Below are 72089 nucleotides of genomic sequence, written 5' to 3'. Positions count from 1 at the left end.
GTCCTATTTGTCATAAAGAAATATGGTTCATTGAGGATGTGTATAGATTATCATCAACTCAATAGTGTCACAATCAAGAACAAGTACCCGTTGTTATGGATCAATGACTTTCTTGACCATTGTGCCAAATACTTCTTCAAGATTGATTTGAGATCATGATATCATCAATTGAAGATAAGAGAAAACGATATTTCTAAGATGACTTTTTGGACTTGATATAGACAATTCAAGTTCATAGTAATGTCTTTCGAGTTAATTAATAGATGCCCCAGCAGCATTCATAGATCTGATGAACTAGATTTTCAAGACTTTCTTGGACATGTTCATAATAGTGTTCATTGACGACATCCTCGTGTATTCTCAAAGTTAGGAAGATCCTGCCAATCATCTCTAAGAGGTCTTCCATACGCTCTGAGGAAATGAGTTATAAGCAAATTTTTCAAAGTGTGAATTTTTGCCCAAATATATAGCTTTCTTGGGTCCGGTCTCAAGCGAAGGAATCAAGATTGACCTCACAAGATAGAAACAGTAAAGAACTGGCCATGTCCCATGATGCCAACAGAGATTCTGAGTTTCTTGGGTTTGACTGGTTACTACCGAAGGTTTGTGGATGTGTTTTAAGGATGCTAAATTTTAATGGTCGAGTGCTTGTGAGAAAGGTTTTCAAGAATTAAAGTCAAGGTTGACCCCGACACCAGTGTTGACCATACCAGTCAATTTGACAAGACATGGAATAAGTTTATTTTGTCATTTGAAACTTGTCCGCAAAGTTTGGCATCATTCTGAGTTGATTTGATAAAAATCGGACGCGCGGTTGTGTTTTTAGAAGTTCTTGAGTTTCATGTTGAATACATGTGTTTTGAGGTCCGATTCATGATTTCGGATGTTATTTTGATGATTTGATCATGCGAGCTAGTTCGTGCTATGTTTTTAGACTTGTATTGATGTTTGGTTTGGAGCCCCGAGGGCTCGGGTGAGTTTCGGATGCATTTTGGAATGTTCAGGAGAGTTTGGAAATTGTTGGTGTGATCAGAAGCCTCAGGTCTTGCTTTTACGAGTTTTAGATTGCACTTACGATGTTAGCAGTAGTCTGCTAGGTTCACATTTACGAACTCAGTGTTCGCATTTATGATGGGGCGCCTGGGGGAGCTGGTTCGCATATACAATCTTCTTAGTCGCATTTGCACTGTGTCCATGTTCGCATTTGCGAACAAATTATCGCATTTGAGATGACAGCATGGATGTGAGTTTCTTCGCATTTGCGATGGATTTCTCGCATTTTCGGGGATCTCAATTGCGAACCCCAGGTTGCATTTGCGATGGATTTCTCGCATTTTCGGGGATCTCAATTGCCAACCCTAGGTTGGATTTGCGATACCTACGACTGGACAAAAAGCTGAGGGTCGGGATGTTTAGTCTCATTTTCATATTTTGGAACCCTAGATTCGATAGGAGACAATTTTGAAGAGTGATTTTCATCTACAAACTTTGGGTAAGTGATTATAATCTATTTATAATCATATTCCATCAATATATCTTAGAGTTTAACATCAAAATCACGTGAATCAAAGTGAACATTTAGGAAACTTTGTCTAGTTTTTGAAAAATAAGAATTTGAGTTTTGAGAGTCGATTTGGACTCGGATTTTTGAAACTAATCACATATATGAACCTGTGGGGTCATGGTTAGTCGGAATCTACCATGGACCCGGGTTTTGACCGGGCGAGCCTAGGGTTGACTTTTGTTGACTTTTGAGCAATTGTATAAAGATCATAGCTTTAATTATTAGAATTGATTTCTCTTGCATTATTTGATGTTATTGTGTCGATTTTGGTTAGATTTGAGCCGGGCGGAGGTGAATTGTAAAGGAAAAGCTATTTTAGAGTATTGATTGAGGGCTTTTGAGGTAAGTATCTTGCCTAACGTTGTGGGGAGGAATTACCCTATAGGGATTGGTTGTTGTACTATTTAAACTACCTGAAAGATGTGTACACGAGGAGACGAGTATGTGCACGGCTTATATGGGGAAATTTGACCGGTTTAGACTCTTAGGTTCTTACGTACATTAAAATGAAGCTCTCTTATTATGTTAAAACCTCCATTATCAAATTTGCCCTTACGTGTCTTATTTGAAGTTGATCGATTCACGTTCTACCCTTGTTGCCAAATATACTCTTATATGCCTAAAATGAAGTTGTGGCCTCTTTTATTGCCATGTTATCTCTTCCGTAATTGATTATCCTTAATTGAAGTTATTGTTATCTCTTCCATTGTTGACTTATCCTCATTTTGAAGTCATTGCTACATGTTATCTCTCTTATTGTTGAGTTGTTCTTAATTGGAATCATTGTTACATGTTATCTCTCTTATCGTGGAGTTGTACTTATTTGGAATCATCGTTACATGTTATTTATCTTATCTTTGAGTCATTCTTATTGAGAATCATTGTTACATGTTATCTCTCCTATTGTTGAGTTACTCTTATTTGATATCGTTGTTACACACTATCTCTCTCATTGTTGAGTTAGTCTTGTTGAAACCATTATCACTTGTCACGTCTTTCATTGCGAGCTCGTTCTTCCATTTCCTTATGTTTTGTAATTCTTGTGTTGATTTACTTGTCGTACTCATGTTAATATTGTTGTTGCACTCAGTGTTGCTAAGACGATGGCTATGTGTGGTTGTGTTATTGAAATTATTTTAAGGAAATGTTGTGGCATATGGGCACATATGGTGCGAGTTGTTATATTGTGTTGTTATGTCTTTGGCACACGTGATATTGTTTAAGAGGAATGTCGTGGTGTAAGCATGTGAGTTGTCCATGCTAATGTTATTGATAATTGCACATACGGCGTGACAAGGCGGGTTGTATATATATGTGGGTTTGCGTATGTGGCGAGACAAGGCGGAAATATTATTATGCGCATGGGGCGAGACAAGATGGGCATTTATTTTATTATTGTGCACGTGGCGAGACAAGGGGGATATGTCGGGGATGATTTGTGATGACTTGTGATGGCCTGGGGGCATTGTTATTGATGATATTTGTGTAGGGGTGTGCCTACTTTATGTGAGTTATGCATTTTATGTTTTGTTGTGTTGTTTCCTGTGCCATTCATTTTCTATGCTCTTACTTGTTGACTCGAGGTGATAGAACACTTGCACAAACATACACGTAATTAATCACTTATATCGGTTTAAGAAGATGAATCCTGATGTTTATTGATCATTTACATGCATTCTCGTTTACTTTCCTTTTGTGTGAGAATTGTACTATTGGCACGTGAGTTGTCCTTGCGGTTATAAGTTATTGTTATAGTTGGCACATGAGTTGTCCGTGCGGTTATGAGTTATTGTTATTGCTGGCACATGAGTTGTCTGTGCAAATATGAGGTATTAATGGTATTGGCACGTTGCATCACGTGAGTTGTCCGCGCGGTTGTGATTTGTAATATGGGCACAAGATGCCAAGTGAATAGGGTTCGTAAATTGGGACCCGTGATTTGTGATTATGAGGTATGGTACCTCGGGAAAATTCTTGAACAAATCTTGGGTGAAAGCAGTTGTTCTTATTGAGTTGTTACTCGTTTTCCTTACTTGGTTTCACTGGCTTTAACTGTATTCAGCTTACTCTACGACGTTATAACCTGTTGTGCCTTGTTGCTAATTGTTGCCTCTAGTTTTCTATTGCAAGTATTGTTTTGTTATTTATTTTTACAATGCTTAGCTTTTCCCTGTTAGTTTCACATTCATACTTGTACAGGTTATTATGTCTAGTAGGTTTCTTGATTGTTCCTCATCAATTCTCTATCGAGGTTAGTCTTGATACTTATTGGGTACCGCTGTGGTGTACTTGTGCTACGCTTCTACAAATTTTTGTGTTGATCCAGGTACTTCCAAATTTGTCGATCATTATCTAGATGATCGGGCATTATGGTGGAGACTTCAAGGTATACGCATTCGCAGGCCTCGGATTCACCTTCTAAAGTTGATTTTGTATAGTCTATTTCTATTCTGGAACAATTATACTTAGAAACTTCCTAGTGAACTCAGTAGAGATTATGACTTGTACTACTAATTTTTGGATATTGTATCATGTTGGTATTGTTGGCTTTACATAGAAATATATGGTTTATGTTTAATAATTGTTTGGGTTAAATTCGTTCATTTAATTCAGTAAGTGTTAGGCTTACCCAGTCTTAGAGACTAGGTTCCATCACGACATCCTACGGCGGGAAATTGGGGTTATGACAAGTTGGTATCAAAGCTCTAGGTTCATAGGTGTTGCGAATCATAAGCAGGTTTAGTAGAGTCTTGTGGATCGGTATAGAGATGTTTGTAATTATCTTCGAGAGGCTACGGAACTGTTAGGAAAACTTCACTTCTTTTATTCCTTATCGTGTGAATTGGTTGGCTTCAAAAATTGAATCTTTGACTTTCTATTCTCTCATAGATGGTGAAGACATGCACTGCTGGATCCGACGATCAGACACGTGCGCCCCCTGCTAGAGCTATGAGAGGCCGGGGCAGAGGCCGATGAGGGGCACGTGGTGTAGCCAGAGCACCTTCCCGAGCTGAGACAGAGGAGCCACCAGTAATTCCAGTTGGGGAACAGGCACCCGAGGTGCTTGTTTCCACCCCAGCACTTCAGGAGACCCTCGCACAATTTTTGAGCATGTTCCGTACCTTAGCTTAGGCGGAGTTGATCTCGCAGCCCGTACCCCAGAGAAGCGGGTCTAGATTGATCAGGTCCTAGAGGTTATACCAGTATAGCATGTTGTTCTAGTTTAGCTTGCGGTTAGGCAGCAGCATCTGAGGAGGAGCATCTTAGACTCGAGAGGTTCAAGAAGTATCACTCTCCTACTTTCATTGGTTTAGCTTCAAAGGATGCACATTGTTTTCTTGAGGAGTGCCACTGTGTTCTCTGCACTATGGGTATTGTGGAGACAAGTGGGGTTTCGTTTACTACATTTCAACTGTCAGGAGCAGCCTATCAGTGGTGGCGGGCTTATGAGAAGAGTAGCCCGGCCGATGTAGCTTCACTTTCATGGACTCAGTTTTCAGAGATATTTCTGAGAGAGTTTGTTACCCAGACCTTTCGGGATGCATGGTGCGCGGAGTTGAGCAACTGCATTAGGGTACTATGATAATGTCAAAGTATGCTGTTAGATTCAGTGATTTGCCCAGTCATGCACCTGCGTTGGTTTCTACAGCTAGAGAGTGAGTCTACAAGTTCATTGAAGGGCTCAATTATAGTATCCGATTCAGCATGGCTCAAAAGTTGGAGATGGATGTTCCGTTTTAGCAGGTAGTAGAGATCGCTTGCCGATTAGAGGGCATGTGGGGCTAGTAAAGAGAGGGCAAGGAGGCTAAGAGGCCTCATGGATCGGGAGGATCTACTGATCCCTTTTTTGGAGGTAGGGTATATCATGGTAGAGGTTTTGTGGGTCGGCCAGCTCAGTTTGCACTTCAGTCTTCACACGGTGTTTCAGATATCCATGGGTCTCAGAGTACCCGTACCAGACACCTTCCACAGCTACGACAGCAAAGAGGTTATTTTAAGCGTGGAGATACCAACCACATGGTGAGAGATTGTCCCCAACTCCGGATAGATGTGTCACAGTGGGGTATTCAGGCTATGAGTTCTAATCCAACTGCTGATATACATGCACCGCCAGCTAGGGGTGGAGGTCAGGCGGGTAGAGGTCGCCCTAAAGGGGGAGGTCATACCCATTGTTACATTTTTCTGGTCGTATAGAGGACGGTGCACCAGATGATGTCCTTACAGGTATGGTTTCAGTTAAGTATAGAGATGCATTTGTGTTACTTCGATCTGGTCCCATTTATTGGTAATATTCATCCTACCTTGCTTCGGATATGGTTGTGTTTTGTGATTCTTATACTATGTTCATGTGTTCATGCCAGTTGAGAATTTTATGGTGATAGATCATGTCTATCGTTCTGGTTTGGTTGCTATTGTAGGTCATGAGATTTGGGTGGACTTTCTGTTAGTTAAATACAATAGGTTTTGACGTGATTTCTGAGTGGTTTGGCCACGATTTATGATCTGGGTGTTCTACAGGTATAAGAAGTTTGTTTCGTGTTATGGTTTTGTTCTATGGAGTTAGTTGGTAGAGTACCTTAGTTGATGAGATGTATATTTTACTTGTGATTTCGAGTTAAGGATGGGGACCTGGTGTTCCTGGTGGATAGGTATGTCTATGCTGGGCTATGTGCCACGGAGAGTCATATTAAGGTAAGATTTGTTGTGGTTATTGCGTGTATCTTGCTTTTTCCTTGAGGATTGGATCCGTAGTACGGTATCGGTGGGGAGTTGTGCCTGTTTGGATTGTTTGACAGTCTCTCATGTGTTCCTCTTTTCATATCCAGTCATATTCGAGATGTGCTTGTTGGGTTTGGATTGCGATGTATGTGCCTAGGTGACGTTTGAGGTGGCTTGTTGATCGGATGAGTAGTTATGACTTTCGCGTGTTTCTTGCATTATTTCCAACGTTGTGAAGGTTTGGAACAAGTTTCCAACTGATATGAGTTTGTTTCCCAGTATCAGGCCTGGTGATGGGCAGCTATTGTAGTCAGAGTTGTTGCTATGGGCATATGGATGATATGTTATGTCGTGTGGATATACCTTGCGGGTGTATGCATGAGTTGTTGTAGCTAGTTATGGAATTTACGGTGTGTTGGGTGATTATAGGGCCCTTGGTAGATATGGAAATTTGATTCTAAAGCTTAACGGCATAAGTGGAAGGAATAATATGCAGTTGAGAAAGTGTTGTCGGGCTGGTGTGGATTGGGGTGAAGTAGTATCACCCATGTGTATATGCATGGTGAGTTTATATAGTGATTTGATGACTTGGGAAAGACTATTGGAACGTTCAAGGACGAACGTCTATTTAAGAGGGGGAGAATGTAATGACCCGACTGGTCATTTTGAGCTTTAAAGATATGTTCAGTGGTTTGAGGTCTTTAGTGTCTTCCTATTGTGTATTATGACTTGTGTGCATGCTCGGATTTGATTTTTGGATGATTCGGAATGAATTCGGATGAGTGATTCTCACTTTAGAAGCATAAGTTGAAAATATTGACCGAGGTTTGAATTTTGTGGAAACGACCTGAGAACGACGTTTTGATGGCTCTGATAGGTTCGTATCGTGATTTTAGACTTAAGCATATGCCCGAAATCGAATTCGGAGCTCCGTAGGTTAATTTGTGTTGTTTGCCAAAAGTTGGCAATTTAAAGGCTTAGAATTTTGATAAGTTTGACAGTAGGTTGACTTCATAGCTATCGTGCTTGGATTTCTGTTTCGAGACTTGAAATAAATCTGTTCAGTCATTTGAAACTTGTCCGCAAAGTTTGGCATCATTCCGAGTTGATTTGATAGGAATCGGACATGCGGTTGTGTTTTTAGAAGTTTTTGAGTTTCATGCTGAATTCATGTGTTTTAGGGTCTGATTCATGATTTCGGATATTATTTTGATGATTTGATCGTGCGAGCGAGTTTGTGTTATGTTTTTAGACTTGTATTGGTGTTTGTTTTGGAGAACCGAGGGCTCGGGTGAGTTTCGGACGCGTTTTGGAATATTTGGAAGAGTTTGGAAATTGTTGGTGTGATCAGAGGCCTCAGGTCTCGCAATTGCGATGTTAGCAGTAGTCTGCTAGGTTCGCATTTGCGAACCCAGTGTTCGCATTTGTGATGGGGCACCTGGGAAAGATGGTTCGCATTTGCGATCTTCTTGGTCGCATCTGCGATGTGTCCATGTTTGCATTTGTGAACAAATCATCGCATTTGCGATAACAGCAGGGATGTGAGTTTCTTCACATTTGCAATGTATTTCTCACATTTGCGGGGTTCGCAATAGGTCGCATTTGCGATACCTGCGATTGGACGAAAAGCTGAGGGACGAGATTTTGAGTCTCATTTTCATATTTTAGAACCCTAGACTCGATAGGAGGCGATTTTGAAGAGGGATTTTCATCTACCAACTTTGGGTAAGTGATTCTAATTTATTTCTAATCATATTCCATCGATATATCTAAGATTTTACCATCAAAATCATGTGAATCAAAGTGAAAATTTGGGAAACTTTGTCAAGTTTTTGAAAAATAAGAATTTGAGTTTTGAGATTCGGTTTGGACTCAAATTTTGAAACTAATCACATATATGAACTTGTGGGGTCATGGATAGTTAGAATCTATCATTAGACCCGAGTTTTGACCGAGCGGGGCCGGGGTTGACTTTTGTTGAATTTTAAGCAATTGTGTAAAGATCATAGCTTTAATTATTGGAATTGATTCCTCTTGCGTTATTTGATGTTATTGAGTCGATTTTGGTTAGATTTGTGCCGAGCATAGGTGAGTTGTAAAGGAAAAGCTATTTTAGAGTGTTGATTGAGGGCTTTTGAGATATCTTGCCTTACGTTGTGTGGGAGAATTACCCCGTAGGGATTGGTTGTTGTACTATTTGAACTACGTGAAAGACGTGTACATGAAGTGACAAGTGTGTGCACGGCTTATATGTGGAAATTTGACCAGTTTAGACTCTTAGGTTCTTATGTACATTAAAATGAAGTCGTCTTATCATGTTAAATCTTCCATTGCTAAATTTACCCTTACGTGTCTTATTTGAAGTTGATCGATTCACGTTCTACCCTTATTGCCAAATATGCTCTTATATGCCTAAAATAAAGTTGTTGCCTCTTTTATTGCCATGTTATCTCTTCCTTAATTGATTATCCTTAATTAAAGTTATTGTTATCTCTTCCATTGTTGACTTATCTTTATTTTGAAGTCATTGTTACATGTTATCTCTCTTAATGTTGAGTTGTTCTTAATTGGAATAATTGTTACATGTTATCTCTCTTATCGTTCAGTTGTACTTATTTGGAATCATCGTTACATGTTATCTCTTTTATCATTGGGGTCACTCTTATTTGGAATTACTATTACATGTTATCTCTCTTATTGTTGAGTTACTCTTATTTGATGGCGTTGTTACACATTGTTTCTCTCATTGTTGAGTTATTCTTGTTGACACTATTATTACTTGTCATGTCTTTCATTGCGAGCTCGTTCTTCTATTTCCTTGTATTTTTTAATTCTTGTGTTGATTTACTTGTCGTACTCTCGTGTTATTTTTGTTATAGTTGCACTCAGTGTTGTTGAGTTGAAGGCTATGTGTGGTTGTATTATTGAAATTGTTTTAAGGAAATGTTGTGGCATATGGGCATATGTGGTGCGAGTTGTTATATTGTGTTGTATATCTTTGGCACAAGTGATATTATTGAGAGAATTGTCGGGGTGTTCGCACATGAGTTGTCCGTGCTAATGTTATTGATAATTGCACATGGGGCATCACAAGGCGGGTTGTGTGTATATATATATATATGGGTTTGTGCATGTGGCGAGACAAGGCAGGAATATTATTATGCGCGTGTGTTGAGACAAGGTGGGCATTTACTTTATTATTGCACACGCAGCAAGACAATGGGGGCTATGTGGGGGATGATTTGTGATGACTTGTGATGGCCTGGGGGCATTGTTATTGATGATATTTGTGTAGTGGTGTGCCTATCTTGTGTGAGTTATGCATTTTACATTTCATTGTGTTGTTCCCTATGTGTCATTCGTTGTCTCTGCTCTTACTTGTTGACTCGAGTTGTGATAGAACACGTGCACAAGCATACACGTAATTAATCACTCATATCGGTTTAAGAAGATGAATCCCAGCGTTTATTGATCATTTACATGTATTCTCGATTACTTTGCTTCTGTGTGAGAGTTGTACTATTGGCATGTGAGTTGTTCGTACGGTTATGAGTTATTGTTATTGTTGTCACGTGAGTTGTCCCTGCGGTTATGAGTTATTGTTATTGCTAGCCCGTGAGTTGTCCGTGTGGATATGAGATATTGTCACTCCCTTAGCACGTGAGTTGTTCGTGAAGATATGAGGTATTAATGGTGTTGGCATGCGAGTTATCCGTACAACGCGTGAGTTGTTTGTATGGTTGTGATTTGTAATGTGGGCCAAGATGCCAAGTGAATAGGGTTCATGAATTGGGACCTGTGATTTGTGATTAAGAGGTATGGTACCTCGGGGAAATTCTTGAATAAATCTTGGGTGAAAGCGGTTGTTCTTATTGAGTTGTTACTCATTTTTCTTACTTGGTTTCAGCGGACTTAAACTGTATTCAACTTACTCTACGGCATTATTACCTTTTGTGCCTTGTTGCTAATTATTGCCTCTAGTTTTCTATTGCAAGTATTGTTTTGTTATTTTTTTACCATGCTTAGCTTTATACTGATATTGTTCCATTTCAGTTTTACATTCATACTTGTACAGGTTATTATGTCTAATAGGTGTCTTGACTGTTCCTCATCACTACTCCACCGAGGTTAGTCTTGATACTTACTGGGTACCGCTGTGGTATACTCGTGCTATGCTTCTGCACATATTTGTGCAAATTCAGGTACTTCGGAGTTTGTTGATCGTTAGCTAGTTGATCGGGCATTATGGTGGATACTTCAAGGTATACCTGCCGTCGCGTTCGCATGCCTCGGAGTCACCTTCGAAGTTTATTTTGTACAGTTTATTTCTATTCCAGAACAGTTGTACTTAGAAACTTCCTAGTGAACACAGTAGAACTTATGACTTGTACTACCAATTTTGAGATATTGTATCATGTTGGAATTGTTGGCTTTACATAGAAATATATGGTTTATGTTTAATAGTTGTTTTGGGTTGATTTCTGTCATTTAATTCAGTAAGTGTTAGGCTTACCTAGTCTTAGAGATTAGTTGTCATCACGACATCCTACAGAGAAAAATTGGGGTCGTGACAGGACATGTATCATGATCTCAAAGGAATCTACTAGTGTAATGACGTGAAGAGAAATGTAACTGATTTTGTGGCTAAGTGCACGAATTATAGAAAAGCTGAACATCAAAAATCTGTGAGTTGACACAGAATATAAAGATTCCGATATGAAATTAGGAGATAATTAATATTGAATTTGTGGTATGTTTACCTCGTACAATCCATAAATTCGACTCGATATGGGTGATGGTGATCGACTTACAAAGTCGTCATATTTTCTGCCAGTAAAGACTACAAACACTACAAAATAGCATGCACAATTATATATATATTAATGAGATAGTACAATTTCATGGTACTTCAGTTTCTATTATCTCGGATAGAGGTGCACAGTTCACAACCAACTTTTGGAAGAAGTTTTAAAAAGGCTTGGATACTCAAGTTAAGCTCAGTACGACTTTCCATCCCTAAACTAAGGGATGATTTGAATAGATTATTTAAATACTCAAGTACATACTGAGGGCATTGGTTCTTGACTTTAAAGGAAGTTGCAGTGATCATTTACCACTTATTGAATTTGCATAATATAACAATTATTATGCAAGAATCCAAATGGCTCTGTTTGAAGCGTCGTGTGGGATGATATGTAAGTACCCTGGATGGTTTGAGGTCGGTGAAGCGGGATTGATAGGTCTTGATCTCGTGCATCAAGCTATGAAAAAGGTTAAGTAATTAAAGAGTTGTTAAAGACTGCACAAAGTTGCTAAAAGTCCTATCCGGATGTTCGAGACATATTTGGAGTTCAAAGAAGATGATAAGGTACTCTTGAAAATAATTCCTCTGAGGGATGTAACATGATACGGGAAGAAAGGAAATTGAGTCCGACATCCAACGAACCTACATCATTGTAAAGAGTCATCTCATGAGTTATCTTTTGTACATCTCGTGTTCCACGTGTCCATGTTGTCACACTTACTTTTTTCGGTAGGAGAGGGGAGGAATTTTTCCAATTAAAGATTTAAATATGAATTTAGGTTTTATTTAGTTTTTAGAGGTCACCACTTGGAATAGAGTTCCTTTGGTGTTCCAAGTCATCATTTGTTAAATCTCAAATCAAGAAGAGTTTTGACTCCAATTATAGTCCGTGAATATAGAAGATCAGGTAAAAAGTTTTGTTGACTGGAGAGAAAGTGTAAGGCATTCCCGAGTCCCCTGGTTCTACCATAGTCGCTTAATTAACTTATCTTGGCTTAGATTAATTCTAGAAATATTGTATTTTAAGGATTTTATGCATCTTTACCTTTATTCACTTTTAAATGATTGATTATAGAATTATGGAAATCATCGTGAAACAAGTCACGCATACGTACACTTGTCTTGTTTGCATGACAAAAATCATGTCATGTGTACATGCACACATATTTAAGAACATAATTATTATTTTAAGAATTAATTTTTCAAGTCGCGCGAACGCACATTTTGATCTTTAATTATGGATCATAACAATGTCACGCAAACATGCATAAAGCCATGGTAATTGATTTGTTGAAACACACCTAAAAGCATACTATCATTCTCTTGATTTGAGATTATTTGAAGGCATGAGCGCTATGGAAATTTTTATGGATGAAGTGTAGGATTTATCGCTAGAAACTATTAACAAGATCAATTATAAGGTTATTAGAAGAGCTCACAACTTAAGCATTATTAATATTCTACTTCACAACTATAAAAAAAAAAAAATTAAGCTAAAGAGTAACTAAATCGTTGATCAAATTATTTAAGACTTGACAAAATTGTCAAAGCTATCAAGTGTTTCGAATTGATTCGGCCTATAGTAATTCTAATGCTTCGAGTTTGAAATAACGAATTGAGTAGTGAGAGCGCAGGAGTTAACCATCAACTAGTATTATGAGCAAGGCCCTTCAAACAAGTAGCACCGAATAAATGTTTGGGCCATAGGTGAAAGGCCTGCAGGACTGAGGCGCGTAATAAATTGAGCCAAAAGAATTCGAGCCCAGTATTTTAGATTCAAGCTAATCTCCAGTCTAAATTCCAAACCTTAACCTCTGTTCAATTTGCAAGCCATAACCATTCCTAACTAAAGCATGTCATTTGCAGAAAAGTCACTAAATCAAATTATTACATGTGCAACACATAAACTGCAATACATTAACAATTACATATTTGACACTCTACAAACCAACTATACACACTATGCTAAATAATCATGAATAACTCATAACTTCAAATACTTCACGAGAGCAACTTCCACTTCCAACCAAGAGGTTGTGAGTCCGAGTCACCCCAAGAGCAAGGTGGGAGTTCTTGGAGGGAAGGATGCTGAGGGTCTATTGGAAACAGCCTCTCTACCTCATGGTAGGGGTAAGGTCTGTGTACACACTACCCTCCTCATACCCCATTAGTGAGATTATATTGGGTTGTTGTTGTTCAAATACTTCACAAATCAACTAGCACATGAAGAAAACAACAGGTAGCACTTAGGAAGACAATTTTAAAACCTAAACATATTGTTTCATTCATGGAATTTGCATTACAAAGCTTCGATGATTTACCTAATAGCAGCAAAAGAGGAAAGCAAATGAAATGAGAGTGGTTAGAACTCCGCAACAAATCTTAAACAGTAAAAAATAGCAATGTAAATAAGCCTTAGCTCTTGAATCTTAGCAGAAAAATACAAGAATTTTGAACTCCAAAATACAGAAGAATCAATAGCTCAAATCAATATCATCCTTTTGCTTTCTTTTCAAACTTCTTAAGCTCTAACCGAATTTTCCTTCACTCGGGATTTTAACTCTGCTTTTTACCTGGACAGGCCCAATGATCAATCAAAAACTTGCATTAAACCCCTACCAATCCCCAATTCAAAATATAAAAACTAAGGTTCAATTCATGCAGCCAATTAAACGAATAACAATAAACATGCAACTAGTTAATAATTGAACAGAATTCTTTCATCCTAACATGCAATTGACCTTTAGACTAAAGGAAATTAAACTGTCACGACCTAAAATTCCATCAATAATCGTGATGGCACCTAATCTTTAAGAATAGGTAAGTCAATCTCACAATGATATAAAAACATCAATATAGGATATAATAAGTCTGAATTAACATAAATAGTTGAAGCCTCAACAAAGCCAAAACATAGCTACATAAGTCAAACTTTCCAAAACCAAGTAATGCAGAATCATGAGCTCTGACTGGGTACACATGAGTATCAATAAGTACAATATTATTTGAAAGTAAATACAATAATATGAAAATAAGAGAAGGGGACTCCAAGGGTTTGCGGCATCCATGCAGTACTACCTTGAATCCTCTCGAACAAACACAATCTCACTTACGAGGTCCACTACCTCCAACACAGGACCGGTACAAAAAATATTGTGCAGAATATAGTATGAGTACGGGATAACATGTACTCAGTAAGTATCAAGACTAACCTCGGTGAAGTAGTGACAAGGTTTAAGTCATGTTTATACTCACTAATCAGAGAACATGTGCGATAACTCAAATAACTAGCAACAAAAATATAATGAGATGTAGTACCATCAACATGACAAAACAAGAGGTATCAACTCATCATAGGTAAATCAAGTTTGAAAAACAATTATCAGTCAGTGACAGAAAAATAGAGTAGCATGTTAAAAACACCACGAAATCATGCAAAGGTTATTCCCGGGTTCTAATATATGTAATGAGATATACACCTGTATATACATTACAATTAGACAAATAAGCTCCAAGCCTAAAGGTTATTCCCTCACACAAGATTAGACAAGATACAAACCTCAATAAGCCCAAACAATCCCTTAAAATAACCTTTCCTCTAAAGATATCACCTCCTTCCTGCTCAAATCTAGCAAAATTTAACTCAATAACATCAAATAATGCTATAGGAATCAATTCCAAACAATAAAGTCTCAATCTTTACCCAATTTCCAAAAGTCAACAAAAATTAACCCCGGACCTGCACAGTCAAAACCCGAGTCAAGGGTAGATCCCGACTACCTATAATCTCATAAGTCCAAATATATGACTAGATTCCAAAACCGAGTACAAATCGAGTCTAAAATCCTCAAAAAAAAATCAAAATATAGTTTTAAAAAAAAATTCTCTTCCAAATTTCATAATTGTCACGACCCCAATTTCTCTCTGTAGGATGTCGTGAAGGCACCTAGTCTCTAAGACTAGGTAAGCCTAATAACATACGGAATAATTGAAATAATAATAAATATAAGTCCCAACTCAACAGTTATATATAAAGCAACGCTTCAACTTAGCATATACAAATCCCGAGACCCGGCGAAATACAAGTCACAAGCTCTAAGTATGAATACTGGATAATCCTATACATCATGTCTATATGTAAGGATAATGAAATAAGAGATCTAGAGAAAGGGGGACTCTGAGGCCTGCGGACGCGGTAGGTATACCTTGAAGTCTCCGCAGTAGAATCCCAACTAATGCTTGGGCTAGTAAGAAGTACCTGAATCTGCACAAAAAGATGTGCAAAAGAGTAGCATGAGTACACCACAACGGTACCCAGTAAGTGTCAAGCCTAACCTCGATAGAGTACTGACGAGGTCAGGTTAGGTCTCTACTGGAAATAAATAAAAGACTGAACAAATATAGGCAGTGTAGACAGTAATGAAATTTAAACAACGAATAGTATAACAAGATTAGTTACACAGAACTAAGCAAATAGTGCAACACGGAGAAAAGATAATTAATAGTATGCTAAGGAAATAACGATCAGAGACAAGTACAAAAGAATGGGGAAGTGCCAACAATAGTCACTACTAAGATACCACCTCGCAGTCTCAAATCACAAAAATAAATCACAATCTTTCCTTATATCACCGCGGGAGCCTTTACATTGAGTTTTAAAAATCATTTTTTCCGAAATAGCATCCCGCATTTTAGCCCACTTTATCACACCGCATGGCTTCTAGTAGTTCCCCTACTAGCCATGCGTATCAAACCCACCTTTAATGAAAGGAATTTACATAGCTAAAAACCGGTAATTTCCACATTTATCCCGTGTGCACGCTCGTCAACTTGAGTACATGGCTATTACATATCACAACTATCACAAGCAATATCAATCCTAAGGGAAATTTTCCCCACTCGAAGTTAGGAAAGCCACTTACCTCAAATAGGCGAATTCACAACTCGAAAATAGCTTTTCCCTTAAAGTATGCCTCCACACGGCTCAAATCTAACCAAAATCACTCAATAACATCAAACAATGCTAGGGAATTAGTTAAGTCTTTTACACGTTTCCCAAAAGGTCAACAACATTCAATCCGGGGCCCGTCCGGTTAAAACCCGGGTCCAATGGTAGATTCCATCTACCTATGACCCCACGCGTTCATATATGTGATTAGTTGCAAAATCCGAGTCCAAATCGACTCTCAAAACTCAATTTCTCATTTTTTAAAAGCTTGACAAAGTTTCAAAAATTTCTACCTTGATTCACATGATTTTGATGTTAAAAGCTAACATAAGTTAAAGGAATATGATTAGAAATAGATTATGATCACTTACCCAAGGTTTTGTAGGTGAAAATCCCCTCTCCAAGTCATCTTCTACCGAGTCTAGGGTGCAAAAATATGAGAATGAACTCAAAAATACCGTCCCTCAGCTATTTGTCTAGTCACAGATGTCGCATTTGCGACCTTGGGTTCGAAATTGCGAACTCCACAAATACGAAGAATCACTCACAAATACGAAGTCCTTCCATCTCTGCTGTCATCGCAATTGCGATGAATAGTTCGCAATTGCGAACAATGGACCCTCCGCAAATGCGACCATGATGATCGCAAATGCGAAAAAGCTCTCCCCAAGTGCACTTCGCAAATGCGAACCCAGCAGACTTGGCAACCTTCGCAAATGCAAACTCAGACCTCGCAATTGCGAGATTTGAAGCCTGCACCAAAAACAGATGCACCAACTATTTTTCCTAAGTCCAAAACCATTCTAAAGCCTATCCGAAACTCACCTGAGCCCTCGGGGCTCCAAATCAAACATGCACACGAATCGAAGAACAACATACGAACTCGCTCGCACGATCAAAATACCAAAATAAAACCTAGAACTATGAATCAGACACCAAAACGAATGAGATTTTCAAAGAAACTTAAGAACTTTCAATTTAACAACTGGGCGTCCGAATCACGTTAAATCGACTCCGTTTCGCACAAAATTTTGCAGAAATATCATAAAAAAATTGTAATGAACTTATACCAATTTTCGGAACCAAGATACGAATCCGGTAGCAACAAAATCAAACTTGGGATTTCTTTAAGTCTTTAAACTTCTAGTTTTTAACAAATTGCGATAATTCAAGCTAGGGACTTCTGAATTTAATTCCGGGGATACGTCCAAGTCCCAAATCATGATACGGACCTACAAGACCGTCAAAATATTGATTTGGGTCCGTTTGCTCAAAATATTGACTGAAGTCAACTCAAATGAGTTTTAACACATGATTTCGCATTTTCGTCAATTTTTCACATAAAATCTTCCGGGAAAAAATATGGACTATGCACGTAAATCGAGGAAGGCAAAACGGAGCTAGTCGAGATTTCAAAATACTGAATTGAGGGTTAAAACTAAATATGACCTATCGAGTTATCACATTCTCCACCTCTAAAACAAACATTCGTCCTCGAACGGACATAGAAAAGTACCTGGACTGGTGAAAAGGTGTGGATATCTAATCTGCATGTCTGAATCGGACTCCCACGTGGAGGCCTCGATCAACTGACCTCTCCACTACACTCGAGTTGAAGGATAACTCTTAGACCCCAACTGCCGAACCTGCCAAGCTAGAATAGCTACCGGCTCCTCCTTATAAGTCAAATCCTTGTCCAAATGGACTAAGCTGAAATCTAACACATGGGACGGATCACCGTGATACTTCCGGAGTATGTACCCACGGAACACTGGATGGACTGTTGATAAACTAGGTGGCAATGCAAGCTTGTAGGCCACCTCTACAATCCTCTCAAGAATCTCAAAAGGTTCGATATACCTAGGGCTCAACTTGCCCTTCTTTCCGAACCTAATAACACCCTTCATGGACGAAACCCGAAGCAAGACCCGCTCTCCAACCATGAATGCAACGTCACAAACTCTACGGTCGGCATAACTCCTCTTCCTAGACTGAGCGGTGCAAAGTCGATCTTGAATAATCTTGACCTTATCCAAGGCATCATGTACTAAATCTGTACCCAACAATCGAGCATCCCCCGGCTCGAACCATCCAACTGGCGAACGAAATCGCCTCCCGTATAATGCCTCATTGGGAGTCATCTAAATGCTAGACTAGTATCTGTTGTTGTAGGCAAACTCCGCAAGCGACAAGAATTGATCCCAAGAACCCCCAAACTTTATCACACATGCACAGAGCATATCCTCCAATATATTAATGGTGCGCTTAGACTGTCCGTCCGTCTGAGGGTGAAATATTGTGATCAACTCAACCTGCATGCCTAACTCATGTTGTACGGCCCTCCAGAATCGCGATGTAAACTGTGTACCCCGATCAGAGATGATGGATACCGGCACGCCATGAAGCCTGATAATCTCGCGAATATAAACCTTAGCCAGCTGCTCTGAGGAATAGGTAGTCACCACTAGAATGAAACGAGTCGACTTGGTCAACCTATTCACAATCACCCATACTGCATCGAACTTACTCTGAGTCTATGGGAGCCCAACAACAAAATTCATAGTAATCCGCTCCCATTTCCACTCTGGAATCTCTAGCTTCTGAAGCAATCCACCTGGTCGTTGATGCTCATACTTCGCTTGCTGACAGTTTAGGAACCGAGCTACATACTCCACTATATCCTTCTTCATTCTCTTCCACCAATAATGTTGCCTTAAGTCCTGATATATCCTTGCGGTACACGGATGAATGGAGTACCGCGAACTGTGAGCCTCCTAGAGAATCAACTAACGCAAACCATCTACATTGGGCACACATAGCCTGCCCTTCATTCGTAATACACCGTCCACTCCAATAGTGATCTCCTTGGCATCGCCGTGCTGAACCGTTTTCTTAAGGACAAACATATGGGGATCGTCATACTGACGCTCTCTAATATGATCATATAGAGAAAATTGAGAAACCACACAAGCCAAAACTCAACTCGGCTCTGAAATATCCAATCTAACAAATTGGTTGGCCAAGGCCTGAACATCCAATGCTAATGGCCTCTCCGCTACCGGTAGATATGCTAAACTGCCCAAGCTCTCTGCCTTACGACTCAAGGCATCGTCCACCACATTGGCCTTCCTAGGATGATACAAAATGGTGATATCATAGTCCTTAAGCAACTCTGGCCACCTCCGTTGATGCAAGTTAAGATCCTTCTGTTTGAATAGATGTTGTAGACTTTGGTGGTCGGTATAGACCTCACAAGGGACACCGTACAAAATAGTGCCGCCAAATCATCAAGGCATGAACAGTAGCTGCTAACTCAAGGTCATGGACATGATAGTTCTTCTCATGCACCTTCAACTGCCTAGACGCATAGGCAATCACCCTACCGTCCTGCATCAACACTGCGCTGAGACCAATACGCAACACATCACAATACACAGTATAGGACTCTGAACCCGTAGGCAACACCAACACTGGGGCTCTAATCAAAGCAGTATTGAGCTTTTGAAAGCTCTCCTCATACTCCTCAGTCCACCTAAACGGAGCACCCTTCTAGGTCAATCTAGTCATAGGTGCAACAATAGATGAAAAACCCTCTATGAATTGACGGTAATACCCCGCCAAACCAAGAAAACTCTGAATCTCTGTAGCTGAAGACGGTCTGGGACAACTCTACACTACTTCAATCTTCTTCGGATCTACCTTGATCCCCTTACTCGACATTACATGGCCTAAAAATGCTACCGAATCAAGCTAGAATTCACACTTTGAAAATTTTGCATATAACTTCTTTTCTCTCAAGGTATGGAGCATGGTCCTCAAGTGCTGCTCATGATCCTCCCGGCTTCAGGAGTATACCAGAATGTCATCAATAAATACAATGATGAATGAGTCAGGATAGGGCTGGAATACACTGTTCATCAAGTGCATGAATGTTGCTGGGGCATTGGTCAGCCCAAATGACATCACAAGGAACTCGTAATGACCATACCGAGTCCTGAAGGCAATCTTCGGGATATCTGGCTTCCGAATCTTCAACTGATGATAGACTGAACTCAAGTCAATCTTTAAGAATACTCTGGCACCCTGTAGCTTATCAAATAGGTCATCAATGTGTGACAATGGATAATTGTTCTTCACTGTAACCTTGTTCAACTGGCGATAATCAATACACGTGCGCATAGGACCATCCTTCTTCTTTACAAACAAGACTGGAGCACCCCAAGGCGATACACTGGGCCGAATGAAAACCTTATCAAGCAATTTTTGCAACTGCTCCTTTAATTCTTTCAGCTCTGCTGGGGCCATATTATAGGGTGGAATAGAAATGGGTTGAGTGCCCGATAACAAATCAATCCCAAAATCAACATCCCTGTCGGACGGCATGCCAGGAAGATCCGCCAAAAATATATCTGGATAATCCCTCACTACCGAAACTGACTCCACGATAGGAGTATCAACATTGACATCCCTAATGAAGGCTAGATAAGCATTACAACCCTTCTCAACTATATGCTGAGCCTTTAGAAATGAGATATCCCTTCTAAGAACATAATCTAAAGCACCTCTCCACTCTAACTGTGGTAACCCTGGCATAGCTAGCGTCATGGCCTTAGCGTGATAATCAAGAATAGTATGATAGGATAACAACCAGTCCATACCCAAAATAATATCAAAATCTATCATACTGAGCAACAATAGACCGGCTTTGGTCTCAAACCCACCAAGAACAACTAAACATGACCGATACACACGGTCAACAATAATAGAATCTCCCACAGGTGTGGACACATAGACAGGAGAACTCAAAGAATCACGCGATATACCCAAATATGGAGCAAAGTAAGATAACACATAGTAATAAGTGGAGTCTGGATCAAATAAGACTAATGCATCTCTATGATAGACCGGAACAATACCTATGATGATTGATTCAGATGTAACTGCCTTCATCCTAGCAGGAAGAGCATAATATCTGGCCTGGCCTCCCCCTATAGGGCGACCTCTACCTGCCCGACCTCCACCACTAGCTGGTTGTGCAGGTGGAGTGGAAACTGGTGCGGTAATCATGGCCGGAGGACCTAGTGGAATACGCGGAGCCTGAGTAGTCTGTGGAGGTTCACCCCTCCTAAGTCTGGGGTAATCCCTCACCATATGACGAGTGTTATCACACTCAAAACAAGCTCTCGGAGGACGTGGTTGTTGTGGCTGGCTCGGGCCTAATCGGCTGGACTGGCCACTGAAAGCACCCCCATGCAAGAGATGCACTAGACAATGGAGGTACATAATAGGGAACCCGAGGCCTAGGAGTGGTCGGAATATCGCTGGAAGCTAGAAGTGATGAATGAACAGGGCGACTCACATAGCTCTACCATGACGAGCTGCAACTGGGGCACGGGCACCACTATATATGCTAGAATCTCGAGGCCTCTTGGCCTCCTTATCCTCTCTCTCCCTGGCCCATATACCCTCCAATCTCCTAGCAATATCCACTACCTGATGGTATGCGATGTCCATCTCTAACTCTCGGTCTATGCTAAATCTAATAGCAGGGTTGAGCCCCTCGATAAATCGACGATATGGCAGGAGCTAGTGGAATCAACCCTGCATGAGCTAAAGTGCCAAACATGCTCAGGAACTGGGCGAGAGTCTCCTGGGGTGCTGGGGCAGTAACGGGCGTCTCATGTGCCTGCTCTCCAATTAGAGCTACTGGTGGCTCCTCTGTAGCAGCTCGTGCAGGTACTCTGGCTACACCATGTGGATGTCCTAAGCCTCTACCCTGACCCCAGACTCTTACGGCTCTAGTAGGGGGCACGGGTGTCTGGTCATTCGATCTGGCTGTGTGTGTCCCCACCATCTGTGAGAGAATAGAAAGACATAAGTTTAGAATCCCGAAGTCAACAATTTCACACGATAAGGAATCAAAGAAGTGAAGCTTTTCCTAACAGTTGCATAACCTCTCGAAGATAGGTACAGACGTCTCTGTATCGATCCGCGAGACTCTACTAAACCTGATTGTGATTCATAACACCTATGAATCTAGAGCTCTGATACCAACTTGTCACGACCCCAATTTCCCTCTGTAGGATGCTTTGATGGCACCTAGTCTCTAAGACTAGGTAAGCCTAACAACATGCAGAATAATTGAAATAATAATAAATATAAGTCCCAACTCAACAGCTATATATAAAATAATGCTCCAACTCAGCATATACAAATCCCGAGACCCGGCAAAATACAAGTCACAAGCTCTAAGTATAAATACTGGATAATCCTATACATCATGTCTATATGTAAGGATAATGAAATAAGAGATCTAGAGAAAGGGGGACTCCGAGGCCTGCGGACGCAGTAGGTATACCTTGAAGTCTCTGCAGTAGAATCCCAACTAATGCCTGGGCTAGTAAGAAGTACCTGGATCTGCACAAAAAAATGTGCAGAAGAGTAGCATGAGTACACCACAACGGTACCCAGTAAGTGCCAAGTCTAACCTCGATAGAGTACTGACGAGGTCAGGTCAGGTCTCTACTAGAAATAAATAAAAGATTGAACAAATATAGGCAGTGTAATAAAGACAGTATTGAAATTTAAACAAGGAATAGTATAACAAGATTAGCTATACAGAACTAAGCAAATAGTGCAACACGGAGAAAAGATAATTAATAGTATGCCAAGAAAACAACGATCAGAGACAAGTACATAGAATAAGGAAGTGTCAATAAGAGTCACTACCGAGGTACCGCCTCGTAGTCTCAAATCACAAAAATAAATCACAATCTTTCCTTATATCATCGCGGGAGCCTTTACATTGAGTTTTAAAATTTATTTTTTCCGAAATAGCATCCCACGTTTTAGCCCACCTTATCACACCGCATGGATTCTAATAGTTTCCCTACTAGCCACGTGTATCAAATCCACCATATCTCACCGCATGCATTTCAACACCCAGACCTTATACCACCTCATGTGTATCAATTCACAACATATCACATATAGCACCTCAAGTGCCCAATATCACAATTTGCCAGAGAAACCAAACAATAACAGAATTTCACTATAAGGAGCCCACGGCTCAACCACAATGTACATAAAGTCTCAACAAATAACAACTGGAAGAATAACTCAATAGAATGATATTTAACAACTTAACACTTTGCCTCAATAGGAATCACTGCCTTTGCAACTCGATACTAATTTCCACAACAAGATATTCCAAGAAATAACAATTTCAAGTAAATAATTCAATAGTTAAATAATGAATATGGAATAAGAGAAACAAGAATTTCAACTAAATATGTAGAGCAACTAGCAAGTAAGAGATAAGACAAGTAGACACGTGAAATTAGACTAAAAATGATGACTATAACATGTTAAGTAACTCAATTGAGACATGAAAGGAATTTACATAGCTAAAAATTGGTAATTTCCACTTTTACACACTCGTCACCTTGCGTACACAGCTCTTACACATCACAATTACTACAAGCAACACCAATTCCTTATATCACCGCGTGAGCCTTGCATTTATTTTAAAAAATTATTTTCCTGAAATAGCTACACGTGTTTTAGGCCCCTTATCTCACCACGTGGCTTCAAGTAATTCCCTTACTAGAAACACGCGTATCAATTCCACCTTATCTTATTGCATGTGATCAACCCATATCCTTATACCACTGCATGTGTATCAATATCACAACACAATAATCAATTCACACCATATGTGCCCATATGCCACAATACTTGCCAAAATCAACAATACCGATATTATCACAACATATACCTCTTGGCTCAATCACAATGTGTATAAGAATCTCAACAACAATAAAATGAATGAGGAATACTCAACAATGAAAGATATCTCAACAATTTCCAACTTCAACCTCAATGTGATAATAATCATACAAAATTAGGCAAACCACTTACCTCAAATAGGCCAATTCACAACTCGAAAATAGCTTTTCCCTTAAAGTCTGCCTCCACACAGCTCAAATCTGACCAAAATCGACTCAATAACATCAAACAATGCTAGAGAATTCAATTGCAATAGATAAAGTTAAGATTTTTACACTTTTCCCAAAACGTCAACAAAAGTCAACCCGGGGCTTGCCCGATCAAAACCTGGGTCCAATGGTAGATTTTGTCTACCCAAGATTCCACGAGTTCATATATGTGATTAGTTTCAAAATCTGAGTCCAAATCGACTCTCAAAATCCAATTTCTCATTTTTCAAAAGCTTGACAAAGTTTCATAAATTTCTACCTTGATTCACATGATTTTGATGTTAAAATATAAGATAAGTTGATGGAATATGATTAGAAATAGATTAGGATCACTTAACCAAGGTTTGTAGGTAAAAATCCCCGCTCCAAGTTGTCTCCTACCGAGTCTAGGGTTCAAAAATATAAGAATGAACTCAAAAATCCCGTCCCTTAGCTATTTGTCTAGTCGCAGATGTTGCATTTCCGACCTGCGGTTTGCAATTGTGAACTCCACAAATGCGAAGAACCACTCACAAATGTGAAGTCCTTCTATCTCTGTTGTTGCAATTGCGATGAATAGTTCGCAATTGCGAACAATGGACCCTTCGCAAATGCGACCATGATGATCGCAAATGCGAAGAAGCTCTCCCCATGTATACTTCGCAAATGTGAACACTGGGTTCACCAATGCGAACCCATCAGACTTGGAAACCTTCGCAAATGCGAACTCAGACCTCGCAATTGCGAGATGTGAGGCCTTCACCAGAAACAGATACACCAGCTATTTTTCCTAAGTCCAAAACCACTCCAAAGCCTATCTGAAACTCACCCGAGCCCTCGGGGCTCCAAACGAAACATGAAAACAAGTCCAAGAACATCATACGAACTCGCTTGAGCGATCAAAATACCAAAATAACACCGAGAACTATGAATCAGATACCAAAACGAATGAGATTTTCAATGAAACTTAAGAAGTTTCAATTTAACAACCGGACGTCCGAATCATGTCAAATCAACTCTGTTTCACACCAAAATTTGCAAACAAGTCATAAATACTATAATAAACTTATACCAAGTTCCAGAACCAAGATCCGAACCCGGTAGCAACAAAGTCAAATTTGGGATTTCTTTAAATCTTTAAACTTCTAGTTTTCAACAAATGACGATAATTCAAGCTAGGGACTTTCAAATTTCATTACGGACATACGTCCAAGTCCCAAATCACGATACGGACCCACCGGGACCATCAAAATACAGACCCAGGTCTGTTTGCTCAAAACGTTGACCGAAGTCAACTCAAATGAGTTTTAAAGCACGATTTTGCATTTTCGTTAATTTTCCACATAAAAACTTTCGGAAAAGACATAGATTATGCACGCAAATCGAGAAAGGCTAAATGGAGCTAATCAATGTTTCGAAACATAGAATTGAGGGGTTAAACTATAAATGACCTATCAGGTTATTACCATAATTTAGGTATAGTAATTTATAGGAAAACAAGATATGATATCAAAATCAATTAGAAATCATTCACCATCTTGCTTTGTGTGAAAATCCCCTCCAACAATCTCCCCTCTCCAAGTTTAGAGTTCAAAATATGAGATAATAAGTCAATCCCGAAATTCCCTCAATATAGTCATCTGCAGTAGTCGCAATTACGACCAGAAGTTCGCAATTGGGAACCTCGCAAATGCGAGAAGTGGCTTGCAAAAGCGAACATGCTCCCTCACCTTCAAACATCACAATTGCAACCAGGAAGCTAGCAAATGCATCTGTATTGCAAATGCAGACTTCCGTCCGTAATTGCGACACCAACTTTGCAAATACGAAGCTGGCCTTCTCAGTTACCCATTGCAAATGTGATCAAGGCACCGCAAGGTAGACCTTTGCAATTACGAGGTCTGCAGCACCAGCAAAATCTGAACCTTCCCAAAAACCAATGTGAAACCAATCCGAGCACCAACAAAATTTGATCAAGGTTTTGACTTTTGTGTAAACTACCTCGAAATGGTGATTCAATGGTTCCAATAGGCTTGTATGGTAATTTTTGACTTAGGAATATGTTCGGATTTAGATTGGAGGTTCCTAGAGGATTTGAGCTTATTTGTCGAAAGTTGGCAAATTAAAGTACTGGAGAGTTCTTAAATTTAACGAATAGTTGACTTTCATGATACCAGCTATGAATGTTGTTGTGAAACTTGGGAATAGGTTCCTTTTGTTGTATGGAACTTGTGTGCAAAGTTTGATTGTGATCTGGAATATTTAGGCTTGAATCAGATGCTTGGTTAGAAGCTTGGAAGTTCTTGAACTTAAGAGAAGTGCAACTTGTGATTTGATTCTTGATTCATAGATGTCATGATCTCGTATGTGTTTGAGAGCTTTGGATATGTCTGGCTAGTGTTTATGGACTTCTTGGTATGATTGGACGGGGGTCTTGAAGGGCTCGGGTGAGTTTCAAATCACGCGGAGCATGTTTGTAGAAGTGCTGAGTTGTTACTGGTTCCAGAGTGTCGCAATTGCGATAGAAGGGTTGCAATTGCAACCATCTCATTTGCAAAGTGGTCATCGCTTTTGCAACCTGGTAATGCTGGGAGGACCTTGCATTTGCGAGGTATTGTATCGGATTTTGCGGTTAGGTGCTTCTGAGGGGACCTTTGCAAGTTGCGACATGGCAAGGTCAGGTGAATTTTTTGCATTTGCGATGCAAGTCCCGGGTCACAAATACAACATCTACAGCTGAGTTAGAAGTTGAAATTTTGGGATTTAAGCTCATTCTCGTATTTTAAACCCTAGACTTGGAGAGGGGGCGATTTTGCTAATGGATTTTAATACAAGACTTTAGGGTAAGTAATTTTACTCATTTATAGTTAATTTCAAATATCTACATAGATTATTAACACCTAAAACATGGGAATTTTGAGATGAAATTTGGGGGTTTTACCTACATTTTAAGAGAATGAAATTTGAGGTTTTGAGCCATGATTTGGACTTGGATTTGAAAATCAAACATATATTTGGACTCATATGGTTATGGGTAGTCGGTATCTACCCCTTGACTCAGATTTTGACCATGTAGGCCCGGGGTTAACTTTTGTTGATTTTTTGAGAATTGATTAAAAATTAAAACTTTATTGTTTGGAATTGATTCCTATGATATTGTTTAACATTATTAAGTGATATCTAGCTAGATTTGATTCGGTCAAAAGTGATTTCTAAAGGGAAGGCGATTTTGGAAGGTTCATTTGCGCATGTTAAGGAAAGTATCTTGCTTAATCTTGTTATGAGGGAATAACCCTTAGGATTTGACCTTACTTGTCTATTTGGAATGTGTGAGAAGCAACGTATAGGATTATTATCTCTTAGCATGAAAATATAAGCTCATGTAGTCATACAAATGATTAAACTTGAATCATAAAATCTAAATAAGGCATAATATAAGGCTAAAGTCTAAGCGACGTATATGCTTGTAACGACCCGATCGGTCGTTTCGAGAGTTGCAGCCCTATTTTTTCCATTTATACTTTTTTGTGTTATTCAGCTATATTATGTTATATTGGGTTAGTTGGTTCGAGACCGGAGTGGTTTCAGAGTGAATTGAGACACTTAGTCTCTTAAGTAGAAACTTAAGTTGGAAAAGTCAACCGGATATTGACCTATGTGTAAACGATCTCGGATTCAAATTCTGATAATTCAAATTGCTCTGTATGATGATTTTGAGCTTAGGAGCATGTACGGAATATTATTTGAAGGTCCGTAGAGGAATTAGGCTTGAAATGCGATAGGTTCCGGAGTCATTTGTAGAAATTAGAAATTTCAAAGTTCATTAGGCTTGAATTGTGGTGTAATTCATGGTTTTAGCGTTGTTTGAGGTGATTTGAGGGTTTGGCTAAATCCGTATGATGTTTTAGGACTTGGTAGTATATTTGGTTGAGGTCCCGAGGGGCTCGGGTGAGTTTCAGATGGTTAACGGGTTGGATTATGGACTTGGAACTCTGCTGGAATTTTTCTGATGCACCATCTGGTTTCCTTCGACGCGTTCGCGAGTGGAGTCTCGCGTTCGCGAAGAGGAACTGAGAGGCTGGCAATATTTTCTCTTCGCGTTCGCGAAGGGTGGACTGGGTGTGTATTGCGAACGCGAGAAGTGTTACGCGTTCGCGAAGAAGAGAGGAAGCAACCGAGGACCCCAGGCAATTGGTCTACGCATTCACGTAGGGGGTGTCGCGTTCGCGTAGTGAGGGGGAACGAAGCATCGCGTTCGCGATGGGTTGAATGTGTTCGCGTAGAAGGCATTGAGACAGAGGCATATTGTGCTTCGCGAACGCGAGGGTGATGTCGCGTTCGCGAAGGAGGAAATTTGGACGGGAGCTATTTTGCGCTTCGCGAACGCCAGGCACTGACCGCGTTCGCGAAGAAGAAAAGCCTAGGCAGTGAGTTTAAGTTCTGAAAATGGGACTTTGTCCCATTTTCAGTTTTTGACGATTTGGAGCTCGGATTGAGGCGATTTTTGAGTGATTTTCAGAGAAAATAACGGGGTAAGTGTTCTTAACTCAATATTGGTTAAATTACCCGAATCCATGATTGTTTTTATCATTTAATTGGTAAATTGAGTTGGAAAAATTTGAAAACCCACTTGTTTAAATTGAAGATTTGAGGGTCGAGTTGGGATTGAATTTTGGTAAAATTAGTATGGTTAGACTCGTGGTTGAATGTGCTTCTGGATTTTGTAACTTTTGTCGAGTTCCGAGATGTGGGCCCCACGGGCAATTTTCGAGCTAATTTTTGGATTTTTATGGAAAATTATTATTTTCTTATGGAATTAATTCCAATGAATTTTATTGACTAAAATGAATTATTTATGACCAGATTCGAGGCATTTGGAGACCAATTCACGAGGAAAGGACATTGCATAATAAGAATTTCATAGCTTGAAGTAAGTAACGATTGTAAATCTAGTCCTGAGGGTATGAAACCCCGGATATCGTATCATTTTATTACTTTGAGGTGACTCACATGCTAGGTGACGGGCGTGTGGCCGTGCACCATTGGGGATTTTGACTTGGTCAGTCCCGTAGCAACTGTAAAGTTGCATATTTTGTTGAAACTATGTGATACTTATATGTTTTAGAAAGAGTTTCTGTAAATTGGGCTGAATGCCATGTGTTGGGCCTTGTGCCAGTGCTATTTGGACATTTAGAGGGCCTTTTCTCACTATCCTCTCATTGTTTTTGATTGAAAATCTATACTCAGTCATGATTATACTTGTTTACTGCATAACTTAGTTTTATGACTCTATTTTGATGCATATAAATGTTGTTTTGGGCCGAACGCCCTGTTTTTACTGAAATGCCCGAATGGCTTGAGAGGTTTATGACTGAGTGAGGCTGAGGGCCTGATTGTGAGAATGAGTGTGGATTGGGGATGCCCACCTGCAACATACTTTATTATTATAGCACGTGAGTTGTCCGTGCAGATTATAGCTCTTGGGCCAAAGGAGCCCCTCCAGAGTCTGTACACACCCCCAGTGAGCACAGGTACCTACTGAGTGCGAGTGTCGAGTGCTGAGTGACTGGGAGGCATGAGTGATTGTGAGGTATGCCCGAGTGGCAAGAGTGATTGTGAGGTATGCCCGAGTAGCACGAGTGACTGTGAGGTTTGCTCGAGGGGCTGTATATGAGTGATGTTTTGTCCGGGGGCTGTTTTTTATTTCATTATTTTGCTCACCTTTGCATTTTTTCTCTGTCTGAAAACTGTTGAAAAATATCTTTAAATGATTTTTTTTCTGGAACTGGGTTAAACGAGATGTTTTGATTCAAATCCTGATTTTAAAAGCATGTGGTGTTTTACTGAGATTTTCCGATATGAATGTTATATGCTTTATTACTCGTCACTACTACTTAGTATTTATTTATTATTGTTACTTACTGAGTTGGCGTACTCACGTTACTCCCCGCACCTTGTGTGCAGATTTAGGTGCAGTTGGACACAGTAGCGGTTATTGAGTGTTCTGGTTGCAGATTTTCTTGGAGATAACAAGGTAGCTTTTGGCGATCACAGTCCATGTTCTTCTCCCTCTTATCTTCCTCTAGTTGTATTAAGCTATTTTTCAGACTGAGTTAGCCTTGGTATTGTTAGACAGATTATAGTAGATGCTCATGACTAGTGACACCCCAATGCCGGGCTTTTTCTTCCGCACTTTTATTTTGATTTGAACTCTTTTACGAAGGTTTTTATGTTAAATAACATTGAACTTATCTTTAAAATGAAACTATCGGTTTGTTTTGGAAATGAGTCGGCTTGCCTAGTTCCACGATAGGCGCCATCACGACAGAGATTAGTTTGGGTCATGACAATGCGGGTGCTATGTATGATTCATGACCGGATTAGACTTTAGCCTTCTATTACGCCTTATTTAGATTTTGTGCTTTTTATGATTCAAGTTTAATCATTTGTATGACTACATGGGCTTATCTTTTCATGCTAGTGACCATGTTTAGGATTATTATCTCTTAATTGGCCAAGACGGGCTATTTGTGAAATTATTGCTATAATTGATTTATCCATAGTTATGCTTTACATATTGAGCACACATCTGAACTATATTATTATTATGTCCTTGTGCACCTTTTTTGATTAATGTGAGCATGTGTCTCTTGAGATGAAATATTATTTCGAATTGTTATGATTATGGCACAATTGGACATATTAAGCGGATATGATTTGAAAATGGAATGAGGTCTCTTCCATGCGGATATTGTATATGGTATTGGATGTTGTAGCACAAGGTCTTTACCGTGCAGATAAGATGATATTGCTATTGTTTTGCATGAGTACTATATTGTGCAGTGTGTAGATTTGGATCCATCCCCCGAGGGTCGCCCTCTCATATTTCTCTCTTGATGTCATACACGCGGATTATGATAAATTGACAGATATTGGTTGATTCTGATATAAAATCCGATGATAATGATTTTTGAGCATGAAGGTAGAAGTTTGACCATACGAGTGAATCCTTTATGCCTTGTTATGCATTCTATATACTTTCTATGTTGAATTCTAACATGCTATTCGATTCCTTTGTTATGTGATGATGACTAGCTAGTCAAGGTTGAATTTTTCATGTTAAGCTGATATCTCCTGATTTGATATTTGATAATCTAATCCAGTCATGAATCATACATAGCACCCGCATATACGTCGCTTAGACTTTAGCCTTCTATTATGTCTTACTTAGGTTTTTTGCTTTTTATGATTCAAGTTTAATTATTTGTATGACTACATGAGCTTATCGTTTCATGCTAGTGACCATGTTTAGGATTATTATCTCTTAATTGGCCAAGACGGGCTATTTGTGAAATTATTGCTATAATTGATTTATCTATAGTCATGCTTCACATATTGAGCACACATCCGAACTATATTGTTATGTCCTTGTGCACCTTTTTTTGATTAATGCGAACATGTGTCTGTTGAGATGAAATGTTATTTCGAATTGTTATGATTATGGCACAATTGGACATATTAAGCGGAAATGATTTGAAAATGGAATGAGGTCTCTTCCGTGCGGATATTATATACGGTATTGGATGTTGTAGCACAAGGTCTTTACCGTGCAGATAATATGATATTGCTATTGTTTTGCACGAGTACTATATTGTGCATTGTGTAGATTTGGATCCATCCACCGAGGGTCGACCTCTCATGTTTCTCTCTTGATGTCATACACGCTGATTGTGATAAATTGACAGATATTGGTTGATTCCGATATATAATCCGATGATAATGATTTTTGAGCATGAGGGTAGAAGTTTAACCATACGAGTGAATCTTTTATGCCTTGTTATGCATTCTATATACTTTCTATGTTGAATTCTAATATGCTATTCGATTCCTTTGTTATATGATGATGACTAGTTAGTCAAGGTTGAATGTTTCATCTTAAGTTGATATCTCCTGATTTGATATTTGATGATATTGCACCTGTTATATTCTTGTTGCGAATTGTTATGACTGTATAAGTTTATTTGGTTAGTGAGTATCACATGATTTGAACCTCGTCACTACTTCACCGATGTTCGTTTGTTCGTGGTTTGTAGTTATAATGGTAAAAATATGTCCAATGAAATGATACGATAAATTTTAAATTTAAAACTAAGGTGGAATTTTTCCTTAATTTCGTATTCCTTTTTGAATTCAAATCTCTATTTCTATACTTATCCTCCAAAACCTCAAATTTTATTCATTATTGGGTCAATTGACCCGGTCAATGGAACGTCCATAGTAAGCACAAAAGTCATAGCAGTCAAAGATGATGTTATTTCTACGGACACATTATTTCCAACCCCACCCAACATATTGGTTGAGAATACGAGCGACTATACAATAGGTCTTCCCCCTCTCCGTCCGAGTAAAGAGAAAAAAGAGAGACGAAGACCCCTATAGCTAAGACAAAGACAATATTCATTCATTCATCATTTTGTGTGTGTGTGTGTGTGTGTGTGTGTGTGTTTCCTCTGCGTTCTTTTTCTTCTTCTTTATTCTACTACTACTACTACTACTACTACTACTACTACTTGTCTATACGTTGTTGTTTGTCTGCCGGTGGAGGTGAGTGGGTTCAACTCGGTGGAGCTGCGCGTGGTGGAGTTTGTGTACAGCTTCAGAATCGATCGGGTGTTAGGAGTTGGAACAGTAAGTTTTGCAAAGTCAAGCTCCCTCTTTGATCAAAGTAAATTTATCATTTTCTCCTCGATTTTACTCTCAGATCACCAAAATTAATTGATTTTTTTTAAATTTTATTTATTTATTAATAATGGGGATTTTATGCTTGTTTTTAATTTGTTTATTTTTTGTTAATTTTGAGCTGGAGTAGAGCTATTCTTTTGATGCTTATAGTTAAAAATTCCAAACACCTGTATATGAGAGTTTGAGCTGGAAACAGAAATGGACGCGTTTTTGGGAAATTACAATTTAACCCCTAGCTCTGGAAGAAAATTGCAGAGGGGAAAATGTGTGGTTTTAATTATTTTTAGTTTTTCAAATAGATTTTTATGTACTTGATGATTTATCTTTTGTGTTTGTATGTTTTAAGAAAGTTTTATGTCTGTGTAAGGATAAGTGAAATATTTGGAGGTTTAGTTGTTTGTTTTACACTTATATTTTGTGTGGTGTTTGCGTAATTGTGTTGGAGACTTGCATGTCTGTGTAAGGATAAGTGAAATATTTGGAGGATCCTGGTTTTAAAGAAGCTCTAATTTGCGTTAAAAGACGACTCGTTTAGTATTTGTGTAAAATGGAGGTGAGTAGAGCTTAATGGGTAAAGAAGATTCATGTATTCGTCCCCCAGTAATTTGGAATGATCGATTGACTCTTTAATTTCATTAAGTTTGAAAAATTAATCTTTGTGTATTTTTTTTTTTTTGATAACCGTGGTGTCCGGGCCAGCTTGCGCGCACCTCGACTAATTCCCCGGGATACCTGCCACTTCCCACCAGCAACAGGTACCAGGTAACTCTATCTACCAAGGCTTGGATAGATGGGAAGAAATTACCTAGTATTTGCCTCCGCTGGGATTTGAACCTGAGACCTCATGGTTCTCACCCACTTCATTGACCACTAGGCCACACCCTTGGGCGCTAATCTTTGTGTAGTTATTGTCCCTTAATCTACTGGTAATAGCATTCTGGGTTAAGAAGTGGGAAAGGAGGGTTTTCTGAATTGGGTTTTCAAAAAAAATGACCTTCTGTCTTTTTCATATTGTTTTCACAGGATTATGGAGAGTGAAGTTTGACTGTGCCAATCTTCATGCAGTATAAATAAGCTAGACTTGAAGCTTTTGTGCTGCAGCAGATTTATCAGAGAAAATGTTGGAGGCTCCAAAGTTCGCAGGACTTATCGACTTAAATGAGAACCATGATAATTATGGCATCACTCAAAATTTTTACCATAAGCTTGGCGAGGGTTCAAACATGTCAATCGACAGTTATGGGAGCTTGCAAATGAGCATTGGTGGAGGTTCGGTTGCGATGTCAACGGATAACAGCAGTGTTGGATCAAATGGTTCCCACACACGTATTTTAAACCACCCGGGCCTCAAGCGCGTCCGCAATAACTATACCACAGCAGCTAGTGTAAATAGGGGGAGAGTTTCTCAAGGGTTGAGTGATGATGCCCTAGCTCAAGCTTTGATGGATCCTCGATTTCCTACCGACGGGCTTGAGAATTATGATGAGTGGACAATTGATTTGAGGAAGCTAAACATGGGTCCAGCTTTTGCTCAGGGGGCTTTTGGGAAACTCTACAAGGGAACATACAATGGTGAGGATGTTGCTATCAAGCTTCTAGAGAGGCCAGAAAATGATCTTGAGAGAGCTCAGTTGATGGAGCAGGCATTTCAGCAGGAAGTCATGATGTTGGCAAGGTTGAAGCATCCAAACATAGTGCGTTTTATTGGTGGATGCCGTAAACCTATGGTCTGGTGTATTGTGACTGAATATGCGAAAGGGGGATCAGTGCGTCAGTTTCTGGCCAGGAGACAAAATCGATCAGTGCCCTTGAAGTTAGCGGTGAAGCAGGCATTAGACGTGGCAAGGGGGATGGAATATGTACATGGCCTGAATCTGATACACCGTGACCTGAAATCTGACAATCTACTGATTTCTGCGGACAAGTCGATCAAGATTGCAGATTTTGGGGTTGCTCGTATTGAAGTGCAGACTGAAGGAATGACACCAGAGACTGGAACATACCGCTGGATGGCTCCGTAAGTGTCTGGACTCTCTAGCAGCCTTATTAAATCATCTTATCTTATTCCTGTCTATGGTCTTCGGCATTACCCCTTAACAGAGCTATGTTAGCTGTTTCACTCTCTTTGGAATACTTCATCTTTTTTTGTGTTAGTTTTATAGTTTCCAACGTCCTCATGCTAAGTATATTTGATTCATATATGTTAGATATTCGTGCCTATACGGTACAACCTTCTACTTACGAAGAAAAAAGAGGAATGGCTGCAAACAGAAATATGTTTGTTCAGCATGATATATTTGCTTGGACAATAAATCCGTAATATAACCTTCTCTCGATGGTCTGAAATATAACAGCATGTTGCATATCTTTTTCAAAATTGAAAGGTAATGTGCGCTTAATAGGGAGCATTTTCCCTTGAGCTATTTTTGTTTTTGTACCTTTTCTCCTTGAACTATGGAAAGGCAACACCACTATCCCTTCTGTGTACTCCACCTTAACTTGAATGTATAACATGCTTATTCCGTGTGCTGCGCTCCACTGTTTCTGGCCGTTAATAATTGAAAGTATTGTATGGATCATGGATGTACTGCAATTTAATCTGGCCAATTATTTCATATTTGAATATTAAAAATTAATCACTGGTGTCTTGTAAAATTACTTTTTCACAAGAAAAGAAAAAAAGGAAATAAAAGGGGGAAAACGGGTAAAAAAGGGAAGAGACATCAGTTGGGTAAAGACTCTAACTGTAAAGACTTCTCAGTAGTTCATTACTTATTAAGAAAAAAAAAAAGTTAGAATATTTCACTATCAGTTATTGTTTTGAATACTTTCCATCAGCAAATTGCTAAAGATTAGAAACAAATTGCTTTTTACTGAAGAATAAAAAGTAACAGGGGATGGTAGTTCATACTTCATACAACTATAACTACAACTACAACAACTATGCCTCAATCCCACACTAATTCTGGCTGTGTTTGAAAATTGAATTTGGTATTAAGAATATGCAGTAATGTTCTTTAACTAAATTTCTTTTGGAGTAAAAAGAGCTAGAGTGCGATTTTCTATGTAACTACAACCTATGCCTCAACAACAGCGTGTTGCATTCCTTTTTCTAGGTTGAAAGTTAGTGTGTGCTTGATAGGGAGCATTTTCCCTTGAGCTATTTTTTGAACTTTTTCTCCTTGAAATATGGAATGGTAATACCATTAAACCATCTATATACCCTGCCTACAACTGAGTGTATAACACGCTTATTCTGTGTGTTGCGCTCCACTATTTCCGGTTAATAATTGAAGTGCTGTACTTTACACTATGGATATACTACAATGTAATCTGTCCAGGATTAATTAAAAGCTATTTAGGAGTGTCATGTACAATTACTTCTTTTTTTTTACCAAAAAAGGAAAAAAGAAATAAGAAATAGAAAGAGATGTTAGTTAGGTGAAGATTCTAATTGTAAAGACTTTTCAGTAGTTCATTTCTTATTAAGAAAAAAAAATTGAATGTTTCACTATTAAGTGTTTCGACTACTTTTCAACAGCAAATTGTTAATTGTTTCTGGAAATTGACTTTGGTACTTAAGTATGCAATTAGCCAATTGTGTTCTTTTCCTAAATTTCTTTTTGGAGCAAAAAGATCTAGAGTGCGACTTTCTGATGTAATTTTCAATAGAGCATAACCAAAGGGGAGTGCTCCCTAATTATCAAAGGAGGTGCTTTAACAGTCTCTATGGTGCAACTCTCCAAGAAGAATAACAAGTTGTACTTTCTTTGGAAATCTGCCTTCCTCCTAATGCAACTAGTCTGCAGTACAGTTAAGTTGCTACCTATTCATAAAAAAAATTCCTTTTCTTGATTTGATATGTCTACAACTCCCTTTCTCCGTTCCAATTTCTGACACTCTTTCCATTTCCCAAAATGTTTGATATTATTCCATGCAATTTTCACAACTTTCAAGAATTTTAGTTCTTTTAGCTATTAAAATTTTGAGCTTTGATTTGATGGTCTCTCTATAAAACTAAGTTTTTAACCATAACTTTGATATTTTCTTCTACTATGACTAATATAATTTCTAAGTCAAATTAACGTCATAAATTGTACTTAGAGTTGAATACCACCATATAAAATGAGACAGGAGGAAGTTATATAATATTGTATGCAAGGACGCTTCAAGTTTATGGTAAACTTTAATACAAGGAAGCAATAGGTAATTTCTTCTGTGTACAAAGATAAGAACATAAGACCTTCTCTAAATCTCAGATCATAACTCGTTGCTAGTAATACTTTGTGAAACATTAGCCATTTTGGTAGTTTTAGCCATTTTAACTTAAAAAGTTGAGCTTTCTTTCATTGCATGTCCTTATTAATGACTAGATAGAGAGAGGCAGACTATGCTCCAATATTTGTTTCCCCATTTCGAAAGATGGAAGTAGAAAAATGGATATTTTAATCGGATCCAGCTTGTTTGATTTGTACTCTATTCATTATCATTCGTGCTGAGACTTTTCTGTATTGAAATGTGAGTTCTGAGAATATATCACGTTGAGTATGCTGATGAATATCTTTCTGCTTTCGTGCTTCTTATGGAAGGTTGAATTAACAGGAAACTTGAAGTAGTGCCTTTAATTCCTTTCTTTGTAGATCTGTTTGTGAACATTCTTTTGGACAAGAATTTTAGAAGGAAGATTGAATGCTGGTTCAAAATTCATAAATGAGTAAAAGTGGGAGCCAATCGCTGTCTGACTTTTAGGTGACCAAATTAGAATTCGCCTTGCAAAGTTGGAGGAAAGGCAGTGTGTATTTTCTATGAGTAGACGTGGAAACTAAATGTTTTAGGTGTTCTCACTATTGATCTGTGGAGAATTCAAAATGCTTTTGGTTGCTTGAGGTCTGGTCTATGTCGGTTTCATATTGGTTTTTTAGCTCGATGAGGCCAGCAATTGGTCCTTTAATGTGACGTGGTTAAATAAAATTGTTGTTGGTAAAGCACACGAGTAATATGCTTTTCAACATTTTAGTTTTAGTTTTCCTTTCATCGCAAATGAAGCAGACTGGTATATAGTATCCTATCTTAGATTGTCACATCTAGGGAAATAGATTAACTCACTTTATTTGAATTGCTTTCATAGAAAGCCTAGCAACTCTTATTCATAATGCACTGACATAGTCTTGACAACCTAAATGATTTCAAATAGATATTACTGCTTGTCTCAAGTTCAGAGAGTAGAATAGCACAACAGAAGTTGTCTGTCATGGCATGAATTAATGAAGTCTTTGGGAGGAAAGCTAAAGAAGTGAGTGAGGGTTGGGTCTTTCCCTTTTATCCTCATACCTGGAGCATTTCCTTTTCAGGTTAGCACATTTTACTGATCCCATACAGCAGCACTTTATTTATTGAGGTTTATGATGAATTGACCTTTGCTGGAGAAAGTGCTATTGTTCCATAAACAAAAGGACATTCTCCTCAATCCTTCCAACTAGATAGGTAGCTCTTCTTTTCTTCATTTTCCCTGCAGGAAAATGTCATAAGCTTGGCACATCAACTATTAATGGGACTCCTATTCTTGAGATTTTTTTAGTTCATAAAGAAGGGTAGATTCATTTAGATAGCTGCGAGAGAAGCGGTGATTCTGTCGTGCTTACTGGGAGAGAGGCAGCTCCTGGACCATCTTTTCCAGCTAGGTAGTGAGTAATCACTCAACAGTGAACACTATTGAAAGCGGCCGGGAATGAGTACCTTCCCTTCAAATACTTTTTGTTGGGATACCGTTGCGACAATCGCTCTATAGTCTGATTCAGTTATGGTTCAGTTACTTAAGCTTACAGATACGTTCATTTGGTGGTTTAGTTGCTTAGTTTCCCGGTCATAACTAGTCTTGTTTAGCATGGTTGTTACCATCTACACTTAGCTGTTGTCACATCAGATTTTGTTCAATGTCTCTGCGTACCACATTCTTTTACCTTACTTTAATAATGTTGACCAATCAAAAAGATAAAAATAATGTTGACTGATTACCTTTCAGGCTCGCTCTTTCCTAAGATGGTGCTCGTGTTACTCAAGATAATTTCCAACACCATGTTCTAGATCTAGAGGACAACCTTACTAGATTTTTCCATGCCGATCAACAACTTAGAAGTATGGTCGTGTGGGTTAAGGCATTGGTATGCTTAATCGACATGAAAAGGAGAACATGGAGTATAATTTATTTCCAGCCGGGGGGTTCTTTTTTAATCTTTTGTTTGCATATCTCGTCAGACAAGCTTGTTTTAAAGAAGTTCTATTCTTAAACATACAAGGGATAATCACTTCTTGTTGGAATGAGTTGAGAGGCACAGAAGTGCTGATCCCCCTCCTTTTTAATTCACATTTCTCATCAGACAAATTTGGGATTTCAAAAACTATTTCTTAGAAATACAATGGATCAACACTTGGTCGAGAGGCACAAAAGTGTTCCCTCTTTGTAGAATAGAGCATCCATTTTGTGTCTCGACTTTTTGCAACAATTCCAATATTTGCTAGTCGAAAGGAAGAGGACTCCAGATGCTTGGAAGTTGAATCCAATTCTTCCAAAATTTTCTACTTACCAAAAAAGTAAAAGAAAAACTTGCAAAATTTTCTATTTCAGTCAACAACCTCTTGCTAGATGATATTAAGAAGTAGAGTGCCGGAAGTAGTTCCTTTGGCACTCACATGGACGATATGGGAAGATGAACATGGAGTGTTCTTAGGAGTAGAAAGTTACCTTGTATAGTACCAAAACAAGGTCCCTGGGACATTAAGTGGAAAACTGCGAAGTGAAGCGCACAATTTATTAAAAATAAAGTACCAAAACATAAATGAGTTTAAACTATAATAATTAAATTGCAATTAACATAACTGATTTCAACGTAAGAAAGGAGCTTAATAAGAAATCTCTAAGAACTTCGAATACCATACCTCAGGCCATTTGGTGGACTGTCTGGCTTGAAAGAAACAACAGGATTTTTGAAGGCACTATGAGAAACATTCTCAGCCTTAAACAGAGATGTATTTTTTTGTTAGCTTTTTGGTGCAATCTGGTCATTGAACATGATATAGATGGAATGCTAGAAACAATAGAGGGTTTGCACAACTTGTAATTATGCCTGATGCACTGGCTAAGTGCATAAATTTATAACATCTTTAATTACTTAAAAGGGCAGCCCGGTGCACTAAGCTCCCGCTATGCGCGGGGTCCGGGGGAGGGTCGGACCACAAGGATCTATCGTACGCAGCCTTACCCTGCATTTCTGCAAGAGGCTGTTTCCACGGCTATCAAAGAAAAATAACTAATTTCAACGTACAATATTGCCGGTGGTAATCCAACTTCTCAAATACATTTGAGGAATAACCTCTTATTCTAAGTGTTTTTGGTGCACCCATGAAGTTCCTATGCATATAGAAGATTGGATGACATCTATAGATAACCATATTTGTGTAGGTTCTCTACTTTTTGGTATACGGCTTGTATATGAGAGTTTTCCCACATTAATAAAATTATTTACCTCAAAGAAAAAGAAAATTAATGTAACTCCTCAAAGTTGAGATTTTCAAAGAACTGGCTGTTACTCGTCAAGATCTAGTAGCTTCTGCTCCAGCTGTTGAAGTAAACTAGCCATCTTTCCATCTCCCAATCAAAGCAGTACCTACAGATTTCCAACATCCACGAATTCCCTGATTTATGTTTAAGCTTTCATTTGGTTGGAAAATGTGAAAAATGGATTTATATTTTTTTTGTGTGTTTCGATTAGGACATTTCTTTTAGAAATTTTCTCTGAAAAAGATGGTGATTCTAGCTTCCAGAAATAGTGTCGAAATGCTTGTGATTAGAACAGATGCATGAGGTTGCTCAGGTGATATTTAGGTTGGCTAATGTGGGTGAGATTGGCACATCACCGTCATGGTAGATTTATCTAAAACTTATTAGTGGATGTCTTGTTTGAAGGAAAATATGAAATATGCTTTTTGACTAATGTAATAATGGTCTTGCCTAAATTACCAAAATAAATAAATAATGGTCTTGCCTAAATCTTCATATCAGTTAAAGTTGTTGCCCAGCATGTGAAGTCACTCTGTATAAGTTAAATCTAGTTTTGATTTCTATTCATCTGAAAAAGGAAATTACGTTTCTAGTGAGAAATCTGTGTTGTAGCAATTCTGCCTAGTATAGATATTTTTGCTTCTGGTTTTGCAATATATTAGGATTCTTCTCATTTGGAAAAAAAGAAAAACATCCAAAATCGTTTAGCATGTATGTTTCATTGTTGGCTACTTGAGTGCATTTACTCTGATATGCAGGGAGATGATCCAGCATCGAGCTTACACCCACAAAGTCGATGTTTATAGTTTTGGCATCGTTCTGTGGGAACTCATAACAGGGATGCTTCCCTTCCAGAAAATGACCGCTGTGCAGGCAGCTTTTGCTGTTGTCAACAAAGGTATTCGTCCAGCAATCCCCAATGATTGTTTGCCTGTCCTAAGTGAGATCATGACCCGCTGCTGGGATGCTAACCCTGATAATAGGCCACCATTCTCTCAAGTGGTCAGAATGCTCGAGGTCGCAGAGACAGAGATCATGACAACTGTCAGAAAGGCCCGTTTTAGGTGCTGCATAAGCCAACCGATGACTACTGATTAATGTGGGAAGAGGAATCTAGAAGCAGTAAGAACAGGAGTAAAGAATTTTGGGAAGGCCAAAAAAACATCTGATTTTAAGTCCTTTATGTGTATCTATTAGGCATAATTTCTTTGTTCGATAGGAAAGGGAGTAAGTTATGAGAACTTTTTGTTTCATTGTTGTATCCTTTTAACCCCCCTCCCCCTCCCCCTCCTTTCTCCTTTGATTTAAGATGCTGATAAGTAGTAGAAGAGAGGGTTGATGTGTATCATACCGGTCCTTTTATGGCATTGTAGACCTTATCCTTTGTTGTTATTAAGTTTGAATGTATAAGGTCCTAAAGAAGTTACTCTCTAATCCATGCCCACACCCAAATCTCTGTGTTGGCTCCAAATGTTTGATCTTACATTGCAGGAAATACGGTAGCAAGAGTAACATATTTTGCTTGGAGGACTGAAGTCATTAAAATCAATCTATATGACCACAATGTTTTATTAGTCAATGTGGTGTTGGTGAATGAGAGGTTTTGGAGGATTGAATTTCTGATTATTGGGGAGCAAGAATGACGATTTTGCTTGGAGATGGGACACATTCAAATCAATTTGTATGATCAGGATATACTAGTTGGTATAAGGGATGGGGATTAATTGTTCTAATTATTGGAGACAATAAGTTAACTATCTTAGTTCACGACCACCCCGCCAATGCTTTATTTTGTTCTCCTTTGAGGGAAATAATAAAAATAAAAATTACAATTGAAAAATAAGAAAACAAGATGGAGGTGTAATACTGGACTTTCGAAATAAGAGAACAAAAAGGAGATGAAGCTTTGAAGTTGGTTAAACCTTTGATATATTTCCGCGTTTGGTGCATAGCTCAAATTCTTCAGTGGTTAAGAGACCATAATCAAATCTTGATGCACATTCGAATAAGAAATAAATCTCCCAATCGACCACTTATTTAAGGGAACCTGATGAGCCATCTTCAATCTCGAGCAAGTATGCTAGTGAAAATATGCTTCCTCGTTGACATTCCTTTGAAGTAGTTGAAGGATCCATCAACACGGGTTATAAATTTTAGAACGACGACTTAAGTGCTAATAAATAGGTTCTAAATTTAATATTCGTACATATATAATGAATTTCTTTACACAAATACACTGTTAGAGCAAAAACTACTATGTTCGGCCGAACACACCATATTAAAAGGTCGGAGTAAAGACAATAGCTAGAACAATGCAGCATGAGAAAACATCGATACCTATGATTCCATAAAAGAAATAATCTGACTGCCAAGGCCAGACATTATTTTGGTTGATGAAGAAATACAGGCTCGATATCAAGTCATTCGATTTCTCTAAAGATATTAAGGCCTCCTCCCAATTATCACCCATTTTGGCAGTTCTATAGGAATACAAAAGCAGCCATTGGTACTGCCTGAAACTATGAAAAACTAGAGTACATAAAACATCAGCCCGGAAAGATCCAAATTTCCAGATGTCGGATGGCTTCTGTATTGCCTGCCATCACCTACTTAAAGAAACAACGAAGAAATAACGGGAAAACAGTTAGCACTAACATTACTGGCTGCCTCTCCTTGCCCAAGAATTGCAAATCACAACCAACTCATTGAACAAATGACAAATAAAGGAAAGAGATAAAGAGAGTTTTCTGATCCAAAGGTGATGAAAAGGCCACCTCCCAAAATGCTGTTAGCAATCTCCTTAACTATACGAGCCAGCTGGTTGCCCAACCAACTAACATTGAATGACAGCAGTTGATATTGCCTCTGGAATCTGCTACAGGCTTAAGCATTACAAACTCTTTTTAAGGCAATTTCTTGTTGCCTTCCAAGTTTAATGTGCCGGCAAGACTATCCGCTAGTTGACTTATTGTGTCAGCTGCAGTAGTAACTGCAGCACTACCAGGTTGAAGTGTTCGCTGTTTACTCTTCTTTTCCAGCAAGGACTTCTCCCTCTCATCGTAATAGGTGAAATCATCCAATATAGAGGTATCCGCTTCATAGTTTTTGAAAATTTTCAACATTTCTAGTCCCTCTGACAATTTCACCTGAAATGATCAGAAAGACAAAACAATGTGAAGCAACTGCAACTCGTAAACACAAGCTATAGGACACATAGCCCAAGCAAGAGCAAGGGCACATGGTTGTCAATGCCAAGGTTTTGAATGTTAGCATACAGAAAGAAAAAAGAAAACAAGAGAAATTTCTAGCAGCCATTGATCAATATTTGCAAATCAAGCTGCACCATCCTGAAATAATTTATGTGATGATACAGACAAAAGATCTGGACTAGCTACATTCAAGATAAGGAATTCCGCAGAAAATTTGCAGCTCCAATCGGTAATAGACATTGAGAACTGGATAATAATCTTCCTTATCAAAAAAGAACTGGATGATAATCTTAGACATTAAAGAAGCAAGAACAAAAGTAGAAGATTACAAGGGCGTATAGTAAAGATATATACCTCTTGAGAATCTCGACTGTGAGTAACTGGTTTGTTGTCATTATGTTCCAGAAGTAGGTGGCGGAACTGACTGTTAGGCACGTCCTTAATGACATGCCATTTAACAGGAAATTGCCCACTCCATCGATCCTGCTGCCAGTGCTCCGCATTGTTCTCAAAATCAACAGGCCCAACCATCTCAGCAACCCCACAAAATTGTCCACTAGCATTCACCTAGAGTTGTACCCAAATATTAAAATTTAAAAGCTCAAAAGTTTAAGCATGCCTATCATACAGAAGATGTATACTTATAAGCATGCATTGGTGTTTCCTAAGTTTTCAAATACCGTGCTAAAAAGAGATACAAATTTAGAAAAACATAAGTGGAAAAAGAAAAATAACTGAAAGACAAATAGAAGCCTTCTGAGAATAATGACAAAGGTTGTTCTGTATATGCACCATTCTCCAGGAGAGTAATGCGTTCATTTAACTCACAAGCCAATATAACAATTGAAGGAACATACCGAGAAAAAGAGAAAAACAGGACAATCAGCATTCCTCTCTTTTGCTTCACGATAAGCAGCATCAAGCTTTCCATTTCCCAGAGGAGTGCTAGCCCACACACTATATTTGATGCTTTTGTGAACATTATCTTCACTGAAGGATTTGATGACAAAGAACTTGGCATGTTCATAACCAGTGACAAATTCAGGCCGATTATACTGCTCAGGCTGCAAAGTATTAGTCGACTCAACTTCTTTACGGATGACAGATGAAGAGCTATCCTCAATGGGACCCTTGCTCTTTGGTTTTAATGCCCTTGGTCCTCGGTTTCGTTCACTTGCCATACCAAGTGATTCAGTAGAAATGTTAACAGAGTGCCGATCCCTCTCACGTCTTCCACCTCTGTCAGGAGTTAGCCAATTTCTGTGACCTGGTTCCCACAGAGAACTAGACCCAGTACCATAGTTTGCACTAGGATAAGGATTGCCTTGGGAATAATTCCTGCCTGAGGAGCCTGGTGTGAATCCAAGACCTTGATGTGAAGCCTAGTTTTGATCAAATAAGTAGATCATTCAGAACAGAAGGTGCTACTGAGTATAAACAGCCCAGAGAAACACAAGACAGGACCATAAAGATAATCAATTCCTTGTATATAGTTTCTTATTTGAGATGATAAAAGTCAGCTGCTTTACTGGGATAGGATGTATCTAAGTCTCACCCCTATTCAAGTTAGGAGATATAACACAGCATTGACTAGATCTCAAATTCCAAGCTAGTGAATGCGTGTCTAATGACCATCATCAAGATTTTGCAGTTAAAATATGCACTATGTTCTTTAATTATTGATCGAGCACAATATGCAGAATGTAAAAAGTAAGACTGATGGCTATGATTTCAAAGGCAATCACTGTGCTTAACATTAAACTATTATCCGTGCTCCATGTCCCTGAGTTCCCTGTCAATCTTTTATCTGTTAGTGCAATCACCAAAGCTCTAAACCGTAAAATCGAGTTCTTTCCCAACATTGTATTTTTCAGGAGTAGATTGCGTGATGACTTGTATATGCAACAACCTAGTGTAATCCCAAAAGTGGGGTTTGGGGAGGGTAGAATGCACGCAGTCTTACCCCTACCCTGTAAGGGCAGAGAGACTGTTTTCGACGTGATAACTTGTATATATTAGATGGAATTCAAAACTCCGGTCAAGCCTTTTTTGGGGAAAGTAAGTATGTCAACCAAGAAATAATACAACAACATAGACGGTTAGGACACCCATCATTCTTTGTTTTGAAGTTATGTCCCGATTTGTTTTCAAGGACTCGATTTGAATTTTTATTCTGTGATGCGTGTGAATATGCCAAGCATACTAGAAACTCTTATCATGTGAGTGATATAGAAGAACAATTATGTTTATGACTATTCATTCTGATGTATGAGGTCCTACCCAAACTGTTTCTTTGTCTGGTAGTCGATGGTTTGTTACTTTCATTGATTGTTGCACTAGTATGACTTGGGTATATTTGTTAAAAGCCAAAAGTGAAGTTTTCTCTTGTTTTCAGTCATTTCATAAGATGATTTGTACTCAGTTTGATGCCAAAATAAAAATCTTGAGAACTAACAATGGCAGCGAATACATGAATAAAAGATTTGGTGCTTATTTGGAGTCCAATGGGATAGTCCATCAGACTAGTTGTCCTTACACTAGTGCGCAAAATGTGATCGTTGAAAGAAAAAATAGACATCTGTTAGAAGTAGCAAGATCTCTTATGTTCACCATGCATCTACCAAAACCTTACTGGGGATGCTATTCTAGCGGCTGCCTATCTTATCAACAGAATGCCACTTAAACACTTCAATTTTCTCAGTCCTCTGAAAGCTTTAAAGGGTAAGAATGAATATACAGTTCCTCCAAAGGTGTTTGGGTGTGTTTGCTTTGTCCACACTAGAAATTCTGGGAAACTTGATCCTAGAGCTATAAAGTGCGTTTTATTGGGTATTCTCCGACAAAGAAATGTTACAAATGTTATCATCCTTCCTCTAGGAGATCTTTTGTTAGCATGCATGTTACCTTTCAAGAATCTGAGCCCTATTTCAGTATTACCTCATCACCTCTTCAGGGGAGAGCAGTAAGGAGGAAGAGGTGATTCTACCTAGTTCCATTACTGGACCTCTTGATGATATTGTCATAGGGAAAAGTGAATTTAGAGAAAGAATTCAGGGAGAGACTATTGGGTGTTTGGATAGGCCTGATTTGAAAACTTACTCAAGGAGAAATAGGGCAGAAGAAGCCATCATGCAATCTACCGAAGCTGAACCTTCTTCTACTGGTGAGTTATCTACATTTTCTAATGAGTTAGATGTGCCTATTGCTCATAGAAAAAGAGTCAGATCTTGCACCACCAAACACCCTTTATCTAATTTTGTCTCCTATAATTTTTTGTCTCCCTCCTATAGAGCCTTTGCCTTGTCTATTTCTTCTGTGTCTATTCCCCAAAATTGGAGGGAAGCTTTTGCAGATCCTAAATAGAAGCAAACAATGATTGAAGAAATGAAGGCCTTGTCAAAAAATGAGACTTGGGAACTTATCACTTCACCACCAGACAAGAAGTTAGTTGGCTGCAAATGGGTCTTCACTGTGAAGCACAAAGCTGATGGCTCAATTGAAAGATTCAAAGCAAGATTGGTGGCTAAGGGATTCACTCAGACTTATGGAGTGGATTATCATGAGACATTTGCCCCTGTTGCTAAGATGAACACTATTAAAATTCTTTTGTCTTGTGCAGCTAATCTTGATTGGGACTTGCAACAGTTTGATGTGAAGCATGCATTTCTTCATGGAGACTTAGTAGAAGAGGTGTATATGGAGATTCCTCATGGATTTGATACTGCACAGAGTTAAGGAAAGGTATGCAGATTGAAGAAAGCCTTGTACGGACTGAAGCAATCCCCCAGAGCTTGGTTTGACAAATTCAGCAAAGCAATGATCTCCTTCGGTTACCAACAAAGCAATGTTGATCACACCCTCTTCATAAGACATCAAACAGGTAAACTCACTCTTCTCATAGTTTATGTTGATGACATGGTAATGACAAGAGATGACAAAGAGGAGATGGCCCGATTGAAGAAGTTGTTGGCCCATGAATTTGAGATCAAGGATCTAGGAAAATTGTAGTACTTCTTGGGAATTGAGGTTGCTAGATCCAAAAGAGGTATCTTTATTTCTCAAAGAAAGTATATTTTGGATCTCTTGAAAGAAACCGGTATGACAGATAACACAGAATCACCCATTGAAAGCAATCACAAGTTACAAAGCGGAGTTGGAGAGTCAATTGATAAGGAGAGATATCAGAGGTTGGTTGGAAGACTCATTTATCTCTCCCACACTAGACCAGACATAGCCTAGTGAGTCAGTTCATGCATGATCCCTGAGATTCTCATATGCAAGTTGTCTTTCACATTTTGCGGTATCTGAAGTCTGCTTCAGGGAAAGGTCTACTTTTCTCCAAACATGATCACCTCCAAATAGAAGCCTTAACAGACGCGAATTGGGCTGGATCTCTAGATGACAGAAGATCAACATTCGGTTATTGTAAGCTCGTAGAAGGAAACTTGATTACTTTGAGAAGCAAGAAGCAAAGTATAGCTAGATCAAATGTGGAGGCAGAATATAGAGCTATGGCCCAGGGTGTTTGCGAACTGCTTTGGCTACAAAAGCTACTACAGGAATTGAGATTGTCTGAAAAAGGAAGCTTTCCTTACACTGTGACAATAAGGCTGCCATCAGTACAACTCATAATCCAATCCAGCATGATCGAACAAAGCATGTGAAAATTGATCGACACTTCATCAAAGAAAAAGTTACCACTGGTGTCTTGAGTTTGTTTCATGTGCCATCGAAAAAACAACTAGCTAATGTGTTTACCAAAGGTCTCAACAAGTGAACTTTCCATACATTGAGTTGCAAGTTGGGCAAGTGCGACATCTTTGCACCAACTTGAGGGGGAGTGTTGATTAACATGATTCAAGGAGTGTTGATTAGCATGATTCAAGGAGATTTGATTTAGGAGCGTTGATTAGCATGATTTCAGGAGATTTGATTATATTTAGGAAATCTGATTTTATTTGATTTAATAGCTGGATTGACTGTATAGATTTATTTTATTTTCTTAATTCGCAATAGGAGCTTTGTATAAATTCCCTTGCTCATGGGATGTAAACACACACAGAAATATAAGAAGTCTTTTCTTCTTCTTAAAATCTACACATAGTTTCACTGATCTATTGTTTTGTACACTAGAACCAGCACTATAAATTATGTAGATAAGTTACCCGTATTATTATTTTTATTTCAGAGAAAAGAGACAACAAATATGACATGTACAAGGATAAATAAGATATTATACAGTTTGACAAAAGGGACACCAAAATTAGTAATGATATCAGTATATACACCTTAAAATCCAAAGTAAGCTACTGTAGACTTCATTCACAAGGCCGTTCTTAAAAGATGGAACGCATTAGGATCATTTTCTTGTTTTCTTATCGTACCACAAAATGGAAAAGAAAAGTTAACAGTTTCCCCCTCGATTAAATAAAGTAATCCGTAATTGTTTCAACTTTAGGATTCTGTTTTATGAAAAGGTGCAGACAAGGAAATTATTTCAAATCTAGGATGAATTTCTTGGATATGTATTTTCTTATATAGTGTTGCCTGTGGATACATCTTGTACATTTGACTTATAAGATTTTTTATAAGTCGAAGCTATTTCATTGATAATTCACCAAGATCCTGACGCTTACAGAAGTATGTCATTTCAATTGAAACTCCACAAAATCAAACCGCTTATACAATACGGTATATCCTCATTACTCCAAAAGTCATACTATTTCGCTCCTCAAGAGTCAATACTATTTCGCTCCCTCGAATAGAATTCTCATACCTTTAATGCTATATCCTATAAGACACTACCAAACATGGTCTAAGAGCTAGGTACTGATGAGCCATGCGAGATACAATCTCGTATTTTGTACTACAAGTAATAGAAACCTTCAATTGGCACTAGTATTGGACACACCAATATCCAATACTAACGCAGTTGTCCGGAAAATAAAGGCTCGACTATTGTGAATACAATTTTAACTAGCTATTCAATGATTTCGTAAAAGACTTCTCAAAATCTATGTATCGGGTAATTACATAAACCCAATAGCTACAAGGGATAGCCAAAAATGGCATATCTAGCCGACATAATTCAACAAAATACCTATGAGGCCTTTGTGATTGCACACGTATAATATATCAAGAAGAATCCAGGCTACGCTGCTAACCCATATTGTATTTCTTTCCATTAGTGAGTAAGGTGGAAACTGAAGAAGGAAATGAAATACATACAGCCAGAAAAGTCACAATTTATCGAGTTTTAATTTTACCTGACCCAAAAAAAGGGATAGAATTGATCGAGTTTTAAATGCTCTCTAATGCATGGAGTGGTGCTTACTCTTAATTTTTCTCTAATGAGTAGAAAAGTTTACCATTAATGAACCAGCTACATCTGGTGAAAAAAAGAACGAGCTACATCCAAATAAGTATTAACATAAATCTGTAACTAAGCTATGCACTAAAACTGGGTTGGTTAGTTTATTAAGAAAGGAAAAACTTTTTATGTAAGCAGTAGCATATAATCACACTACCCTCCTAAGACCTCACTTGTGGGATTATACTGGGTTTGTTGTTGTAGTTGTTAGTAGCATATAATCATATTATTAACATAATATTTGAGGTGATAAAAACACATCATTAGAATTAGTAACAGATCGCTTCTCTTTCACTAAATTTTCCAGTGAAGAAAAATGATAACAAACCTGCATGGCGTTTAGTTCGTACGACCCAAGTATGCCAACTGGTTGTGGATATAGTGCCGCAGATGTCATTTGAGACATGTATCTTCCAGAGTCGGGGTTAGGTCGATTAGATAAAGATTGACCAGATCCAAATTCACCTTGGTAATTGTAGAAACCAATGTTGCTGCTTCCCGAAAGCTCGCCTCCGCCAAACGATCCGACGGGTATGTAGTAACCTGATCCTGGCCCAAAATACGTGCTATCAATTTCATGGCCAGTGCTTCCTGGTGCCACCAGATCAGGCTGCGAAGCTGGAAGAGCTGATGTAACATGCGGCAAGCCAGGGGAAATAGGTGGTGCATAGTAATTTGGAGAAACCGGAATCTGGTGTGGGGAGTATAGCTGGCCATCTATCATAAAAGGAGAAAGAGGACTAGCGATGGGGGAGAACTGTCCAAATGCCATCTGAGCATCAAAGCCGTAACCCGGAGGGAAAAAGAGGGGATTCTCATTGTACATTGCCTGCAAACGGTCAAGGAGATTATTAATATTTGGTGACCCACTGTATGGAATATAAATGCTTCCACTTACATAAAGTGGAATCAGAACTTACTGGCGGAACTACATGCAAGTTCACATTGACATCATTGGATTGTTCGGCCCAACTCCCAGTGCCGTTGTCGTAACCTGAGGCAGAAAGCAAATAAAGGACCAGCGACCATAAGGATTCTAAATTTAACAATTTTGTCTACTCCCCTTACCACCCATGGGAGGGGGACTATATTTCACAAAGGAAATCCTAAAAATAAGGTTAAGAAGTAATCAAAGATAGCGAATCCGTTGGCAGACATACCATCTACTGAATAAAAACTTGTCTTTCCCTTCACAAATCACAATCATTTCAACATTAGTCAAAACTTTAACAGGTAGAACTTTTATTTCTATTACCTTCAAAATCAAAAGATCTTTGTAGAAAAAGAAGAAAAAAAAGGAGAGAAATGATTTAATAGGAAATTATTCATTGGCATCTTGCTGTATTCATGTGAAACCAGGTGAACTGCAATAACAACTTAACATTAGCCAAAGGAACTAACCTCCATAGTAAAAACCTTGGTCCTGAGGAGAATAGGAATTGAGAGGATAAAAGGCGGACAGAGCTCCAGTTTCAGAGGTAACAGGGTGATCTTTAGCATTTCTTAAAGCCCCAGGGATGATTGCATTCACAGAAGCATTTGCAGAAACAGTCCTTTCATCTTTGGGCGAAATAGGCTGATAATGGATTAAAATGGAAGTACTAACCAAATACGTCAACTATGCTGGCAAAACTATAAAAAAAGAATAAGCTAGAAATATTGAAGACTATTAGTAATATACCTGTTCTGCAGCATTATGTGGCTCAACGGCTCTTTCACCTATACCCACACCAAAGAAGGCTGTTACTTGTCAAAACCAATGCAAGCTAGTACTAACTCAGTGATATGTAGATTTTTAAAGTGTATGAAACAAGGACATTAGAGGACCCCGCTAAATCTAAGTTGATTTCTCTCTCAGGTTTGATATAAAACCCACAAAACTCAAAAGAAAAATAATTTTTAATAAATTCATTTATTTACTCGATAAGTAAAACAACAAAGATGAAAAATGTACTTCTCAAGGCCAAATCCAAATGATAAATGCAGATACTCTGCCACCCGAGGCAATAGGATATGAGATTGCTCCCTTCAGATAAAAGCAGGATTCTTCCTCCCAAAGGCCATAAGAGAGAAAAGCCTCAAAGGGCTGCTCTGTGGAAAGATATTTTGGTAGATTTGGAACTTCTATCGCTCAAACGCTGGATCTTGCAATTGGAAATGATGCTCTACTCGAAAAAAATAGCTTTTTCATAAATTTAATTATATTGTGTAAGCACAAAAATGAGTCCCCATCTACATTTCAATGAAAATAAACACTACTTGTTCAATTTGTGAAAACAAGGATTTAAAATAGAACTATAAAAGTAAGAACTTACTTTTGCAATGTCAACTTTAGTAGATACACCAATTCGAAACATCAATTTTTCTAAATTCAGTGGGGAAAATGTGCAGGACTTAGCTAATTTTGTGAAAACCCAGGGACAAATAAATGCTCAAAAGGACATCAGTTTGTTCAGAAGCTCCTAGTTCCTTTTTGAGATGGCTTTGATCAATTTGCAGATTCTAAATGACAAGATTCGGGAAGAGTTACATTTATCACATAAGGATGTAATTAAGCATGCCCATATGACTAAAGTCATCAATTCAATTGTAAATATTACAAAATTTGCAAGATGATGGTAAAGATCCATGGGAATACTTTGTTCACATCAGCAATACTGTGGAAGAGAGGCAAGTAACTAGAACCAACATAGCAAAATACCTCATAATCAAGTATCTATTCTCCCATTTAATGATATTTTTACTTCGAACTTTAGTTTAGGCAGAAGAGCTAGAGCAATATGCCCAAACAATCATTGAACAATGTGTAAGTGGCAATTAATCACTAACCTATAGATTGCATTAGTCATATCAGCCCATCAATCAACTACACCTCAATTTCAATCTGCTATATGAATCCTCATCCATTCCCGCTCTATTTAAGTCAATTAAATTCCAATACTAGATAATTTATTTTTAGGACAAAATAACTGTTCTCTAGAACTAAAATCTCTCTCAAATTCATCCTTACATGGTCAATTTTTATCCTTACATGGTCAATTTTTAAAACTAGAAGAAAAGACTCCCGCCAGACAACGGACCTAATGTAAGTGTAGCAACAACAACTAAGCTTTACTGCCATCTAGTTGGTACTACCTACACGGATATTTTGTTTCCACTGATTTGCTCTGAGATATACCCACATTTTCCAAGATATTTGTTTTTTGCCACAACTTTTCTTCAAACAATTTTACGACTAATTTGTCCCCTTTCATTACATTGAATCATCATACACTACCTAGGTTGCTCGACTCTTCACTTTCGGTGCCGCACCCGAATCGTCACGACGTGGGTGTGGGATCCGTACCGGATCTGGTCGACTGATTGTGGGTACTTTAACCAAAATCAACGGAGAAATTCGGGATAAATACAATGATTTTTTAGATCAAAACACAAGCTAAGGTGAAATTGAAGAAAATGGAATAGTTTGTACATAAAAATTTCTATGCCAGTCCTTTTCTTTTTATCTCCTTCTCGAATTCTCCTATTGATCAATGTTTTCTCCTTCTTGGAATACCTTGTAAGTTTTCCAATAATATCTCATAATTTAGACATATTTTAATAACTCTATTTTAGATATTTGAATTACTTTGCTCATTAAAAAAGATATTTGAATTACTTTTAGCCGAATTCTCGCACCCACATCGTGCCTCGTCCCATACCCCCAAATTTTAAAATTCAGATCATGAAGGATCCGACCTTTCGATCCCCACCAGGATTGGACACCCGAGTCCGAGCAACTAAGTATACCACACATTGTGCATGTTATCTCTTCGTAAGACATGCCAAACCATCTCAAATTACCTTCTCACACATTATTATCTATGTGTTATTTTAAAAGAAATTCGGTAAAAGAACTGCGGTTTTACTTGTTCAGATGTTGGAAGACTCCCAATAAGTACACTCATACTTTTACCATGCACTTTGCATGAAGTAGGCATTCAGTTGACCCAAAAAAGGATAGAAAGCAGATCCAGTGTAGAAAGGATTCACCAGTTAGGGTTCTTGCTACTTTCTCAATTCTGGGACGAGATATAAGTGAGGGAAAGAAATCGTAATCTTTTTCCATATCTTATCATGCTAAATTTTTACGTTAAGATCTTTAACTAATAACACTTCCTAAAAGATCAGAAATCACCTTCAACAGATGATTGTACTGTACATAAATTGCTTCAAAGCAGCTTATAGCAGGCTAAATTATACAACCGAAAAGAATGCACAAATCCCTTTTTGTGAAACCCTGAAAAAGCAACCGCAACACAACAAATCTCTAAGAAAGAGAACTATCAACTGCAACATTACCCAGAGCAAACGAAAATTTCCTATTAATACAGTCACACGAACATACTCTATATAACCCACTACACAAGTTGTGGATAAAGCATCTCTGCACAAATGCAAAGGGAAGGCTGCCCAACATATGCTCCCTCTCAAATACGTATCAGGATTTGAACTTTATGGGTTTTTGATTCTAGGATAGCAACCTCAAGTGCTAGTATGTTGAATTTAACTTTTGCACATATTAGTCAATTTCTTAAGACATATACATGATTTGAGCCAAAGCTACTGGGTTCTGTTAAACCCATAAATTTTGTACAATTTAGTAAATTTCTCAACACATATACAGGGTTCGGCCAAACTACTAGGTTCTGCCGAACTCATTATTTCTTTTACATATTTAGTGGATCTCTTAATAGAGAAACAAAGTATGGACCAAAGCTACTTAGCTTAGCCGAACTCATATCTTAACACCTACATCCCTTGCTCATTCTTCCTCTACTAACCTGGAAGCACTTTGTGTATATGGCTAGTCTTGTTTTTATCATTAAACAAAGACCAAATAAATCTCTAACAACATAACATTACACACAAGGTCTTAGGTTCAAATCCCAGCACAGGTAAAAAGACTAGCTAATTTATTCACATTTGTCTAAACCTTGGTGGCAGAGATAATACATGTGCTGGTGAGAGGTGGCAGATACGGGTGGAATAGTTGAGGTGCGAGCAAACTGGTACATACACCACGGTCATACAAAAAGGTGGGTCATACAAAAAGGTCGGAATATATAGAATTCAGCCAATACAGGAAGAGATGCCGACCACGGCAGGTACCTGCCACCTCGTGCTAGAGCTATATATATATATATATATACAAAATTTAAACAAAAACATATCTATATACACTCACTGCTTTTAAATCCTAGATCCACTCGTGATACGTAATAACCTATGTAAGTAAAAAACGCACAAAAGAAATTTTAACCAACCTGAAGATGAAACAGACGTGAATCGATCGACGTTCTGCTGATTAGTATCCTCCATCAATTAGAATTGAATTGAAAATCAAAGTCAAATCTAATGATAATCAATGCAAATCAAAAGAAGAATCGAGTCGAGGGATGAGTTTACAGAACTAAATATACGAAAACCCCAATTACTGTAAACCCCCAATTTCTCTTATTCGAATCAAAGAGAGAGAGAAAAAGGGGAAATTTAGCTTCGCGGGAGGGTTTGAAAATAATTAGACATAAAAAGGGGTTTAGGGTCCGTATTTTTGTACATAATATATATTCCTTCCTCGGTGTGCCCGACGAGGAAGTTACCGTTTCAGTTTCACTTTTTCCACTTCTTCTCGTACTCTTGCTGGTAACTTATAAGTGAAGGTAGGTACTAGCATAGAAATATTTGCTGATGTAATAAATTTTCTATATAAGACTTTTTATTTTGAAACGTTACAAAATGTTTGATACTACTGTTAATCTGTTATCTTATTGTTGAAAATACATAATGCAACGTTCACAACTTTCAAGAATTCATATACACATTAGTGATAAAAAACGATTTAGCTTTGATGTGATGTTTTTCCTACTAATATATTGTTTTGGGAAAATATAAAAATACAATCAAACATCTCTATAATAACATTATTTGTTTCGATATTTTTTGGCATTTATAGTAAATGACTATTATACACATATAATAACATTTAAAGTTTAAATATATTTTGGTTGTTATAAACAAAAATTATTCAAAAATTAACTTTTTAATGTAACATATAAAAGATAAGAACATTATTCAAATTTAAATATTCAAAAGATATGTAAATTTTACTAATCAAATATTAAAAAAGCTAACACATTATTAATAAATTCGTAACTAAATGTATAAAGATTTAAACTCTAAAGCATACATTTTAAAGCTACTAGAAGATTAAATTATTTCAAGATTGATGTAAAAACTACGTAATTGTAGCTTGTTTCGTAGATTCCAGTCTCTTACTAGCGATATAACGCTTGAATTAGCGAAGATTTGTATCTAAATTTTCAGTAAAAGGATACCTAATAGTTTTTCCTTGAAAGCAATCTAAGAGGTTAGCAGTTGAATCTTCTATCTCAGTCCAAGTAGCAATAGGTTGAGGTTAAAATCTTTAAACTTATTATTAGTGATCTTATTAGAGATTCTATATGGATGTTATAGAAGGGTAATTTTACAAAAAGCGTATTGTTATAAAGATAGATATTGCTTTTATTGGTAAAAAGTTATTATGGAGATGTAAAATATAACATAAAAAATCGATTCCGAGAAAAAACTTGACTTTTATAGTGAATGTCTATTATATAAGGATGTTGTTATAGAGAGATCTGACTGTAAACGCTTAAGGTTGGTCCCAACAGTCCATTCAACAATGTCCAAATTATCAAATGATCATGCTGACTTGGCAAAATATGTGTTTTTCATAAATTGTTGGGCGCGTAAATGCTTAAAACCTAATATTGTGTCTTAATTTTTCATGTGGGCCCCACTTTCTTCATCCCTAATCAAACCATTGTCGCGACCACCCTTCTGTCACCACCACCACCCTGGGTAGCCGGCCTAATCATCTCTATCATTTTTATCCACAAACACCACCTTCACAACCACTGTATCGATCCAGTCGGCCGTTTTGAGTTCTAGGATCCTATTTTTTTATTTGAGACTTCCTGTAGATTCATTTGATGTTTTATGACTTGCGGGTATGGGTTCGGGTCCCGAGAGGTTCAGGAGTGATTTGGAACACTTAGTTTCGAACCAAAGGCTTTAAGTTAAGAGAGTTGACCACATTTAATATTTTGGGTTAACGAGCTCAGATTGGTGATTTGAAATCTTCGGTAGGTTCGTATGATGATTTAGACTTTTATGTATGTTCGTTTTGGCACCCGAAAGGCTCAAGCGTGATTCCGATGTATCTTCTTAAAATTGGAATCTGAAGAACTTAAGAAAGTTCATATTTTGGTTTGGATCTTGTTTTTTTAGTTGTGATATTTTTGTATATTTTTTTGAACCCTCGAATAAGTTAGTATAAGAGATATGGATTAGTTGGAATAATTGGACGGGGTCAGGGGAAGTTCGGGTGAGTTTTAGGGTATTCGGGGTTAGTTTTGGAATGAGAAACTACAAAAAATTACAATTAGGAGAGCAGGCGGCCTGGGATGAGACGCATCCAGGTTAGCGCCAATGCCTGGGAAGTTTTGCTAAAAAATTAGCATTTATTATATAAACTCATTTCGGACCTAACATTTATTTTATTATTTAGGATTTACATAACACGGTTTTTGGAGATTTTTGAAGGAGATTTCATCCACATACTTGGAGAAAGTGATTATAACCTAGGTCTATGATTATAACTTGAGTTTATCATTAATTCTTACTCCAAATCAAGGAATCTAAAAGAAAAAAAGAGTTTTTTACTTGAAAGTTAAGAAAGTGCATTTTGAGGTTTTAAACATCGATTTGGATTTGGATTTTAAAACTAACCAAATATTTGGACTCGTGTGATTATGGGTCAATAAAATCCAATTTTTATTTCGAGTTTTGACCATGTGGGTCTAGGTTGACCTTTTATTGACTTTTGAGATTTCATTAAAGATTGAAACTTTATTATTTAGAGTTGATTCCTATAGCTTTATTTGATCTTGCTGAATATCATTTGGCTAGATTTTTTATGTTTGGAGGCGGGCAAATAAAGGAAAAGATATTTTGGAAGGTAAAGCCTACTCCATAAAAGGTAAGTATCCTGACTAACCTCGATTTGAGAGATGTTTTTCAAATATAGACTTATATGCGAAATACTACATGTGTTGGGGTGATGTATATGCGATATAACAAGTGTATATGCCGATACCAAGATTATACCATGTTATGGGTAAATTTTAGGCTTCTTTATGCCTTGTATGAGATATGTTCTTTTTTTATGCTTTATTTATTTGTATGACTATTCGAGCAACGTTATTCATGTTAGAGATCATATTTAGGCTTTTTTGATTCTTTATTTGAACATGATTGACTATTTGTATGTTGGATTAGATGTTGTAGCCCCAGTCATACATGTACATATGCATACTTTTGTACATATTTTATTTTTTTGTCTATATGCATTATACATGTTTCTCTTGTTCATATTTATCCCTGTATATGATTCTCTGATATGGACTGAGGTTGGCACGATGGGACGTTCCATATGATTATTATGATTATGGCACGATGGCATATTTTGTGCGGATTGATGACTGATTTTTGAGATATTGATATTGATTTGGCGTATAGATTTGGATCCATCCCTTCGGAGTCACGTGATACTCATATCATATTGGATCGTGTGGTACGTAGTGATATTGGACACCAAGGAGGTACCAATTGAAGTAAAGTTTAAGTCTTTATCATGCATAGACTTTCTAGACTCATGTAGAAGCATACGTATAAATTTTAGCTGTTGCATATTATTCTTATATGCGGATTCTTGCCTTGATATTTGCTTTTGATCATTTATTATAAAAAGCATCCTTATTACTTTCTATCTTGACTGAGTACCTTATTATTTATATTCGTTATTCCTTGGTTGTTTCTTTATTTGTACATGCTTATGGATTGAACACATTATGAAAAATAAGTATATTTGTCAAAATCTCGCCACTACTTCGTTGGGTTAGACTTGATACTTACTGAGTACATATTATCTTTTATATTCATACTATACTTATGCATATTATTGTGCAGGTTCTGGTGTTGGTCCTAGTGGTACCCAGGAGGGAGCCTAGGAGATTGATTGGAGACATTATGGCGAGCTGCTGCTCTTGAATTTGCAGCTTATGGAGTCTTCTTTTATCTTATTTACTATTTCTTGTTCTAGCAGTACTTTGAGACTATGTTGTACTCTATTTAGTAGCTTATGACTTTGTACTACTGAGTTTTGGGGATTGATGTATTATTTTCGCACTTGAAGATATTCTCAGACTTATTTCTTGCATTTCTATATATTATGGCCATTATACATCTCTTATACTATTCATTATGGTTACTGGTATGTATTGGTTCGCCTGGTGGGTTGGATTAGGTGCGATCACGATTCCAGTGGAATTTTAGATCGTGATGACCACCTTTATAGAGTGTCCATCTTTTGCTTCTTTTTTATAATTTCACGTCCTTTCATCACTGCACCTTCATGGTTAGAGCACAAGAAATACAAAGGCACTCTCCTTGATTTCAAGAACACACTCATAACAGATTCACACGTATCACGCCATACACACCAAAAATATCAGATGGTAGCCATTTTTAGATCTAGTTTTCATCACCCAAAATATGTAGCCAAAGAACTTTCTCTTCACCATCTTCTATCGTCTTGCTCCTCCTCCATATGTTCTCCGTGATAGCCACTTGAAGCTACTGAAGTGTTGGAGCAGTGTATATGCAAGGTGATGAGTGTATTTGCGTTTGCCATGAGTTAAGCATGCGGGTAGAACTAGCTTTATCTATGCCATATTGCTTTATTTCTTATATCTTCCATGCTCTAAATAGATTGTGAAACTCTTTGATTATTCTTAATCATGTTATTAGTAATGTTGAGATATTGAGCGTTAAGAATATTGAGATATTGATTTTGGCTATTGATGCAAAAGTGATGGTAAATTCTCATATGGCGAGTATGTTAAATGACTCATCTCGATGTTTTTTGTGCTTTCTACGTTGTTTGGTACTGCTTTATATGATTATGCTTGGTAAGGAAGAGTGAGTTGCACAAAGGGTGATGTCGTGCTTGAGAGGAAGAGTGATTGCACATGAAGGGTATTGTCGTGCTATCCTTATACATCAATATCATTTCACGAGCGGTGTTTCCGTGCATACTATTATATTGTACTTGTGAGGTAGGTCAGTTCCCCTATTTATCACTCTTTCTATGTTTATGTGTGGTTCTGCGACTTGCTAGGTGGTTGGATTGGTTTCGGGGAGGTTTCGTAGTGAATTGGGATACTTAGTCCCAAGGTTGAAGGCTTAAGTTAAAATAGTTGACTGGAGTTTGACTTTTGTGTAAACGACTCCGGAATGGAGTTTTCATAGTTTCTATATCTTCGTATGGTGATTTTGGACTTAGGCATATGCCCGGATATTGATTTGGAGGTCTGTAGGTTGGTTTGAGGCTTTTCGACGAAAGTTGGAAAATTAAAGGTTTGAAAGTTTGAGAGGTTTGAACGAGAGTTGAATTTATTGATATTGGGTTCAGATGTTGGTTCCGGGAGTTGGAATAGGTCCGTTGTGTCATTTGGGACTAGTGTGCAAAATTTGAGATCATTCGGAGTTGATTTGATATGGTTCAGTATTAGTTTTAGAAGTTGGAAGTTCATTAGTTTCATTAGGCTTGAATTGTGGTGCGATTTGTGATTTCGATGTTGTTTGATGTGATTTAAGGCTTTGCCTAAGTTCATATTGTGTTTTACGACCTGTTGGTATGTTTGGATGGGGTCTTGGGAGCATCGGATGTGATTCGGATCAAGTTCGGCTTCATTTTGGACTTTGTTGGACTGCTGAATTCTGTGTATTTTGTTTCCTCTTTCGCGATCGCGAAGATAGGGACGCTATCGCGAAGGGTTGTTGTTGGTATCTAGAAGTTTATTCTCCGCGTTTGCGTTAGTAATCTCGCATTCCCGTAGCTTTGTAAGGCTCAGGTCATCGCGGACATGAGGAGGTTCATGCGTTCGCGTAGAGGAGTGGTTAGCTGGAGCGTCAGGCTTTAAACCTACGCGATCGCGTAGATGTGCACGCGTTCGCGAAGAGTCAGGTCTGGTAAGCATCACGTTCGCAATTGTTCCTTCGCGTTCACGTAGACTATTTTGGAGGGCAGTAATTTTGTGTTCTTCGCGATCGCAACGTAGGTCCCACGATCGCGATGCATAACACCTGGGCATAATGTTTAAAACCCATTTCGAGGGTTAGAGTTATTATATCATATTTTGAGTTGTAGAGCTCGATTTTGAGCGATTTTGGAGAGGATTTTCACGTCTTGGATCGGGGTAAGTGTTTTTGACTCGTATTTATTCATTTATCATGATTCCATCCTTGTTTTTATCATTTATTTGGTGATTTGGAATAGAAAAGTTAGAGATTTTGTAGAAACTTTTCAAAAACGAAAAATGGAGATTTGAAGGTCAGAATTGGATGATTTTGGTATGGTTGGACTCATAATCGAATGGGTTTCCAGAATTTGTGATTTTTTTCAGGTTCCGAGGTGCGAGCCTGGGGTTGACTTTTTGCTTTTAATAAAGATCGAAACTTTATTATTTAAAGTTGTTTCCTACGGCATTATTTGTTGATATTGAGTTGTTTGTGACTAGATTTGAGTCGTTTGGAGGCCGATACTCGTGGAAGGTCTTGTTGGGGTTTTGATTTGCATGTTTTGAGATAAGTAACAGATCTAAACTTAGATTTGAAGGTATCTAACCTTGAGAACTACGTTATATGAAAGATATTGGGGTGACGTATGTGCTAGGTGACAGGCGTGTGTGCGTTCACCGGTGTGTTAATGGTTTAGGGAGGCTGTTAGGCTATTACTGTGCTTGTTTTGCTATTATATCATGTTATCCCCGTGTTTCCTCTACTTGTTTAATTATTTGAACTGTGATTCATGTTAGACATCATGTCTAGGCTAAGTGCTAATTGTTTGAGACTTGATAGGGCTATTCTTGTTGTTTTTGAGTTATGTACCTTATTTGCACACATATTCTCAGTCATGATACTATATCCGTGTATGATATCTTTGTATCAGTACTTCTTATTTGATTCCTCATATGCTGTTGATACCGCTTAAGAGTAACACTATTAAACTGAGTATTTGAGATGTGTTTAATTGAGACTTGAACGGTAAATGACTGAGTTTGGGCCTTAGAGCCAGTTTGGTATTGATTTTGGGGAGATGCGTGCACCAGGCCTCACAGAGCTACTTGATAAGGGCTTCATCAAGCCCAATGTGTCACCTTGGGGTGCACCGGTTCTATTTATGAAGAAGAAGGATGGTACTATATGGATGTACATTGATTACATGCAATTGAACAAAGTTACAATTAAGAACAAGTACCAAGTACTGCACATTAATGACTTATTTGATAAACTTTAGGTTGCCAAACTGTTCTATAAGATTGATTTGAGGTATGGGTATCACCAGTTGAAGATTCGAGATTTTGATATTTTGAAGACGGCATTCATGACCCGCTATGGTCACTACGAGTTTCTTGTGATGTCTTTTGGGCTGACCAACGCCCCAGCAGCCTTCATGCACTTGATGAATAATGTATTCCAGCCATATCTTGATTCTTTTGTCATCGTATTCATTGATGATATACTGGTGTACTCATGCAACCAGGAGGAGCATGAGCAGCATCTGAGGATTGTACTCCAGACCTTGAGGGAGAAGAAGCTTTATGCTAAATTCTCCAAGTGTGAGTTTTGGCTTGATTCTGTGGCATTCTTGGGGCACGTGGTGTTTAGTGAGGGGATCAAGGTAGATCGAAGAAGATTGAGGCAGTTTAGAGTTAGCCTAGACCCTCGTCAGCTATAGAGATTTGGAGTTTCTTGGGTTTGGCCAGATATTATTGCTGATTTATGGAGGTTTTCTCGTCCATTGTTGCACCTTTAACTAGATTGACCCAGAAGGGTGACCCATTCAGGTGGTCTGATGAGTGTGAGGTGAGCTTTCAGAAGCTCAAGACTGCCTTCACCATATCTCCAGTTCTAGTTTTGCCGTCAATATCGGGTTCATATACGATTTATTGTGATGCCTCGTAGATTGGTATTGGGTGTGTCTTGATGCATGAGGGTAGGGTGATTTCTTATGCTTCGCGCCGGTTGAAGCCCATGAGAAGAACTACCTCGTTCATGACTTAGAGTTGGCATCCATTGTTCATGCATTGAAGATTTGGAGGCACTACCTCTATGGCATGTGTTGTGAGATATTCACAGATCATCGGAGTCTACAACACTTGTTTAAGCAAAAGAATCTCAATTTGAGGCAGTGGAGGTGTTTAGAGCTGTTTAAAGACTATGATATCACTATTTTGTATCACCCCGGGAAAGCCAATATGGTGGCCGATGCCTTGAGTAGAAAGGATGAGAGTATGGGTAGCCTTGCATATATTCCAGTTGGTGAGAGACCGTTAGCATTGGACGTTCAAGCCTTGGCCAATCAGTTTGTAAGGTTAGATGTTTCGGAGCCTAGCAAAGTTCTTGCTTGCGTGGTTTCTCGGTCTTCCTTGTATGAGTGCATCAGAGCGCGTCAGTATGATAACCCCCATTTGCTTGTCCTTAAGGGCACGATGCAGCACATCGATGCCAAGGAGGTTTCTATTGGAGATGATGGCGTGTTGAGGATGTAGGGTCAGATTTGTGTACCTAATGTAGATGGGTTGCATGAGTTGATTCTTGAGGTGGCCCATATTTTGCGGTATTCCATTCATCCAGGTGCCACTAAGATGTATTAGGACTTGAGGCAACACTATTGGTGGAGAAGGATGAAGAAAGATATAGTAGAATATGTGGCTCGGTGCCTGAACTATCAGCAGGTGAAATAAGAGCATCAGAGGCAGGGCTGTTTGCTTTAGAGACTTGAGATTCCCGAGTGAAAGTGGAAGCGTGTCACCATAAACTTTGTTGTTGGACTCCCATGGACTTTGAAGAAATTTGATGCAGTGTGGGTGATTGTGGACTGGTTGACTAAGTCCTCACACTTCATTCCGGTTGTGACTACCCATTCTGCTGAGCGGTTGGCTCAAATTTACATCAGGGAGATTATCCACTTGTATGGCATTCCCATTTCCGTAATTTCTAATCGGGGCATGTAGTTCATATCGCAGTTTTGGAGAGCAATGCAGAGAGAGTTGAGCACACAAGTTGAGTTCAATACAACATTCCACCCCTAGACGGATGGACAGTCCTAGCGCACCATTCAGATCTTGGATGATATGCTACACGCATGTGTTATGGATTTCAGGGGTTTATGGGATCAGTTCTTACCGCTTGCAGAGTTTGCCTATAATAATAGTTACCAATCGAGTATTCAGATGGCTCCTTATGAGGCCTTGTATGGGAGTCAGTGTCGTTTTCCAGTTGGTTGGTTTGAGCCGAGAGAGGCTAGGTTATTGGGTACTGATTTGGTTCAGGATACCTTGGAGAAAGTCAAGTTGATTCCGGATCGACTTCGTGCAGCACAGTCCAGGCATAAGAGTTATGCTGATAGGAAGGTTCGTGATGTTGCATATATGGTGGGTGAGAAGGTGTTACTCAGAGTTTCTCCCATGAATGGTGTGAAGAGGTTCGAAAGAAGGGCAAGTTGAGCCCTCAGTATATTGGTCCTTTTGAGGTGCTTGAGAGGATTAGAGAGGTGACCTACAAGCTTGAATTGCCACCTAGTCTATCGGGTGTTCACCCAGTGCTTCATGTTTTTATGCTCCGAAAGTATTATGGTGATCCGTCGAATGTTTTGGATTTCAGCACGATTCAGTTAGATGGGGATTTGACTTATAATGTGGAGTCGGTGGCCATTTTGGATCGGTAGGTTCGAAAGTCGAGATCAAAGAACATAACTTCGGTGAATATTCAATGGAGAGGTCAACTAGTCGAGGAGGCTACTTGGGAGATCGATCGGGAGATGCAGAGCAGATATCCACACCTATTTGAGACTCCAGGTATGATTCTAGACTCGTTCGAGGATGAATGTCTGTTTAAGAGGGGGATAATGTAACGACCCGGTAGGTCGTTTTGTGTAGTATAGTCCCGTTCTCCAATTTATCACTCCTTCTATGTTTATGTGTGGTTATGTAACATTTCGGGGAGGTTTTGAAGTGAATTGAGATACTTAGTCCCAAGGTTGAAAGCTTAAGTTGAAAGAGTTGATCGAAGTTTGACTTTGTGTAAATGACTCTGGAATGGAGTTTTCATAGTTGTGATAGCTTCGTATGGTGATTTTGGACTTTGGCGTATGTACGAATATTGATTTGAAGGTCCGTAGGTTGGTTTGAGGCTTTTTGGCAAAAGTTGGAAAGTTGACGGTTTGAAAGTTTGAGAGGTTTGACTGAGGGTACACTTTATTGATACCGTGCTTGTTTTGCTATTATATCATGTTATCCCCGTGTTTCCTCTACTTGTTTGATTATTTGAACTGTGATTCATGTTAGACATCATGTCTAGGCTAAGTGCTAATTGTTTGAGACTTGATAGGGCCATTCTTGTTGTTTTTGAGTTATGTACCTTATTTGCACACATGTTCTTAGTCATGATACTATATCCGTGTATGATATCTTTGTATCAGTACTTCTTATTTGATTCCTCACATGCTGTTGATACCGCTTAAGAGTAACACTATTAAACTGAGTATTTGAGATGTGTTTAATTGAGACTTGAACGGTAAATGACTGAGTTTAGGCCTTAGAGCCAGTTTGGTATTGATTTTGGGGAGATGCGTGCACCAGGCCTCACAGAGCTACTTGATAAGGGCTTCATCAAGCCCAATGTGTCGCCTTGGGGTGCACCGGTTCTATTTGTGAAGAAGAAGGATGGTACAATATGGATGTACATTGATTACATGCAATTGAACAAAGTTACAATTAAGAACAAGTACCAAGTACTGCACATTAATGACTTATTTGATCAACTTTAGGTTGCCAAACTGTTCTATAAGATTGATTTGAGGTATGGGTATCACCAGTTGAAGATTCGAGATTTTGATATTTTGAAGACGGCATTCATGACCCGCTATGGTCACTACGAGTTTCTTGTGATGTCTTTTGGGCTGACCAACGCCCCAGCAGCCTTCATGCACTTGATGAATAATGTATTCCAGCCATATTTTGATTCTTTTGTCATCGTATTCATTGATGATATACTGGTGTACTCATGCAACCAGGAGGAGCATGAGCAGCATCTGAGGATTGTACTCCAGACCTTGAGGGAGAAGAAGCTTTATGCTAAATTCTCCAAGTGTGAGTTTTGGCTTGATTCTGTGGCATTCTTGGGGCACGTGGTGTTTAGTGAGGGGATCAAGGTAGATCGAAGAAGATTAAGGCAGTTTAGAGTTAGCCTAGACCCTCGTCAGCTATAGAGATTTGGAGTTTCTTGGGTTTGGCCAGATATTATTGCTGATTTATGGAGGTTTTCTCGTCCATTGTTGCACCTTTAACTAGATTGACCCAGAAGGGTGACCCATTCAGGTGGTCTGATGAGTGTGAGGTGAGCTTTCAGAAGCTCAAGACTGCCTTCACCATATCTCCAGTTCTAGTTTTGCTGTCAATATCGGGTTCATATATGATTTATTGTGATGCTTCGTAGATTGGTATTGGGTGTGTCTTGATGCATGAAGGTAGGGTGATTTCTTATGCTTCGTGCCGGTTGAAGCCCATGAGAAGAACTACCTCGTTCATGACTTAGAGTTTGCAGCCATTGTTCATGCATTGAAGATTTGGAGGCACTACCTCTATGGCGTGTGTTATGAGATATTCACAGATCATCGGAGTCTACAACACTTGTTTAAGCAAAAGAATCTCAATTTGAGGCAGTGGAGGTGTTTAGAGCTGTTTAAAGACTATGATATCACTATTTTGTATCACCCCGGGAAAGCCAATATGGTGGCCGATGCCTTGAGTAGAAAGGATGAGAGTATAGGTAGCCTTGCATATATTCCAGTTGGTGAGAGACCGTTAGCATTGGACGTTCAAGCCTTGGCCAATCAGTTCGTAAGGTTAGATCTTTCGGAGCCTAGCAAAGTTCTTGCTTGCGTGGTTTCTCGGTCTTCCTTGTATGAGTGCATCAGAGCGCGTCAGTATGATGACCCCCATTTGCTTGTCCTTAAGGACACGATGCAGCACAGCGATGCCAAGGAGGTTTCTATTGGACATGATGGGGTGTTGAGGATATAGGGTCAGATTTGTGTACCTAATGTAGATAGGTTGCATGAGTTGATTCTTGAGGTGGCCTATATTTTGCGGTATTCCATTCATCCAAGTGCCACTAAGATGTATTAGGACTTGAGGCAACACTATTGGTGGAGAAGGATGAAGAAAGATATAGTAGAATATGTGGCTCGGTGCCTGAACTATCAGTAGGTGAAATAAGAGCATCAGAGGCAGGGCTGTTTGCTTTAGAGACTTGAGATTCCCGAGTGAAAGTGGAAGCGTGTCACCATAGACTTTGTTGTTGGACTCCCATGGACTTTGAAGAAATTTGATGCAGTGTGGGTGATTGTGGACTGGTTGACTAAGTCCTCACACTTCATTCCGGTTGTGACTACCCATTCTGCTGAGCGGTTGGCTCAAATTTACATCAGGGAGATTATCCACTTGTATGGCGTTCCCATTTCCATCATTTCTAATCGGGGCATGTAGTTCATATCGCAGTTTTGGAGAGTAGTGTAGAGAGAGTTGAGCACACAAGTTTAGTTCAATACAACATTTCACCCCTAGATGGATGGACAGTCCTAGCACACCATTCAGATCTTGGATGATAGGCTACACGCATGTGTTATGGATTTCAGGGGTTTATGGGATCAGTTCTTACCGCTTGCAGAGTTTGCCTATAATAATAGTTACCAATCGAGTATTCAGATGGCTCCTTATGAGGCCTTGTATGGGAGTCAGTGTCGTTTTCCAGTTGGTTGGTTTGAGCCGAGAGAGGCTAGGTTATTGGGTACTGATTTGGTTCAGGATACCTTGGAGAAAGTCAAGTTGATTCCGGATCGACTTCGTGCAGCACAGTCCAGGCATAAGAGTTATGCTGATAGGAAGGTTCGTGATGTTGCATATATGGTGGGTGAGAAGGTGTTACTCAGAGTTTCTCCCATGAATGGTGCGAAGAGGTTCGAAAGAAGGGCAAGTTGAGCCCTCAGTATATTGGTCCTTTTGAGGTGCTTGAGAGGATTAGAGAGGTGACCTACAAGCTTGAATTGCCACCTAGTCTATCGGGTGTTCACCCAGTGCTTCATGTTTTTATGCTCCGAAAGTATTATGGTGATCCGTCGAATGTTTTGGATTTCAGCACGATTTAGTTATATGGGGATTTGACTTATAATGTGGAGCCGGTGGCCATTTTGGATCGGTAGGTTCGAAAGTCGAGATCAAAGAACATAACTTCGGTGAATGTTCAATGGAGAGGTCAACTAGTCGAGGAGGCTACTTGGGAGATCGATCGGGAGATGCAGAGCAGATATCCACACCTATTTGAGACTCCAGGTTTGATTCTAGACTCGTTCGAGGACGAATGTCTGTTTAAGAGGGGGATAATGTAACGACCCGGTAGGTCGTTTTGTGTAGTATAGTCCCGTTCTCCTATTTATCGCTCCTTCTATGTTTATGTGTGGTTATGTAACATTTCGGGGAGGTTTTGAAGTGAATTGAGATACTTAGTCCCAAGGTTGAAAGCTTAAGTTGAAAGAGTTGATCGAAGTTTGACTTTGTGTAAACGACTCTGGAATGGAGTTTTCATAGTTGTGATAGCTTTGTATGGTGATTTCGGACTTAGGCGTATGTACGAATATTGATTTGAAGGACCGTAGGTTGGTTTGAGGCTTTTTGGCAAAAGTTGGAAAGTTGAAGGTTTGAAAGTTTGAGAGGTTTGACTGAGGGTACACTTTATTGATACCGTGCTTGTTTTGCTATTATATCATGTTATCCCCGTGTTTCCTCTACTTGTTTGATTATTTGAACTGTGATTCATGTTAGACATCATGTCTAGGCTAAGTGCTAATTGTTTGAGACTTGATAGGGCCATTCTTGTTGTTTTTGAGTTATGTACCTTATTTGCACACATGTTCTCAGTCATGATACTATATCCGTGTATGATATCTTTGTATCAGTACTTCTTATTTGATTCCTCACATGCTGTTGATACCGCTTAAGAGTAACACTATTAAACTGAGTATTTGAGATGTGTTTAATTGAGACTTGAACGGTAAATGACTGAGTTTGGGCCTTAGAGCCAGTTTGGTATTGATTTTGGGGAGATGCGTGCACCAGGCCTCACAGAGCTACTTGATAAGGGCTTCATCAAGCCCAATGTGTCGCCTTGGGGTGCACCGGTTCTATTTGTGAAGAAGAAGGATGGTACTATATGGATGTACATTGATTACATACAATTGAACAAAGTTACAATTAAGAACAAGTACCAAGTACTGCACATTAATGACTTATTTGATCAACTTTAGGTTGCCAAACTGTTCTATAAGATTGATTTGAGGTATGGGTATCACCAGTTGAAGATTCGAGATTTTGATATTTTGAAGACGGCATTCATGACCCGCTATGGTCACTACGAGTTTCTTGTGATGTCTTTTGGGCTGACCAACGCCCCAGCAGCCTTCATGCACTTGATGAATAATGTATTCCAGCCATATCTTGATTCTTTTGTCATCGTATTCATTGATGATATACTGGTGTACTCATGCAACCAGGAGTAGCATAAGCATCATCTGAGGATTGTACTCCAGACCTTGAGGGAGAAGAAGCTTTATGTTAAATTCTCCAAGTGTGAGTTTTGGCTTGATTCTGTGGCATTCTTGGGGCACGTGGTGTTTAGTGAGGGGATCAAGGTAGATCGAAGAAGATTGAGGCAGTTTAGAGTTAGCCTAGACCCTCGTCAGCTATAGAGATTTGGAGTTTCTTGGGTTTGGCCAGATATTATTGCTGATTTATGGAGGTTTTCTCGTCCATTGTTGCACCTTTAACTAGATTGACCCAGAAGGGTGACCCATTCAGGTGGTCTGATGAGTGTGAGGTGAGCTTTCAGAAGCTCAAGACTGCCTTCACCATATCTCCAGTTCTAGTTTTGCTGTCAATATCGGGTTCATATACGATTTATTGTGATGCTTCGTAGATTGGTATTGGGTGTGTCTTGATGCATGAAGGTAGGGTGATTTCTTATGCTTCGCGCCGGTTGAAGCCCATGAGAAGAACTACCTCGTTCATGACTTAGAGTTGGCAGCCATTGTTCATGCATTGAAGATTTGGAGGCACTACCTCTATGGCGTGTGTTGTGAGATATTCACAGATCATCGGAGTCTACAACACTTGTTTAAGCAAAAGAATCTCAATTTGAGGCAGTGGAGGTGTTTAGAGCTGTTTAAAGACTATGATATCACTATTTTGTATCACCCCGGGAAAGCCAATATGGTGGCCGATGCCTTGAGTAGAAAGGATGAGAGTATGGGTAGCCTTGCATATATTCCAGTTGGTGAGAGACCGTTAGCATTGGACGTTCAAGCCTTGGCCAATCAGTTTGTAAGGTTAGATGTTTCGGAGCCTAGCAAAGTTCTTGCTTGCGTGGTTTCTCGGTCTTCCTTGTATGAGTGCATCAGAGCGTGTCAGTATGATAACCCCCATTTGCTTGTCCTTAAGGGCACGATGCAGCACAGCGATGCCAAGGAGGTTTCTATTGGAGATGATGGCGTGTTGAGGATGTAGGGTCAGATTTGTGTACCTAATGTAGATGGGTTGCATGAGTTGATTCTTGAGGTGGCCCATATTTTGCGGTATTCCATTCATCCAGGTGCCACTAAGATGTATTAGGACTTGAGGCAACACTATTGGTGGAGAAGGATGAAGAAAGATATAGTAGAATATGTGGCTCGGTGCCTGAACTATCAGCAGGTGAAATAAGAGCATCAGAGGCAGGGCTGTTTGCTTTAGAGACTTGATATTCCCGAGTGAAAGTGGAAGCGTGTCACCATAAACTTTGTTGTTGGACTCCCATGGACTTTGAAGAAATTTGATGCAGTGTGGGTGATTGTGGACTGGTTGACTAAGTCCTCACACTTCATTCCGGTTGTGACTACCCATTCTGCTGAGCGGTTGGCTCAAATTTACATCTAGGAGATTATCCACTTGTATGGCGTGCCCATTTCCATCATTTCTAATAGGGGCATATAGTTCATATCGCAGTTTTGGAGAGCAGTGCAGAGAGAGTTGAGCACACAAGTTGAGTTCAATACAACATTCCACCCCTAGACGGATGGACAATCCTAGCACACCATTCAGATCTTGGATGATATGCTACATGCATGTGTTATGGATTTCAGGGGTTTATGGGATCAGTTCTTACCGCTTGCAGAGTTTGCCTATAATAATAGTTACCAATCGAGTATTCAGATGGCTCCTTATGAGGCCTTGTATGGGAGTCAGTGTCGTTTTCCAGTTGGTTGGTTTGAGCCGAGAGAGGCTAGGTTATTGGGTACTGATTTGGTTCAGGATACCTTGGAGAAAGTCAAGTTGATTCCGGATCGACTTCGTGCAGCACAGTCCAGGCATAAGAGTTATGCTGATAGGAAGGTTCGTGATGTTGCATATATGGTGGGTGAGAAGGTGTTACTCAGAGTTTCTCCCATGAATGGTGTGAAAAGGTTCGAAAGAAGGGCAAGTTGAGCCCTCGGTATATTGGTCCTTTTGAGGTGCTTGAGAGGATTAGAGAGGTGACCTACAAGCTTGAATTGCCACCTAGTCTATTGGGTGTTCACCCAGTGCTTCATGTTTCTATGCTCCGAAAGTATTATAGTGATCCGTCAAATGTTTTGGATTTCAGCACGATTCAGTTAGATGGGGATTTGACTTATAATGTGGAGTCGGTGGCCATTTTGGATCGGCAGGTTTGAAAGTCAAGATCAAAGAATATAACTTCGGTGAATGTTCAATGGAGAGGTCAGCCAGTCGAGGAGGCTACTTGGGAGATCGATCGGGAGATGCAGAGTAGATATCCACACCTATTTGAGACTCCAGGTATGATTCTAGACTCGTTCGAGGACGAATGTCTGTTTAAGAGGGGGATAATGTAACGACCCGGTAGGTCGTTTTGTGTAGTATAGTCCCGTTCTCCTATTTATC

At 38.8% G+C, this 72089-nt stretch overlaps 2 protein-coding genes across 5 annotated transcripts; one reads left to right on the top strand and one right to left on the bottom strand.

Moving 5' to 3' along the window:
• Window positions 1–32330: 32330 nt before the first annotated feature.
• Window positions 32331–41742, top strand: LOC107764010 (serine/threonine-protein kinase STY13). Of its 3 annotated transcripts, XM_016582532.2 has the most exons (4): window positions 32446–32699; window positions 33453–33515; window positions 33777–34770; window positions 41070–41742. In XM_016582532.2, exons 3-4 carry the CDS (start codon window positions 33872–33874, stop codon window positions 41407–41409), a joined length of 1239 nt encoding a protein of 412 aa, XP_016438018.2. In that variant the 5' UTR covers window positions 32446–32699; window positions 33453–33515; window positions 33777–33871; the 3' UTR covers window positions 41410–41742. The 3 variants fall into 3 exon arrangements, with proteins under 3 accessions (XP_016438017.2, XP_016438018.2, XP_016438016.2); XM_016582531.2 differs by lacking the exon at window positions 33453–33515 and having other exon boundaries at window positions 32331–32699; XM_016582530.2 differs by lacking the exon at window positions 33453–33515 and having other exon boundaries at window positions 32447–32736.
• An 889-nt stretch (window positions 41743–42631) lies between these two features.
• Window positions 42632–55553, bottom strand: LOC107764011 (YTH domain-containing protein ECT4-like). Of its 2 annotated transcripts, none has more exons than XM_016582533.2 (8): window positions 55197–55553; window positions 51572–51609; window positions 51292–51466; window positions 50811–50884; window positions 50219–50719; window positions 44378–44902; window positions 43875–44087; window positions 42632–43457 (listed from the first exon to the last, which is right to left on the bottom strand). In XM_016582533.2, the coding sequence occupies exons 1-8, from the start codon at window positions 55249–55251 to the stop codon at window positions 43215–43217; spliced, it is 1824 nt and encodes a 607-aa protein (XP_016438019.2). In that variant the 5' UTR covers window positions 55252–55553; the 3' UTR covers window positions 42632–43214. The 2 variants fall into 2 exon arrangements, with proteins under 2 accessions (XP_016438019.2, XP_016438020.2); XM_016582534.2 differs by having other exon boundaries at window positions 51292–51491; window positions 55197–55427.
• Window positions 55554–72089: the final 16536 nt, after the last annotated feature.

The sequence above is a fragment of the Nicotiana tabacum genome, chromosome 13 (genome assembly GCF_000715075.1).
Source record: "Nicotiana tabacum cultivar K326 chromosome 13, ASM71507v2, whole genome shotgun sequence".
NCBI lineage: Eukaryota > Viridiplantae > Streptophyta > Magnoliopsida > Solanales > Solanaceae > Nicotiana > Nicotiana tabacum.
The sequence above is the reverse complement of the archived record's forward strand: the minus strand, read 5'-3'. Positions and strand labels throughout refer to the sequence as shown.

Coding starts and splice junctions, on each gene's coding strand:
- LOC107764010 (XM_016582531.2), top strand. CDS start 33,872: ATGTTGGAGGCTCCAAAGTTCGCAGGACTTATCGACTTAAATGAGAAC. Junction 34,771..41,069: donor ACATACCGCTGGATGGCTCC/GTAAGTGTCTGG, acceptor TCTGATATGCAG/GGAGATGATCCAGCATCGAG.
- LOC107764011 (XM_016582533.2), bottom strand. CDS start 55,251: ATGGAGGATACTAATCAGCAGAACGTCGATCGATTCACGTCTGTTTCA. Junction 51,610..55,196: donor CACGTCTGTTTCATCTTCAG/GTTGGTTAAAAT, acceptor GTGTGGGTATAG/GTGAAAGAGCCGTTGAGCCA. Junction 44,903..50,218: donor ACGAACTAAACGCCATGCAG/GTTTGTTATCAT, acceptor GATCAAAACTAG/GCTTCACATCAAGGTCTTGG.